Source organism: Scardinius erythrophthalmus (genome assembly GCF_964197995.2).
Source record: "Scardinius erythrophthalmus genome assembly, chromosome: 18".
Lineage (NCBI taxonomy): Eukaryota > Metazoa > Chordata > Actinopteri > Cypriniformes > Leuciscidae > Scardinius > Scardinius erythrophthalmus.
In genome coordinates this window covers 30,743,410-30,815,498 of record NC_138238.1, presented here as the reverse complement: position 1 = coordinate 30,815,498, position 72,089 = coordinate 30,743,410, and the positions used below count along the sequence as shown (strand labels likewise).

The 72,089-nt window shown below is 39.6% G+C and overlaps 2 protein-coding genes across 2 annotated transcripts; both read left to right on the top strand.

Moving 5' to 3' along the window:
• Positions 1–51,218: 51,218 nt before the first annotated feature.
• On the top strand, positions 51,219–52,019 carry lrrc3ca (leucine rich repeat containing 3Ca; the record flags this gene model as incomplete). The annotated part of the gene is made up of 1 exon (XM_081392927.1): positions 51,219–52,019. The coding sequence occupies one exon, from the start codon at positions 51,219–51,221 to the stop codon at positions 52,017–52,019; it is 801 nt and encodes a 266-aa protein (XP_081249053.1).
• A 15,436-nt stretch (positions 52,020–67,455) lies between these two features.
• Positions 67,456–70,879, top strand: csf3a (colony stimulating factor 3 (granulocyte) a). Its single transcript, XM_081392381.1, has 4 exons — positions 67,456–67,613; positions 68,363–68,470; positions 69,216–69,362; positions 69,826–70,879. Exons 1-4 carry the CDS (start codon positions 67,461–67,463, stop codon positions 70,036–70,038), a joined length of 621 nt encoding a protein of 206 aa, XP_081248507.1. The 5' UTR covers positions 67,456–67,460; the 3' UTR covers positions 70,039–70,879.
• Positions 70,880–72,089: the final 1,210 nt, after the last annotated feature.

Below are 72,089 nucleotides of genomic sequence, written 5' to 3'. Positions count from 1 at the left end.
GTCTCTGGATGTTGTGGGGCTGTCTTGGCTGACACGCCTCTGCAGCATCACGTGGCGGTCGGGGACAGTGCCTCTGGGGTGGCAGACCGGGGTGGTGGTCCCTCTTTTTAAGAAGGGGGACCGGAGGGTGTGTTCCAACTACAGGGGGATCACACTTCTCAGCCTCCCTGGGAAAGTTTATGCCAGGGTACTGGAGAGGAGAATACGCCCGATAGTAGAAGATACTATGTCTCCCAGCTGGCCTGGGAACGCCTCGGTTTCCCCCCGGAAGAGCTGGAGGAAGTGTCTAGGGAGAGGGAAGTCTGTGCATCTCTGCTTAGACTGCTGCCCCCACGACCCGGCCCCGAATAAACAGAAGAAGATGGATGGATGGATAACCTGTCTTCACCACTAAAACAGTTTGTGAATATTAGAACAACTGCTTACCGATCTACAAGGGGTGGGGAAAGAGGGGATTGTATTATCCCTCTCAAAAGAAGTAACTTTAGCCAGTCTGTATTTTCGGTCAAAGCTGCAAGGGAATGGAACTCTGTCCCATCAACAATTAGACGATTACATGTTTTTGGCTCTTTTCAGTCTCATCTTAAAAAATGGTTACTGACAATTCAGCACTGTCAACATTAGTATTGTATTCTTGACAATAGACTTCTTTGTACTAATTGTTCTTGGCTATGTTGCTCTCTTCTGTTGCCATCTTTCTCTTTCTCTCTCTCTTTCCTTTCTCTCATGTTTACTTTGTTTTAGATAATTCACGTTTATTTTGTATTTTAATAGTGATTTCTCTGGTTGTGTGTGACTTTTTTTTTTCTTTTTTTTTCATATGATGTGTATATGTGTGATGATCTGTCTCTGTTTTTTTTTTAGGGTGACCTTTTAACATTCTGTCAAGGATCTACAGATGAAAAATAGCCTTTTGGGCTAATTCTGGCACGTTTACATTTATGTTTATTAATGTGCATTGCCCATGTAAATAAATAAACTAAACTAAAAAAAAAAAAGATTAACTGATAACATCTGCTTGTCAGTCTTTCAGTCAACTGTCAGATCCATCATTCAACAAAGCAAAAACTGATTTTAAAATTTACCCCTCTACTCCATGCATTTTGATGGCACTTGATATAAATAATTCCACATAATGTCTTGGCTCATTTGGGAACATTTTATTGATTTATTGATAATTCCCCCTCCCCCGATCTCAGTCGGAGCTCAGTTAATTCAAGCGTGGTACTGTGATAGGTTGCCACCTGTGCAATAAGTCCACTTTGGGTGTTCCTGTACACCCAGGAACCCTGCATCTTCCCTTCTTGTAACACATTATATGCCATTGTGAGGTATTGCCCAAGACATCCTTGAAAAGTACCCCTTATCGCACAACGTTGCCCTGATGCAACAAAAAGAAAAATTGAATTTGTGAACATGCAAAATAAAATAAAAACTTCAGAAACCCTGCTAAAAGGCTTCTCTACACCTTCATACACACACACATATTTATGATGTACAGTTCATGTCTTAGATAAGATTACTAAAGCAAATAATCTTGCCTTCTCACACCATGTGCTCCTGTGACCATGTGTCAGAAAAGGATGTCCCATCTTCAAATGGTGCATGATAGTGACTCCCAAACCTTATTGGACTGTTCTTTGATACTTTTCAAACATTCTAATTGGTAGCAATCATTTAAATAAAAATGTACTGAACACAGGTCTTAAGAAAACTTTCTGTTGCCGGAGGGGAACGCTGTGCTGTAGAGGGTTAAATAAAAAAAAAAGGGACCAGGGCGGAGCCGGCAGTGCAAGAAGCCAAGGTGGCGCAGACAGTTCAGGGGGCCAGGGTAGCACGGCCTCTGAGGCCTTAATCAGGTACTTACTGCCCCTCCCCAAAATTTTCTTGGGACAGGACTCTGGTGTGGCGGCGGCCATCTCGAGACGAGACTCTGGTGTGGCGGCCATCTTGGGACGAGACTCTGGCGTGGCGGCCATCTTGGGACGAGACTCTGGCGTGGCGGCCATCTTGGGCGAAGGCTCGTGGGCTGGAGCCGATGTGTGTGCTGCCCACATACACAAAATAGCTGTGGCCACTATCATAAGAGCTGTATCATCCAGAGCTGACTCAGGCGCAGCGGCCATTATTCTTGTCCGAAGACACAGGCACGGCTGACCTGACGTGAACAGTCTCTGGCTCGGCAGGCATGATGTGAAGAAGCTCACACTCGGCAGGACTGACGTGAAGCTCATGCTGAGGGGATACTGCGGGCTTGCAGTGCTCCTCATTCACAGTAAATGACGAGCCGCTCGACAAAAGGGCAAAGTCCATATACTGCACCAGAGTGCAGTGAGGGGCTTTGGCAGGCATGAGGTAGTACAGACGCTCATTCAGTCCATGGCGAAACATGTCCTTCAAGACACCATCACCAAAATCCACCCTATGGCAAAGCTCACAGAACTCCCTCACGTAATCCTCAATCTGAAGGTCACCTTGGCTGAGGCGGAAAAGATGAATTGCTGGGTCCATGTTGGTCAAGTATTGTGTCTAAATGATTTAGTCCACTGGAGGCAAGTTCAAGTGAGAACCCAAATGCAATTTATTAACAAAACTTGATCAAACATAAAACAAAGGCATGACGAGGCATGAAACTTGAAACTCAGAACAAGAACAAGAACAAGAACATCAACAGGAAACATTCAATACTCAACAAAGATACAGGGCAAACACGAGGGCTTAAATACACAGACTAATTGCAAGTCAAGGAAAACCTGTGAACAATGATCAGACAATTAACCAATGACAAGACACATGGAAGGATCACATATCAAACAGGGAATCACATGACAAGAGAAACATGACAATGACAAGTACAAGAAACAAAACCCAAAATGTGACAACTGTTAAGTCCTCACCCCAGTCTAGGATTGGGGGAGGAATAACAAATTTAAATAAATAAATAAAATAAATAAAAAATGTCAAAGACTTGACTTCTTTATCTCCTGACCCAGTAGCCGCTCACTCAACAGTTCCAAACAAAAGTAAGATATTTATTTACAATTATTTATTTTCAGATGCCCCAACATCTGTGAATAGATGAATCCAACTCCTGCAAGGACTTCAGATGATGTGAACTCTGAATCAACATGCACCAATGCAAAATGTTCTATATATCCTAATCATTTGTTAACAACATGTATTCATTACTTCAATTCTCATTATATGAGAATTGAACTGAGCTGGACGATGACATCACTGTTTTCTCCAGAGCGGCGATATTATATATATATAAACAAACAGGTATATATATATAATCCAGATCAATCATATTGTTGAATATTAAGTGTCCCCAACTAAGCAAGCCAAAAGCCAAAGGCGACAAAGACGACAGTGACAAGGAACCAAAACTCCATTAGGTGACAGAATGGAAAAAAAAAAAACTTTTTCCAGTCTCAGTCAGCGGGCCAGTTCTCCTCTGGCCAATGAACGAACAGTGTATTATTATGATTCAGGCAGCATTACAGGCAGCATTTTATGTATGGCTGCTACCTTGGCCAGGTCTCTCTTGTAAAAGAGATTTTTGATCTCAATGAGACTTCCCGGTAAAATAAAGCTAAAAAAAATAAAATAATAAACAGGTCAGAAGTCAGATTGGATTGGAACATTTAGAATATTTATCCAGTTCCATCTGGTTGAAGATCGGAGTCAATCTCTGCTGACACTTCAGGGATGCGTTGTGGTTGTGTCTGGGTGCAAGTCCACCATCTGATCTGGATACGGCCCCAATACGGCTGACTGCAGTAAACCTCGGAATAAACAGAAAGACTAACATTAGCGTAGATGCCATTCTTCTTATGATGTAACAAGTACATCGGGTGTTATAGGAAGTGTTCCCGGTTCCGGCTGACCTAATTTATGAGGCCTAACAATCATTTAACTGATTTGAATAATAGAAATGTATAATTATAACCATCATTTTTATTTAAAACCAAAAATAAAAACTGGTACAGTAAATTTTTCATCAAAACAAATAAAAATATCCTTCAACAAGTCAAATAAAGGCTTAAAGGGATAGTTCACCCAAAAATGAAAATCAGCCCATGATTTACTCACCCTCAAGTCATCCACCCTTCTGAAGTGAAGTGAAGTCGTGTAAGAAAAGTATCCATATTTAAGCGTACAGTATGGAATTTTTCGCTGCTAGGGGTCGCTAACCTCTTACAATAACAAAGGCGTAGATTGATGACGCAACATTTGCTAAGAATTATGGATCTTGTCGTCAACGTCAAGCCGACCGATCTAATAATGTTTACGGATGAGTGAATACATTGATGTTTTTATCATGACTGTGATATGAAGCAGGTCGGGATTGCTAAGAGACAGCTATCAGCTCCACACGCGACGCGAGTCCTGCGGATATAAAAGGAATAAGGACATTTCATTCTACCGAACTACACGCAAGTGCAGAATTACAACTCACAGGTCAGTTTTTTAGACAAATTAAACTTGTGAGGTAACGCAGCGCTGTTTCACTTGGTCTAACATTACACTATCACACTAAACTGCATTTGAATGTGTTGAAATTTATGTGTTAGTTTGTCTGTATGAGACTAGCAATAAGCTAGATCAACATTAGAATAACATACAGATCATACTCTAACATTTTATCATTGTTGAACTATATAACATTGATTAGTTTTATGTAAATGTGCTCACCTGTTTAATAAAGTACATGTAGGAGCGGTTGAAGTCTCGGACGTGGAGCTCTCGTTTATATACTGTCTTTGGGAGCTCTCGGCATCTCGAAAACACTGCGCTGATATTGATTCTCCTTTTAGTTCTCCTTTTTTATCCAAAGTCTGCTTGCCATGGTCCATAATGTTTGAAGGAAACGACAACAGCGTGCAAATAGACATTGCGAACTACACAGTTGTCCACGTCAGTCGCCTTGGTTACTATCAGAGGGCTCTGGTTGCTATGGCAGTACGAGCGGAAACCAGGGACATATGACGCCATTGACGGCGACAAAACGGAAATAAAGAAACGGTCTGTGTCTTCGAATTAAATTACAAATTTCTCCTGGTTTGAAAGTTGTTGGTAACAGTCGGGATAATGTAAGTACACAACTAAAAAAAAATATATAAAAAATTTTAAAGCAAAAAAGTTACATATTGTGCCTTTAAAACTTTATTGACTAAAATTACTAGCTTCCGGCAGACGGCCGTACGCATCAATTTACGTCGAAAGAGTAAACCTTGACGCACAACTTAATGACGAACGACAATTTTTTACCACAATTTTTAAAGAGAAATGTTGGAGGAGCTTGAATTTGTTGCCCAGCCCTGTTCGTTTGAGCCGCGAGAGGCATCAAAGCTTACCCTACTCCTACATCTAATGTCATACATCATCAAGTGTTACTCTTTTGGTGCAAGTCGGCTTGCGTATTCACTGCCATTACAGGGTTTTTCCTGGCTCAAAATGAGGCGGAGGTGGTAAAATCCTAATAATGTATTTTACAGTTTTTCTCGATTGCTTAAACACATTTCTTGAAACTATGCCTCGTATTCTCAAAACTATAAACACAAATCCATAACGTCTCACCCAATTCCCCAAACATCCTATTTTCAGGTCAAAATGAAGCTCTACACTCAAAACCATTCACTCTTGCTGAAAAACCAAACTTTTCCCCTAGACAGGACACACAAGCCCTCAAAATGACACACACTACAACATAGTCTAACACACTGGTGCAATAAATTCAAAACAACATTTCCAAAACTGGTAAGTTATGTTGCTTGTGGTTCCCCCATCACAAACCTTTTCACACGATGAACACAAAAGACACAACCAGTGGATACATTGGCACATTTTTATTCACACACAGAAAACACACATACAAACACAAATATTTTATTTTCCCCTGTTTTACTCTTTTTTTTTTTTTTTTACTCTCTCCTCTAATTTTTTTTTTAGATTTACTTACAGTAAGATGTGTGTGACCAACATATGACAGTAAAAGAGCACACACAAACCATATTCTAATATGGAATTCGAATTGTATTGGAATGGTAAAGAGTGTTGGGACGTAACAGGAGGGCCTCCACTCAAGGATAAAATATGATGGACATGTCTAAGAATGTTCCACATATGGTTGAAATACCATCATTTGCCTAGAAAGATAACATTCTGGGAGTCAAGACTATAAAGGAGAAAGGATGCCCTCCCTTCACTGTCACACTCTGTGTGACTGTACGACTGCTGGCCTTTTCTTGCAAGAAAATAAACCTCATCAAAGACTATTGGAAATGTTTGTCTCTTATTCAGTAATTTTGTTTGCCACCACTCCTTCCTGAAGGTTCTCGAGGCGACGGTAAAGCGACTCAAATTTGGCCTTACTCGTAGCCCAGCCTCCCTCATAGTCATACCATTGAATAACACATGGGCAACTATGGGGCTTGAATTTCATCTGAGACTACTTGTCTTCTTATCCTTGCCCTTCCTCCTCCTCATTCTTATCCCTCTTCATTCATGTCTTTCTGGATCCATTGTTCCAAAACTCAATAATCTGATTTGGGCCCTTTTATATATCTATTGAAGGTTCTGATTGATGTGTGTTAAATTTTGACTCTTAGTGTTTCCACCTGGGTAATTGTGTGCTAATTGAGCTGAAGCTGTGCTGATTGAGTGAACAATTTTGAATGCTAGTGCTTTCTATATGACAACATGGTGTAGGCAATGAGAAATGAAGGGATTTGTGTGTAGAGTTTTGCAGTGACAGTTCAACAAATCTGACTCATGAGTCAGAACAGGGAATAGTGTTTATAGTTGAGTGAAATGGGTGTGCTTTTTGAAAAATGGCGTTATGGTTTTGAAATTTTAGTTCAAAAGCCTGGTTATAGTGTTTAAGCAATCGAGAAAAACTGTTATAATAAGGTAATTAAATGTTATTTTTCATAGATCATCATATACCCTAATGTGTTTTCGGCATTATTTTTGTGGGTGGAGGTTGGTACCTCTAGGGGGGCCTGGGGGCATGCCCCCCCGGAAAAAATTTTTGGCAAAAATTTCTTTTGGCAAAATTACATTTCCTTAATAGCCTTAACAGAGGCTTTACTCCATTCAAACTTAAATTGTCAATGTTTCATTACATCACTGTTTGAAAACAGAATAATTTTTTTGTACCTTTATAAGGTTTTATTTTATTAAATGTATGCTCCATCTTTCATTTCAAATTCTTAAATTTGATCAATATATTCAATTAAAATAATAAGACATTAGGCTGTTTCCAATCAAATGAAATAATTTACATTGAAAAATTATAGCTGTATTACAGTTTTTTTCAGTCGCTAACAAGCGTTTGTCCAATCAGTTGTCACATTTTCAAAACTCTAAACACAATTAGCACAGCATCAGCCTTTTGTGGCCATACCATTCACACATTTCTTGTCGTTTTCACACAATATGCAGTCAGTGAACACATTTCCACAATGCTTACATTTTCTTAACAGACAAGCTATACCTCCCAACAAAATGATGGATTGTTTTTGTAGTATTTACAAATGTTAACACACAACATCCCACAATAGCAAAAACAATATTCCAAACCTTAGATACAGTATGGACTGCATTTATTTATTTACCATTTACATGAAACTTTTACCATTTTTGTAAATTTCATGATTTTAGCAAAATGTGATTTTGATTGCTAGCAAAATGTGTTGCTTTTGAACAATGTCATGAAGAAACAAGCTTTTCTTCCTGGAGTATTGATGCTGAAAATTCAGCTTTTCATCACATGAATAAATTTTACACAATTTATTACATGACATACATATTTTTAAACAGAAATCAGTTATTTCAAATTGTACTACTGTAATATTTCACAATATGAAAGTTTATAAAAACCTCTGCTTCTGCAATGATATCAGTTCAAAAACAATATATCAGTGAGAGAGTCAAGGAGCTACAACAATATGTCCAGGTATAGTGTATATTCAATTCAATGTCCAGTTCTATAAGCTTTGCACTTTGCAAGTAGGTAACCTACACAGCAATAGGTTACAGTACAGTATGGTATACAGTAAATGACATGATTTACATAAACTTTGTTTTGAGAGTTATGGAATTGGAGGCCAACAGGCCCCTCATGAATTCATATACATAGATGAGGCAGGATTCAATCTGGCCAAAAGGCGTCGACCTGGACAAAATGTAATGTGGAGGTGGAAGGTTTATGGCCATCAGCCACATGACCAGATGTCCCTCCTTGAAGCCATGGATGCTGGCTCCAAGGGTGGATCCGACATACCAAGCAGTTTTATCCCAGGTGCATCACCTTGGATGATATCAGATGTGATCTTGATGAAAACATGTGGCCTAACCCTGAAGATCGCAGAGATTAGATACAGTAATTTTATGGGTTTTTTTGCTGTTGTTTTTTTGTTCAGAGTGCTCTTGTGTGTTTCATGGAAATTTTGTTCACTGTAAGCAATACTGTAAAACTTTTTCTGTTCTATCAAACCGTGTTTCTACTGTACCTCCTGTAGTAAACAGTAAAGGTATAAAAACTGATTTGCTTTTTACTGGAATGATTATGAATGTGAACAGTACTGTACATGTGGACAGTTCCCAACCAAGAATTTAGTGTAAAATGGTGGATTGCACGTTTTGCATGCAAATACCTGTAAAACTGAAACATAAAAGTCTATGCAGTTTTAGTAATGTCAACAATAGCCAGGATTTTGAAACCTGGTGTACTTTGATTGAGTGCATGTACCTTGTGAAGTGAAAACAAGTGTTATTCTTTGACAGAATAATCTTATTTTGAGTCAGATTTCCAGTGTTTTGGTAAAGTTAGTGTGTGCGCAGAGAAACATGTTTTCTGTTTTGAAATGAAGAGTTAGTATATATTTAACAAAATGTGTTTTTGAGAAGACAATTAACCATTTGGCCAATTGTGTTTTGTAGGTGTGAGTCTGTGTTAAGAGTTTAGAAAAAGTATCTTAAGTATGGGTAAGCGCTTGTTAGCGATTGAAAAAAACTGTAAATAATCTTTTGAATGTACAAATAAGGAATGTTGAAAATGTTTAAAACTAAACCGCCAGTAGGAGGCGGCAGGCGACCATCTTAATGAGCGAGTCATTGAGTCATTCATTCAAACGATTCGTTCAAAAGGCTGATTCATTCAGAATGAGGCAGTTTATGAACATAGACATCATATAGGTAGACGCCCTATCGACCGCTACTGCCTATTGGCACGGACGAGCCGTGGGGCCGCCATCTTAAACCGGTCAACCGCTCCGCTCAGTGTAATCTGTTTGGCAGGTGTCAGCACATTTAATTAATCATATCTCACTGAATACCGAACCGATTTTTACGCGGGTTTTTTTGCTGCAAAGGTCATACATGTAGCTATGATACAGGACACATTGCATATTTTATTCACAAAATACAACCAATAGTACGGTAATGTTAAATGTTAAATCTAACTTGTGAAAAGTAATCCCCGATCGATGGTCCGCCGATTTGAGCAGGAATATGCTGCACAGTGCTCTGGCGTCTACTGCTGCTATGCAACGCAAATAGGAGTATGACCGGTTTAAGATGGCGGCCGCATTTCTTGCGCCCAGCGGCCAATAGGGCGTCTAGCTATATATGATGTCTATGGTTTATGAATAGGTAATTGAATCTTTGACTCAATCGATTCGTTCAAAACGCTGAATCATTCAGTAATGAAACACGGCTGAGTGTTGCTGTGAGATGCGTTACGGTTCTGCTGTGATCTTTGTTTGGAACTATTTTCGCTGCTGAAACAGAACAAAAACAGATCATTGCGTCTCAAATGTAAGTGACTTAATTTTAACTATTTGTTTATTGAACTGTTATGAAATCAGTCTCGGTTTCAATCTTGATGGCATTCAGGAAAACATCACTCTGATCGTGTAGCCTAGGCTATATATTGTTTCTTAACTATAATGTGTTATAAATAACAGCACGAGCCTCAACAGCGCAACATTGTTACCGTCAGTACATTAGGTAGGCCTATATTATCAACTATAGGCTATCAATCGCCACTTACATTAAATTAAATAAAACAGAATCATCCTCACGGTTTCGGTGATTCGGAATATTTTTATAGTATTTTTTTTTTTTTAATCAGGGCATTTGTCCGGATGGGCTACAATTCTCTCTCACTTTTCCCTTCAAAAAAGAAAGAAAGAAAAAAACACGTGTCCCGGACAAAGTATATGGTCCCAGACAAGCGTTATTGTCGAGTCCTGATATGTTTTCCTTGATTGTTTTTCCATGAAGAGAATTACGTTGTTGAAAACGAAAGTAAAGTGACGCACGTTCATTGCGTTTTACCGTGATGAGAGTTCCGTGTCTTTATTACAGTTTTTCTCGATTGCTTAAACACATTTCTTGAAACTATGCCTCGTATTCTCAAAACTATAAACACAAATCCATAACGTCTCACCCAATTCCCCAAACATCCTATTTTCAGGTCAAAATGAAGCTCTACACTCAAAACCATTCACTCTTGCTGAAAAACCAAACTTTGCCCTCAGACAGGACACACAAGCCCTCAAAATCACACACACTACAACATAGTCTAAGACACTGGTGCAATAAATTCAAAACAACATTTCCAAAACTGGTAAGTTATGTTGCTTGTGGTTCCCCCATCACAAACCTTTTCACATGATGAACACAAAAGACACAACCAGTGGATACATTGGCACATTTTTATTCATACACAGAAAACACACACACACAAAAACATTTTTTTTTTACTCTTTTTTTTTTTTACTCTCTCGTCTAATTTTTTTGACAGTTTTTCTGAATTGCTAAGACACTAAATTCCATTGTAAAAACTAAACTGGCAACTGCCAAAACTCTTTTATCAAATCAATCACACTGTTGTCAAAATCTTAAACACTATTCATCTGTTTAGGACACAATTTGCGAATCTGAATCGCCCATTTACCAAAACTCTAAACACTTTCTCAAACACAGAACACAACTTTGCAGTGTCATACACTTGTACCCAGAATGGTGCACACAGGCTACAGAAGTTAAACACAACTAACACACTGTTCTCATTCTTTACACACTACCACTCAAAATTGAAAAAAACATGTGTCCAATCAGTGCACACAATTAGAGAACAGTATTTAAGCCTAGTCAAATGCAAATGGCATGAGTTGATCCAACAATGGAGCAGAACAGAGGAAGAGGTGGAAGAGGAAGAGGAAGAGGAAGAGGAGTCTGTGTCAGAGGTGGTGGGCGAGGACAAAGACCAAGCAGATCAATAATTTCAAATGACATTCGAGCAACTGTCATTGATCATGTTCTGGTGCATGGCATGACTATGAACATGACTAAGCAGGTTCTCAGTGGCTTCTATAATCCGGACCTTCAGAGAAGAAAACAGGTAAAGTATACTTGTCTCAGAAAGGGGACAATGAGACATAACTTTTCCATGGTACTGTGTTTTGAAAACATTTACTGAATAAAATGTGTGTGTATGTGTATACTTCTAACTAAATGGGGTTCTTTTTACAGAATTCTGACATGTGACGTGGATGAAGTCCTGTGGCCTCACCCAGCAGAGAGGCGTGATCCTGAGGCAGAATAAATGCTGTAAACATGTCTTATTTTTTTTTCTTTACATAACTTTTGTTTCTCTTTTTTGCTGCAGTTTTTTTAAAAGCTTTATTTTATTTCTTTTTGCTTAAATCTGAGTACAAGAATAAAATGATTCCCGCTATCCCACAGTGTTTTGCATTTATTTATGTAGTGTGTAATGGTTGCTAAGTTGTGTTTGCACATTAGCTGGTTTTGTGTGGTTTTTGACGGTAGTGAGTGATTTTGATTAAAGTTAAAATGGTTTTGGGTCAAATGTTTGGTTTTGCAAGAGGAGTCAGAGGTTTTGTGAATGTAGCTTGAAAATTGGGTTTTGTGTTCACAGTTTAGAGAAAAGGAGAGCAGGTTTCAAGAAATGTGTCTTAGTAATTTAGAAAAACTGTAATATTTACTTACAGTAAGATGTGTGTGACCAACATATGACAGTAAAAGAGCACACACAAACCATATTCTAATATGGAATTCGAATTGTATTGGAATGGTAAAGAGTGTTGGGACGTAACAGGAGGGTCTCCACTCAAGGATACAATATGATGGACACGTCTAAGAATGTTCCACATATGGTTGAAATACCATTATTTGCCTAGAAAGATAACATTCTAGGAGTCAAGACTATAAAAGGAGAAAGGATGCCCTCCCTTCACTGTCACTCTCTGCAGCCACTCTGTGTGACTGTACGACTGCTGGCCTTTTCTTGCAAGAAAATAAACCTCATCGAAGACTATTGGAAATGTTTGTCTCTTATTCAGTGATAGAATTTTGTTTGCCACCACACCTCCCTGAAGGTTCTCGAGGCGACGGTAAAGCGACTCAAATTTGGCCTTACTCGTAGCCGAGCCTCCCTCAGTCATACCATTGACAAAGACATGGGCAACTAGAGTGGCTTGAATTTCATCTGAGACTGCTAGTCTTCTTGTCCTTGCCCTTCCTCCTTCTCATTCTTATCCCTCTTCCTTCATGTCTTTCTGGATCCATTGTTCCAAAATGCAATAAACTGATTTGGGCCCTTTTATATATCTATTGAAGGTTCTGATTGATGTGTGTTAAATTTTGACTCTTAGTGTTTCCACTTGGGTAATTGAGTGCTAACTGAGCTGAAGCTGTGCTGACTTGAGTGAACAATTTTGAATGCTAGTGCTTTCTAAATGACAACATGGTCTAAGCAATGAGAAATGAAGGGATTTGTGTGTAGAGTTTTGCAGTGACAGTTCAACAAATCTGACTCATGTGTCAAAACAGGGAATAGTGTTTATAGTTTAGTGAAATGGATGTGCTTTTTGAAAAATGGCGTTATGGTTTTGAAATTTTTGTTCAAAAGCCTGGTTATAGTGTTTAAGCAATCAAGAAAAACTGTAAACTCAACACAAAATTATTTATCTGTCATCCACCCTCAATTAATTGGAATGGAATGTTTTTATTACTTATCCGCGCACTTCCCGCAGCAGCACTATACGGTTTGAGAATGGACACAAGCGGTAACCGCAACAGAACCGTCACGGTGGAAAAAGTGTATCTGACCATGACTGTCTGTCCGAGTTTTGTCGAGAGCCGGAGGCGGCACGGAATTTGACGGAGGCGGCCGCCTCATAATTCTCTATGCAGGAAAAACCCTGCATTATAATGCCATTATAAAGCTTGGAAGAGCCAGGACATTTTTTTTATATAACTCCGATTGTATTCGTCTGAAAGAAGAATGTCATATACACCTGACTTGAGGGTGAGTAAATCATGGGCTAATTATCATTTTTGGGTGAACTATCACTTTAAAGGTGCATTGCAAATGCAAGTCTCTGAGTTTTTGCAGAACTATGCCCCCTCTGGCGACAAGCGAAACTGCAACCAGAGGTGTGCACGCTCATGGACCACACGCACACGCACTCTTGCACGAGCACGAGCTGTTCATAACCAAAGGAGCATGAGCCGCACAAATCTTTTGTTTACAGTCATAATGTCTTCAGAGGTAATAAAGTTATAATTCTGCAAGTCATTTTAAATATGTGAAAGGAAAGGCATTTGAGTAAATTACACACTTGTGTGAGGGGAAAACGGGGGTAGTAGAAAACTTCGGTTTTTGTTTCCATCTATCTCCATGTTGAACTGTTTTATGTATTTACTGTATCCACTTATGATTGTATTATTATGGAAACATGTTCATGAACAATATAAGTTATTACTTTGTTATTACTTTGTAAAAGCTCAAAATAATAATCATACCATACACAGTTGGTCAACAAAGTACACTCAAATGTCTCAAGGTAATATTCATAGATTATTACATCATTTGTTGTCATAGATTTGCCATATCAGACATTAGACTGGGCTATATCTTACCGTTTTAGCAAGAAACAAGCCAACTGAGGATCCCGTTTGAGCCCTAGAGCAGACCGGAGATTCCAACGAACAGTATTTATATCGTTTTTACCTTTTGTAAGTTACACAGCCACGTCCAAGTGATCTGAGGGCGCGGGTGCTTCCTAGTGTGTGCAGACCGGAGATCTCTCCATTTGTTGAAAGCCTTCCCGATGTTGACTCTCGTCTTATTCCGACGCCTGTGGCACTAGACAAAAGTTTTCTTTTCTTTGTCTTACGTGGAGTTTGCGTTGGGGTTTGGAATGAACTACAAGCCGGTCTCTTTCTCTCTTTGAATCCATCTTCTACTTTTGTCGAAAGTTGACTAAAGTTTTGTCGCTCGAGTTGTCTTCGCTGATACGGTGAATGGCGGCGAATACACAAACCTGCCAGACATTACCAGGTGAGCGTGAACGCGCATGACGTCACGCCCAGTCTCAAATTCCGTCCCGAATCCCTCTTATTTATTTTACTGTACAGGATTATACTAGAGGCAATCGCAGTGATCAGAGAAGGGCTCGTATTTATCCGTATTTTTAACATGAAATGTTGCGCAATGCACCTTTAAGTCTTGAGCAGTACATAAACACATGGAAAAATAGTTTCCATGTGTTTTAATTTATTAAAACTATTTCTATTTAAATAGTTTAGTAAAAAAAAAAAAAACACTTTGGAAAAGCATCTTTATCATTAGGCACACGTTTCTCAGCAAAAGAATTTAAGCATGTTCATTTATTTAACTGTGAATACAGATTGCAAATTCTGAAGAAATTTTTCAACAATTCAAACTGGTTTAATGAAGCAGCCACATCCACATTTTTTAAACTGGGACCAGTCACATTAATTAAACGCCCCAGTGTTGCGATCTTGGGTTTAATAAAAGCATCATTTGATTGTCCACATGTATCTGAAATATCCTGACGAGCACCGTAAATCATGGGTGCTTCCAGTAACCAAAAAAAGAGAATCTGTACTCTCAGTTCTTTTCACTTTAAAAAGGTCCAATATTTTAACAGATTTCCACAAAAACTTCGATGTGTTGATTGTTTTGGGATCTATCAAAAATAAATGCTCATCTAAACAGAGTTCCTAAACAGATTTAAAAATAGCACAGGCCACGGATTTACAAGCCAAGTTCTGTGTGACAATAAAGAGTACTGAACTAAATTGAACTGAATCATCTGCATATATGCAGACAGACATAAAGAAGTCTTACAATTTTGTAAAGGCACCCCTTCTAAAACTCTCTTTAAAACACTTAAAAGTGGTTCTATAGTCAAGGCAAGGCAAGGTTATTTATATAGCACATTTCATACGCAATGGTAATTCAAAGTGCTTTACATAGAAGAAATTAAAATAATCAAAAGAAATAAGAATAAATAAAACAGTTTAGAATAAAAAAGAAAAGAAAATACAGTACAAATAGTTGGACGAACAGTGGCGCAGTGCTCATTCAGTAAATGCATAGCTAAACAGATGTGTTTTGAGTCTGGATTTGAATGTGACTACTGTATGAGCACATATGGGCCATATGTATAAAACTTCTAAGAATTACTCTTAAGAATAGTCTTAAGCTTTGACTTAAGTGTCAAAAAATTCTTAGTAAAAAGTAGGACTTCTCTAAGAGTAGGAGACTTTTATAAAGAAGCTAAAAGCAACTTTCAGTAAAGTATAAGACTGATTCTAAGTAGAGATGGGAAAAGGGAAGCAGCTTGGTAATAACAACTGAGAATTGGGAACACATGCAAACAACAATGGGCAACTTCCCGCTCCTTATACTGGAGAGAATTTTGCTGGAGAAATATTATCCGTTTTTTTTATTACTCCAATACAGAAAAACAAATTTTCAGGTAGTGCAAATTGTTGGAGACAGTGCGGTTCTCAGGATGCCAACCACTTTCACATATTCTGGGATTGCCCTAACATCAGAGGATTTTGGAAAGATATACACAGTATACTAGAAAAGATTCTAGGCACCTCAGTTGATTGCAGTTTTAAGACACTTTATTTGGGCATTGTGCCGATGGTCTCCTGGGAAAGGAGGAACAAATACATGTTTAGAATAATTCTTGCATCATTGGATTGATGTTTTAAAATGTATTTTCAATATGGAGAGAATTACATTTTATGTGAATTTTCAGAAGGATTTGTTTATCAATTTCTGGTCTAAATGGATTGAGTACATAACTCCTTTTCAACCAAATACTTTTTTGATTTTGAGTTTTGTCTTTGTTTTGTTGTGCTTTTTACTTTTTTTGAGTGATGAGATTACCTCCCCCCTCTTTTGTAAATAGTTTCTGTGTTAAATCTGAAGAAAACTGTAAAGGGATACGTTGAGGTGTTTTATTTTTTGTCACTGTCACTGCCTGGAGAGTTTTGCTAGTCCTGTTTAACAAATATTTATGAAAACCGGTAAAGCTGTAAAAGTGACAAATGTGATCAGACGTGAATTGTATCCCTTCCCAATAAAAACTTAAATAAAAAAAAAATAAATAAATAAAAAAGACTGATTCTTAAGTGCTGACTTAAGTGTTGTAAACTAAGGACTACAATGATGTCAACCCAAAATGGCCGCCCTCAACCACTGAATAAGCCAATAGTGAGCCTGCAAGGGTGAGGTCACTGCGGCATGACACCAATCATTTAAAGTAATTATAATAAAATAATTTAATTAAGACACTGAAACTTTAATATTTAAATTATTTTTTTTTTAATTGCTTTGCATTGTGCAAAATTATCACAAATTAGTATTGATGCTGTGGAATCCCCTGTGGAAAAGTGAAGCAAAGGAAAATTGTCCCTTTATTCAAATAGTATTAAAATGTGTTAAAGATTTTGTAAGCATATTGTGTAGTTGTGCCTGGGGTCAATTGTTTATTTGTGATAACACAATGAAACATTACAAATTGTACAGACATATTTTTTTAGCCAGGCTGTCATACAAAGAAATTATGAACACGTGAAAAAAACAAGAGAGGACAATGAAATATTAAGAAATGACTATGTTGCAGACAATGTATGATTTTTTTTCTCCTGTAAGCTTTTTAGTTTTTCTTAAAGGGGTCATATAATGCAATTTTTGTACAAGCTAATATGATTCTTTAGGGTCTAAATTAAAAGTTTGTAATATACTTTAATTAAAAATTCTCATTAGTATTGTAAGAAAACACTCATTTTACCAGGTCAAAAACAGCTCTGTTTTCAGCACGCCGTTTCAGTGCATGTGTCTTTAAATGGTAATGAGCTTTGCTCACCCCGCCCCTCTGTTCTGTGGGTACACCGTTTTTAATAATAACATCATAGACGTGCGGACTATGATGATTGACAGCTCGCTCACGAGCGAGGGCGGGACTGTGTTGAAACGCTGCTGTCAATCACAAATCGTGGGAGGGGCGTCCGACCGTGTGACGTCACTAGGTCGAACGGCTTGATTTTAGAGATTGGAAAACATATAAGGAGATTAAAAAAAAACTACTGGATTTATTTTTATCATTTTATGATGGTTGTGTACAGGCACTGCCAACACACATTTCAGTACAATCAACTTGTAAAAGTGCATGTACCATTATATGACCCCTTTAAACCTGTAGCTGTAGTTTGCCCTTTGTCACTTAATATTCAACAATATTACTGATCTGCCTGCATTGACAACATTATATGAGAACTCAACTGAGCTGAAAGATGATATCTATACAGCTGCTCTGGAGAAATCCGTGAACTAAATAGATAACTAATGATTTTTTACAATGGAAATGAAAGCTTTAGCGTAAGTTCTGCCAGGAAGACTAAATTGTTACGTCACTTATTACCTTCTCATCTATCCAATCGTGTTCTAATACTTGTAGTATAAAAGATCGGTACTTACACATTTCTGAGTTCGCAGATGCTGACGCCTACATTCACCTCCATCCTCCCCACCACCACCAGGATAGTTCCTGTCCATAACCTCCCCGGGGGTCCTTCATCTGTCCATACCTCATAGCCTGGGGGTCGGCTGCGCTCCGCCTTCGTCTTCAGGCAGGAAATGCAGATTCCGTACCCTCGGATTGCGAGCTACAGATGGGGCCTACGCCAAAGAACTTTATAACACAATACTTGCTTGCTGGGCTGTTGATAAATGCATACTTGTTTCGGTATTTTGCCTCCCGAGTCTTTCTGGTAGAAATTAATCAACACTGAACTTACTTAAGCCAGACAATGACACTTTTCTTCTGCTGCTGTACAGCCAAGACTAACTTTGTTGCATTATGTCCCTGTTATCTCTGTAAAGCTGCTTTGAAACAATCTGTATTGTAAAAAAGCACTGTAGAAATAAAGGTGACTTGAAATAATTTTGTCAGATAAATACCTTCACTAAGTTTAGTGTTTTGTAGCAAATTAGCTCTATGAAATATTAATAATCAATAATAACTGGTTATAATTGATTATGAATATTTGGATCAGTTAATATAATTAACTTACTGTCGTAAATTAATATTACAATCAATTAGCCTGTTTATCCCGTGAACACTCAGGATTAATTGTTTATTAACTCTAAGAAATGTACATTTCCGGGGCATGGGAAATGTCTTTCTTAATTTACAGTACTACTAAGAGCAGTAGCAAAAATCTAAATGATTAGTGACTCCAGTTATGAGCTTGAGACAAGGACAACTTTACGTGTGACATGAACAAGATTTTATTAACTAGTCTAAACACTTATACTACTCTAACATATACACACATACATGCATACAGTTTACCAAAGGAAAGAGAGCTGAAGCAGAATACAGGAAAGCAAGAAATTATAGCATTGTTTGAAATCATTGTTTGTCAGCAGATCAACAGCCTTGAGCAAACCATCAGTTTAGTTCTAAAACACCCTTCTTTAAAGGGGTAAGGATACTTAATGTATCAAATAATGAGACTAAGTTTGATACTTGCATGTCTCGCCCATTTGAATTAAAATGTCCTGATGCAATTTGTTGAGGCTCCAGTTGATCTTTGCTGATGTGGTCTTGATGAGAGAGAACCAGTGGTTTTCAGAGTATCTTTGGTGAATGGAAAGACAAGGCCGCAGCCTGGCACAAGCTTGGTGGGTCCTTAGTAACTTCTAGTTCAGCATCATCCTCACGTCAGCATTTCAGAAAGGGACTAAGAGAGAGCTAAGAGCTGATCAGTGACTTTAAAGCGTGAAGATGGCACAACCTCTGGATCTGTGTGAGCCAATGAGAAGATTTCCCTTTGGAGGGAAATTTTTACGACCCATTGTCCCTTTGAACATGCAATTTGATTGGATGTTTAACACAAGAATCTTTAAGATGCTTATAATACTAATGCGTCACAAAGTTAGCAGAATGTAATGTAAATAAACAAAACGGGGATGAAGATTGGAGTTTATAGAGACCAAAAATGCCACACATTTGATCTGGTTAACCATATTATCCAAAGTCTGAAATATTACAGTTTTTTTCAGTTGCTTAAGCACAATTTTGAAAACAGGGCCCGTTTTGTCAAAACACTACACACAATTAACACAACCCTACACCAAAGTAGCACAACACTTTAGATCATTTGCAAAATGGAACATTTTTGTCAAAACTATACACAAATTTATAAAAACAATATTTTGTTACCAGACGAAACACACACATTTCATATGACTTCAATCTTTTTGAACCAGTTACACACTGCTGTTGCTAACCTAAAACACGTTTAGCAAGTCTAATTCTCAGTGATTAGAGTACTGTAAATGAAGTACACAGAAAGTGCAACTATACAATAGTTCACCAAACACTACACAAGACCAATGCTGCAGACTGAGGAAAATATCATTTATTTCTCTCCATATACCCAAATCAGTCAACATGTCAACATGGAGAATCACAACAAAACATGTCCCAGTTTTCATGTTACAACAGTAGTGTGCATAACACTGTTAGCTCAGCAAACAACAGACAAATGTAAAATACTGTATCCAGTACAGGTTAAAATTACAGTAAACAACAACAACCAAAAAATAATCTGGAAAAAAAGACAATATTGTACAGAAAATACTACAGTAAACATAATATACATGATCTCTTCGCCTAGCTGGATCTGGCCAGAGAATTTCATCAACATCACAAGCAATATCCTCATTAGCAAGACAACGCGGGAAGAACCGTCTTGAATGTCGATTCTATCCTTGCACAGCTGCGGAGTCGACTTTATGTATTTTATATACTTACAGTAAAGTGAAGAATAAGACGACACAGACACGAGAGACACGAAAGTGTCGAGAGACACGTGTCTGTGTCGTCTTATTCTTCACTTTAAGTATATAAAATACATAACAAAGTTATTGATAACAGTGTATTGCATCTGGTGCATTTCATTACGGAGGTGAACCCCATGCTGTGAAATGGCAGCGCAAAGGATGATGTTACCCCCATGTTGCCCAGGGACATTGATTATATTTTATATATTTTATCACATTTTATAGTGCTTAAACCTGATTGGTGTGTCTACAATTTTGCAATCATGTGTTTGTGTACCTGATGGCTGTGTTTAACAGATTGGCTCAAAGGTGTGGTAATTTGACAGTCAGTGCTTTGGAATTGCAAGGAAGTGACATTATGATATACTTCTGTGTCTGATGTATACAAGTGTGTTTAGTGTTTTGCAAATCACTGTGTGTAATGTTTTGCAAATAGTGTGAAGCTGACAATGTGCTTCCAGTTGTGCAAATCTAGCCTTGTGTTTTGCTCCTTGAGTGTAAGGTTTTGCTAATTGTGGGAAAAGTTTAATTTTAGTGTGTAAGCAATTGAAAAAAACTGTAACCCAATAGAGTTTACACGAATACAAAAGACAACCACATTAAAGGAAAATCATGAGGTGGGAAAATTAGATACATGTTTACACATTTATCAAGTGGTTATATATATATATAGAATATATAGGATTAACAGGGTTTTTATTTCTCTTCCTCTGCAAGAGTTTAAGTTAGAGTCGCAGCTCTCAGGACATTCCTTTCGATCGTAAAATCAGTTTCAGTGTGTGTCCTGTAACAAGACACCGCGTCCTGCCAGTGTGTTAGCTTCATTTGGGGAACGTTTCACAGGCCTTATTTGGGAGAGTGAGTTTACACAGATTATTCATTAAATAAATGAATAATTTGTGTGTCTGATTGGTCCAGACGCTACAGTTTTGTTCTTCCCTCAGATTTTAAAATATATAAATGTAGCCCGGTGAGCCTAAAGAAACTAAATTTGAAAGTAATGTTTATTTTACATTATAATGTGTATATTTTATTTAGTCTGCGCCTTTACAGTGTTTTCATCTGTATGTATATAGTTATATAATTATATATAATATTATTTAATGTTTAATATCTGATTTACGTACTGACGTATGACGCAATTGATGAGAGGAAGGGCGTGGCTGAATGATAGGGAGAGAGGAAGAAAAAACGAGACGAGTCGGACGAGGAAAGCTAAATATTAGGATTTTCACACGATAATCCAGTATATACAGACCTAATCAGTCATTAATATTGTTGCTTTGCTGATAAGAACTTTATTTAGCAATTATTTGTGATATTCATCCTGGATTTCACTCCGTACGCTCGTGAGGTGATTTGCGCGAGCAACGAGCCCATCGCATTTGGGAGGCAAACCAGATAGCGCTCCGGGTGACTGGAAAAGCCCGGAGTTCCTCTGGCAACGAGGGAGAAGTCGTCACAACAGATAGCGCTCTGGGTGACCGGAAAAGCCCGGAGTTCCTCTGTTGCATCGCGGGAGAGTGGGACAGCCGCTCACGCGCGCTGTCATCGACATTGTCATATCGCGGGACACATCGCGTTCGGGAAACCATCAGGCCTGCAACGTAGAGTGTGTGTGGTAATGAGAGCGTGAATGTGGGCCCACTTAAGTGAGTTTTGATTTGAATTGCTGAGTAGTTCATTGAATACCTATTTGAAGACTGTGTTATTGAGTTTAACAGTTAGACATGTGAGGGTGTTTAACACTTGTGAGATAAGTGTTTGGTTTATTTTCTGAAATTGTAAATCCTTTAAACTTATTTAATTTGATATTTAATTTTATTCAAAAGATTGTTTTGAATTTTCCTATTTTAATTTATTACATTTCACATTCAAATACATAAAAAAGACTCGTAAGACAAGCTTTTGATTCAATAGTCTTTATTGCTGCTGAAGGGGATGGAATAACGTTACATGTGATTATTACACAAATACTTACCCAGGCCCCAGCTGTAATATAGTGGGTATCATTACTGGGGTTACATAAATTGGAGGCACCGCTGGGATCCATTACCCTTATTACTACAGCAGCATTAGCCTAGAGAGAAAAAAAAGAAAGAATTTTTTTTTGTAATTTTAGTGACAAGAAACAGTTTAGCTCTAGCAATGGCTCATTTGCAGACCCCTATCTCAGTCCCTGACTTGAAAAGTTGGTGTCGAGGTGAAGGCATTGATCCAGATTATGCCATCATTGTGAGTAGAATTCCAGAAGAGACAGATGTTTCTAAAATTGAAGACACTATGCATTCTATCAAAGCCCTTGGAAGAGTCAGGGTAAGAGGACGGATGTATAGCCAAGAATCACAGTCTCTGATAGTGCTCTGTGAATGTCGTGAGAAGGTGCATGCAGAGAGACTTCCTCTTGATGTATTGCCTGCTGATGGATCAGACCCATGGATCCTGAGTGCTAACAGAATGGAGGGTAATGCTTTAGATGGAGAAGGTGAAAGTTTCGTCGCACCTGATGAATCAGGACTAAGAGAAGAACATCAAGGATCAAGTTCACCTAACTTGTTAAATGCTTCTACGCCTGAGTCTATCATCAGGGCGGTTGGTGAATTGCTTGCCTAAACCTACCAAAATCTCAAGTGATAGCAGTTCTTTTAGACGGCTGAGGACCTTTTCGGGTATCCTTCCCATTCCGGGCGGAGAGGATAATTTAGAGAATTGGATGGAACAAGCAATGCTCATGGTTGAGGAAAGTGATCGTTCCGAAAAAGAAAAAAAGCTAAGAATTGTAGAGAGTTTGCGTGGACCAGCCTTGGAGATTATCCAAGCGGTAAGGTTTACCAATGCTGAAGCATCTCCAAAAGAGTACCTAGCAGCTATTGAAAGTGCTTTTGGAAGCTCAGAGTCTGGTGAAGATCTGTATTTCAAGTTCAGAGCACTACGGCAACGTCATGGAGAATGCTTGTCGGATTTTCTGAGGAGACTTGAGAAAATCTTGATCAGGGATGTACAAAGGGGAGGCCTACCTGCCCAGTCTGCTGGAAAAGCACGTCTGGAGCAGCTCATCAGAGGAGCAACACAGTCTGACATCATGCTGCTTCAGTTACGGCTAAGGGAACGAAAGAGTAACCCACCTGATTTCCTAGATCTGCTACATGAGATTCGGGAAGAGGAGGTACGAGAAGCTGAAAGGCGAAAGTCTAATCCAACAGTTCGTCAAGTGCAAGTTGGAAATGAGAATGTCAAAGACCCATTCTTTCAAGAGCTTGCAACTGAGATCAAAGACTTACGAATTATGGTGGCAGAGTTAACCGTTAAGTCAAAGGATGATGTGATTGCTGAAAAGAAACATAAAAGCCAGCAAGCCTCAGAGTTCGCTGATGAAAGTTATGAGGTACAAGCTCTGAAGAAAGAAGTGAAAAAACTCAGACAGCAAGTGAAAGTGATGGCTGTACAACCAACATCTAAAGTGGAGAAAGAAACTTCTTCAGATGGAAATCAAGCATCAGTGAAGTTCACCCGATCAAAAGTACCTGGATCTTCTAAAAGTTCAGAAGATTACTTCTGTTACAGGTGTGGAGGTGACGGACACATTGCTTCAAAATGCAAAGCTCCTGTAAATGAGAAGAAAGTGATACAGAAGCTCATTCAATCTCTGAGAAAAGCTAGAGGAAAACAGAAGAATGAAGAGGCTCCCGAAGAGGAACATAACTGTTCTGTGAAGAGAAGCGCGGTTCAAGTCAAACCAACCATCAGTATCCCTGAAGGACTAGTGGGACCATCTTCTGTTATTCCAGTGAAGGTAAATGGTACGCCTTGTCAAGCTTTGCTGGACAGTGGATCTGTGGTAACCATTATCTTTGAAGAATGGTATAACCAATACCTGGCTGATACTCCAATTCATCCCATTTCTGGACTAGCTGTCTGGGGCTTGAGTGATTCCAGTTTCCCATATCGTGGTTATGTGGAAGTGGAGCTGCAATTTCCGGAGAAGTTGACAGGAGTGCAACAATCCATCAGTGTATTGGCTTTAGTGTGTCCAGAGCCTCATGGACCCAAACAAGTTCCATTACTCATTGGTACCAATGCCAGTATGTTCCAACGGTTAGCCCAGCTTTGTGAAGAGTCTGCTGGAGTAGACATTGTTAGCACAATGCCAGTAAATCTTCAGAAAGTAAAGACGTTCAAAATGGAAGCCGGAGAACAGACAAACCCAGAAGATGCGGTGGCTGAAATTCACTGGTCGGGTCCAGGTCCACTCAGTATTCCGCCAAGGAGTGAGTGTAAAGCTACCTGCAAAGTCAAGTTGAAGCAATCCATTGACAAGAGCATCTTAGTTGTTGATCAACCATCAACCTCTAGTAGTCCTGCTGAGGTTCTAGTAAAGCCTACCATCATTCCCTCATCAGCGATCCAAGTGAACCGATTTCCTGTGCTACTGAGAAATGTATCGCAGAAAGAAGTTTGTATTCCAGTGGGTTCAGTGGTGGCTCACGGGTACACCACTGAAGTTGCCACTACTGTGGAGAAAGATCATTCAGCAAGAGGATCACCAGTAGATCCATGCTTGTTTAATTTTGGAGATTCACCGATTCCAAAATATTGGAAGGATAGGCTTTCCCAAAAACTGTCAGAGAGAACAAATGTCTTTTCACTCCATGAATGGGATGTTGGATGTGCTAAAGGAGTGGAACACCACATTCGCCTGAGTGACAGCACCCCATTTCGAGAGAGATCCCGTAGGCTAGCACCTGCTGATATTGATGACATACGCCGTCATCTTCATGATTTGTTGGCTGCTGGAGTCATCAAAGAGTCCAGGAGTGCATATGCTTCCCCCATTGTTGTGGCCAGGAAGAAGAACGGAACGGTGCGCATGTGTATCGATTATAGAACTCTTAACACAAGAACCATTCCAGATCAATACACCGTGCCAAGGATTGATGAAGCTTTAGATTGTCTTACGGGCAGCAGATGGTTTTCCGTTTTAGATCTACGAAGCGGGTACTATCAGATCCAGATGGCTGATGAAGACAAGGACAAGACCGCTTTCATATGCCCGCTTGGGTTCTATCAGTTTGAAAGGATGCCACAAGGAATCTCTGGAGCCCCTGCTACGTTCCAGAGATTAATGGAGAAGGCCGTAGGGGACATGAATCTGCTGGAAGTACTTGTGTACTTGGACGATCTCATAGTGTTCGGCAAGACACTAGAAGAACATGAAGAACGTCTGCTAAAAGTCTTAGATAGACTTGAAGAAAGTGGATTAAAAGTTTCACTTGACAAGTGCCAGTTCTGTCAACCTCAGGTCAAATATGTGGGGCATATCATTTCTGAGAAGGGTATTGCCACCGATCCCGCAAAGGTTGAAGCTGTGACCAATTGGAAGCAACCCACTGATTTGAAATCCCTCAGATCATTCCTGGGATTCTGTGGGTACTACAGGCGCTTCATAGCAAATTACTCTGCTATAGTCAGACCCCTGACTGAGCTTACCAAGGGATATCCGCCTACTCAGCATGGCAAGAGAGCAGTAAAGAACAAAGGGATGTACTACAAGGAGTCTGAAGCTTTTGGGGGTAGGTGGACGGCAGAATGTGCGGATGCATTCAAGAAGGTCATCCATTGTCTTACTAACGCACCAGTGTTGGCATTTGCTGATTCAACCAGGCCCTACATTCTGCATGTAGACGCCAGCCTGAATGGGTTGGGAGCAGTTCTAAACCAGGAGTACCCAGAAGGCTTAAGGCCAGTAGCATTTGCCAGCCGCAAGCTGAAGGCATCTGAACAGCGTTACCCTGTCCACCAACTTGAGTTTTTAGCACTTAAGTGGGCAGTGGTAGACAAGTTTCATGATTACTTGTATGGTGCACGATTTACAGTAAGAACAGACAACAACCCACTTACTTACATACTTACCACTGCAAAGCTCAATGCAGCTGGTCACCGGTGGTTAGCTGCGCTATCCACATACAACTTCAACATACAGTATAAACCTGGAAAAAGCAACATTGATGCTGATGCTCTGTCGCGCAACTTTTCTTCCACTGCAGAAGAACAAGACTGGCAAGAAATATCACCTTCTGGTATTCAGGCCCTGTGCAAAACGATGAACACTCAAAAGTGTGTAGAGCAGTTGGGAGTGTCTCCTGAAGTCATACCTGAATGCTATGCATTTCCCACCAGACTAGACGTTGGTTCCCTTGAGCATTTGAGTTCCCATGACTTAATAAAAGCTCAGGAAGAAGACCCTGCTATTTCTCCAGTGAGACATGCTGTGAAAAAAGGGCAGTTGTTTTCATTATCCAGGGATAAAGATCCTGAAGTACACCTACTACAGAAAGAAGGATCCAAACTTGTAGTAAGGAGAGGACTATTATTCCGGGTTGTAAAGAGACAACACCATGAAGAGTGTCTTCAACTTGTTTTACCGCAGAAGTATCGGTCCATGGTCTTACAGTCCCTGCATGATGAAACTGGACATCTAGGAGTAGATAAGACCACTGCCTTAATAAAAGATCGTTTCTATTGGCCGAGGATGTCAAATGAAATTGACCAGTATGTGAAGAACTGTGGAAAGTGTATTCTTCGTAAGACACAACCCCAAAGAGCTGCACCTTTGAAGCAGATCACCAGCAATGGTCCCATGGATCTTGTTTGTATTGATTTCTTGTCCTTGGAGCCGGATTCCAAAGGAGTGTTCAACATCCTTGTAGTTACTGATCACTACACTAGGTACGCTCAAGCTTTTCCGACGAAAGACCAAAAAGCTCTCACTGTTGCCAAAGTGTTATGCGAAAGGTATTTTGTTCACTACGGATTACCAGCACGTATACATTCGGATCAGGGACGAGACTTCGAAAGCAAGTTAATCCATGAGTTGCTGAAGATGTTGGGGATTCAAAAGTCAAGAACGACCCCATATCATCCTCAGGGGGACCCGCAGCCAGAACGGTTCAACCGAACTTTGCTGTCGATGCTTGGGACTCTTGACAAGTCTCAGAAGCAAAAGTGGAGTCAGCATGTCAGTCAACTAGTACATGCTTATAATTGTACAAGAAACGACGCAACCGGATATTCCCCCTATGTCCTCATGTTTGGACGAGAAGCAAGACTCCCAATTGATCTCTGTTTCTCTGTCTCATCTGAAGGCGAAGCAGAAAATTACCAGCAATATGTATCTAAGCTAAGATCAGACCTAAAAAGGGCCTACCGAGTAGCTTCAGATGCTGCAGACAAGAGCCACCAGAAGAACAAAAGACTTCATGATAAGAGAGTTCGAGATCAAATACTTGAAGAGGGAGATCGAGTTCTACTAAGAAATCTAGGAGTTACAGGAAAGAACAAACTGGGAAACAAATGGAGTTCCTTACCGTATGTGGTCGTCAGTAAGATGCCAAACTTACCTGTCTACCGTGTAAAACCTGAGAAAGGTAAGGGAATTGTCAAGACATTGCATAGAAATCATCTTCTGCCTATCGGATATCTGGTAAGAATGCCAAAAGAGACAGAGGAAAAGAAAGTACCTCAGAGACCAGCGACAAGGTCACAGACTCTTCAACAAACTCCTCTCCATGAAGCAGGACCAGCTGATGTACTTGTGGAAGGAAGTTATGAAGAGGATGAGTTATCTTCAGATTGCGAGGATGTTGATGCATACATACCTCTAGAAACCATGGAAGAACTTCGAAGATTACCAGAGTCCCAGAATTTGAGATCTGTTCTTCAGGAAAGAAGAGTGTCTGTTCCTGTAGAGAGTGAATCAAAAAGTGACAACAGTGAGGGGAACGTAATACACTTTGTTAAATATTCTGAGCCAAAGAGGATGGGTGACACTCTGGAAAGAGAAAGATATGATGATGACACAACGCAAGAAGTTGACAGACCTAACACTCCGATGGTAGAAGGGAATAACTTACCTTTTCCTGAAGAACCTGATGGTGAAAATAATCCAAATGGTCTGGAGCCTGCTAGAGAAATTAGGTCTAAAAGAGAAATAAAGCCTGTAGTAAAACTCAGTTATGATGAGTTAGGTAAATCTACAAACCGCCCAATTTATACCATTACCCGTGGTATGCCGGTGCACTGCAGTTTTGTTTCAGAGGGTAGGAGAAGTAATTGTAACACTGTGTGGTGCCACCCTCTTGCTACTTGCCATAAATGCAGCAGAGTACCTGAGAGAAAAAGAATAAAACACCTGTAAAGTCCCAAAAGTTTGATGAGGACCTCAAACATTTAGAAGGGGGAGGGTGTAGCCCGGTGAGCCTAAAGAAACTAAATTTGAAAGTAATGTTTATTTTACATTATAATGTGTATATTTTATTTAGTCTGCGCCTTTACAGTGTTTTCATCTGTATGTATATAGTTATATAATTATATATAATATTATTTAATGTTTAATATCTGATTTACGTACTGACGTATGACGCAATTGATGAGAGGAAGGGCGTGGCTGAATGATAGGGAGAGAGGAAGAAAAAACGAGACGAGTCGGACGAGGAAAGCTAAATATTAGGATTTTCACACGATAATCCAGTATATACAGACCTAATCAGTCATTAATATTGTTGCTTTGCTGATAAGAACTTTATTTAGCAATTATTTGTGATATTCATCCTGGATTTCACTCCGTACGCTCGTGAGGTGATTTGCGCGAGCAACGAGCCCATCGCATTTGGGAGGCAAACCAGATAGCGCTCCGGGTGACTGGAAAAGCCCGGAGTTCCTCTGGCAACGAGGGAGAAGTCGTCACAACAGATAGCGCTCTGGGTGACCGGAAAAGCCCGGAGTTCCTCTGTTGCATCGCGGGAGAGTGGGACAGCCGCTCACGCGCGCTGTCATCGACATTGTCATATCGCGGGACACATCGCGTTCGGGAAACCATCAGGCCTGCAACGTAGAGTGTGTGTGGTAATGAGAGCGTGAATGTGGGCCCACTTAAGTGAGTTTTGATTTGAATTGCTGAGTAGTTCATTGAATACCTATTTGAAGACTGTGTTATTGAGTTTAACAGTTAGACATGTGAGGGTGTTTAACACTTGTGAGATAAGTGTTTGGTTTATTTTCTGAAATTGTAAATCCTTTAAACTTATTTAATTTGATATTTAATTTTATTCAAAAGATTGTTTTGAATTTTCCTATTTTAATTTATTACATTTCACATTCAAATACATAAAAAAGACTCGTAAGACAAGCTTTTGATTCAATAGTCTTTATTGCTGCTGAAGGGGATGGAATAACGTTACATGTGATTATTACACAAATACTTACCCAGGCCCCAGCTGTAATATAGTGGGTATCATTACTGGGGTTACATAAATATAAAAATATTTTCCTCACAATTTGATGGTTTAAGCAAACTTGTAGGGTCATTCAAAAAAAAAAGCACATAACTTTTGGCCACTACTGTATATTTGGTGTGGTCAGATTTGGTGCATTTTTCCAGTCACCAAAAATATAATTATTACTTTCATTTCATTTCATTGCTGTAAAATTTCTTAAAGGTAAGTTACAAAAAGAATACCTTGATGATTAAACTTTTTTATCGTTTGATCAACTGCACCACGTCCTCTCTGCTGCCATCTTGTTACTCCTAACTAGGTTAGGAGACCTGTTAGGAAAACCTCACAACACCCTCCTCCTGTCGGTGATTGGTTGGAACACTATTTGTTTTGGTTTTGAGTGGCTGGTGAAACCATTTGTTTTTGTGTGCAGATCTCAGAGCCTAGGCTGCCTACAGAGACACGTTTTTTTGACGGCATGCTTATGGGGCGGGCAGCTAGCGGATCGTTAGGAAAGATTAGATGAATGTGATAAAAATATTTTTGGGCCTGAAATCACTGATACCACCTTTAAGTGAACATAACATTATACTTGTAGTTTACTATTTATATATTATTTTTGCACTTGCAGTATAATACTATGTTCAAATGTAGATATTATTTTTTATACTTAAAAAAAATTTCTTTAACTGTACTTTAATTTTAAAAACACTGTATTAGCTTCATGCATCCTTTTTATCAACACTTGAATGTCGGTAAGTTTCATAAAGAAAGGCAACATTTTAAACAAAAAAGTTGAGAAAATCACATTTTTGTCAAAGATTACTATGCCTTGATCAGATTCATAATGATGATCAAAACACAGATGGAGTAGATCGAGTCCAACATCCCTAAATCCCTAAAGCTTCTCTTCATGGGTTACGCTTCATTTCATTTGGGTAATATTAAGCAGTTTTTGATTTAATATTAAGCTGTTTAATGTATGATGATCACGTTATTTTACATTTGAGTGAGCAATCTTCTATCACTTGTTTCAGCTTCTTCTTCTCCTGTGTTTAACAGCTATCCATGCTTTCACCGTATAACAGTGAAAGCATGGATAGCTGGAAAATTCAGTCAATGGTGGGGAAAAGTAGAATTAGAGTATATTCCTATATACTACCAGTGGACTAGGCTAAACAAAAAATCAGATACGCAGAATTAGAAACATATCTGTTTTATATCAATATTCTAATCAATATTTTCAAACAATGTAAGTTTCATTAGACTAAAAAATGAAAAACTATGTAAAAAAAAGTATATTTAATAGGCTACTCGATCAAAAGGGTTAACACAACTACAAGCCAAGTATACTTTGAATACTTAATTATACTTTTAAGTATATCTCGATCAAAAGATTGAGTACAAGTACAGGCCAAATATACTTGGACTTTTTTCTCAGTATAAACTTCTTTTTCGTAAGGGCTGTTGTATTACAAATTTATTAAATGTTTAATTTAGGTTTCCAATACTGATTTTAGCATTTGAGGTATAAATGATGATTATTGAGTTTCCAGCAAGAGATTCCTGCCAGACCTGTTTTTCTATTGGAAGTTAAATAAGTCAGGCTCTCACCTTTTGTCTTTAATGGCTCTTGGAGCCAGAGCCCCAGCCCCAGACGTTGAATAGTTAGGCTGATTGGATTAGCATATATGCGTTTTAATAGTTATGCTGATTGGATTAGGACTGGTAACACTCTGGAGTCTAGGGCGGGTTCCTCAACCTGTATACTTCATTTACATGCTTTGTTCAACCTCAATGTAAATCCCTCCCCCTAAATGTATATAAAATTGCAAGGCAACGTTCCTTAGATTAGACTGTTGGACGACCTGCAGCTATGCACAGAGAGTTCTCAATAAAAGAATAACTTATGTTTGAACGCGATCCCAACGTCTCCTGGTCTCTGCTTTGACGAAGGAAAAGTTTCCTACAGGGCAAACACACACATGTGCCTACACACAAACAATAGGTTACTGTCGTAACCCTGGTTCTCTGAAACAATGAGTGGAGAGATCCACCTATAGGAAGGGCATCCATACCTGACCTCTGCAGAAGCATCCAATTGCACCAAGTCTGGCAAGACCTGCAGGGCGCAGCCAATGCCCGGTAAGGCCTACCCCCTTAGCTGAGGGCATATAAAGCAACACACACATATAAACAAATATATATATATATATATATATATATATATATATATATATATATATATATATATATATATATATATATATATATATATATATATATACACCCAGGAAGGAATATAAATGCATGTTGGGTGACATGAATGTGTATGGCCTGCCGGCCCTTTCACCCTTTGTTCTTTATTTCCAATGGGTAATATAAAAAAGGGGGGGGAGTAAGACCCAACCCCTAAACCAGAATGTGCTACCAAGATTCTGGTGACATCCAGCCGGTGGTAACGCACAAAGGTATGAGGAGAAGCCCAACTGGCAGCGGAGCACATGTCCTGCAGTGACACTCCTCTAAACAAAGCCCAAGAGGAATGAGCTCTGATGTCCCCTGGGGCTGCACTCCCTTTGATTCATATGCCAAAGCTATAGCATCCACAAGCCCAATGTGAGAGGCGTTGCTATATGGGACTCCCTCTATGAGGGGCACCCATGAAACAAAGAGCTGGTCACTCTTCTTAAAAGCACTGGTCCTGGTCATATATGTCCGTAAGGCATGGACAGGACACAGATCATTCAGCCTCTCATCCTCCATGGAGGAAAAAAGTGGAGGGTGAAAAGCAGACAGCTCTAACACCTCCAATGTGAACGCAGGGAAGCATTTTGGCATGAAGGCCGGATTAGGCTTAAGGGAAACCTTATCTCTACTAAAAGAGAATTTAGTGCACAAGGATGAACTGAGAGTGCATGTAGCTCACTGACACGTTTAGCTGTCGCCAAGGCCAGGAACAACGTTGTCTTGTAAGATAGTAGCTTTAGGGAGATACTTCCCAAAGGCTCAAAAGGAAATTGAGACAGAGCCTCCAGCACCATAGAGAGGTCCCACTTAGGAACAGTTCTCCTGATGACTGGCAAAGAGCGACGGGCACCCTTCATAAATCTGCGGATTAGAGGATGCTGCCCAACTGTTGAGCCCTAAACACCTACATGACAGGCAGAAATCGCAGCCAGGTAGACCTTAATTGTGGAAAAAGACCTCCCTTTTTCCATGAGGTTTTGAAGGAAACATAAAATATCAGGAACTGAGCACTGATATGATGTGAGACCACGCCCATTGCACCAAATGTAGTGACAAAACCCATTTCATGAACGCTCTCATTCTCAGGAGTCCCAGTGGCACAACCTGGATAGATGAAGCCATAAGACCCTGCAGTCTGAGGCATGTGCGATATTGTATTTTCGCCCCCTCTCTGAACTGCGACAGACAGTTCATTAGAGAGAATGTGCTCTTGAGAAAGACACGCTCGCATGGAGACTGAGTTCGAATTCAAGCCCAGGAAAATCACATTTTGACAGGGTGTAAAATTGCTCTTGTTCACATTCACCCTGAATCCGAGAGATGTGATGTGCGCGAGCACACGGCAGGTGCCCTGCAACACTTTCTCCTTTGATACGGCTGTAATGAGCCAATCGTCTATGTATGTCAGAATCCTCAGACCTGACATTCTCAGTGGTGCTAAGCCCGCCTCCGCACACAGACAAAAACACAGAGGGCTTAGCAAGAGCCCGAATGGCAGAACTGTGAATTCGTAACGTGCCTTGATAGGCGAAACGAAGAAACTTCCTGTGTGGTGGATAAATGCTAATATGGAAGAAAGCATATTTCAGATTGACCGATGTGAACCAGTCGTTCTGTTTTATGGCACAGGCGAGCGAGCCATGAGTTAACATTCTGAAATTGTATTTCCTCAAATGTTTGTTTAACACACGGAGGTCCAAGATAGGTGGAGAGAGCCGTCCTTCTCTGGGACCAGGAAATAACGAGAATAAAATCCCTGATTCATCAGATAAGGGGCCACCACCTGAATCGCTCCCTTGTTTAGGAGGGACGATATTTCCTCTTTCAGAATGTGTGCAGCGCTCTCCTCCGTGTGTGAAGAGAGAACGCTGTTGAAATGCGGGGATTTTATTGCAAACTGCAGTCTGTAGCCTTGCATTATAGTACGCGTCACCCACTCGGGAGCTGAAACAGTTTGCCAAGCCAATTCGTCACTCGCGAGTGTTCACACCCGAGCTGCAGCGCCGCTGTGTAAGCCCAGCTGGCTCATTTGTGATGCAATGGCGCCCCCTTGTGGACAAACTATGGGCGACATGCAGGAGTTCAGAGAGATTTTCTCTCTCTGCAGGGAGATGATTTCTCTCTGCGGAGATAGGTCTTCTCTCTATAACGGATGTGTTATATGCATTAAAATAAGTTTTAATGTGTTGTTGTGTTTTGACTGTGTTTTGTGTTGGGGGAACACTGAGGCCAAATCCTTTAATAATTGGGTGAGGGGAAGAGAGTATGTGCGGTGTGGTAACACTGCTTTTGCACTTTTCCTCACAAGACCCCCTGTACGTCGGGGGAGAACACACAACATCCACTGAACACATGGGCTGGGCAGCCTCGAGAGGGGGATGGCCGACCCCTCCATAAGAAACCCTCCATCTCTTGAACAGGGGCTCTAGGGCAGGAAGAGAGTCCGAAGAGCTTGCGGCTCGTGAGCGTGGACTCGATGGCAAACGCGCAGGGGGCGCCTGGCGTGGGGCCGCCTTCCTGGGAAGGCATAACTTGAAAGCCTCGTCTTCCTTTTTCTTGCCGTTGCATCGTTAGTGCATCGATGCGGCGGCGGGGCCAAAGAGAGCCCGGCCGGGCTCTACCGGGGCGCCCGCAATGTGCCACTTCTCACTGTCAGGAAGGCCCAATAGGTTCACCCAGAGCGCGCGGTCATTAACGGTAATGATCTCCGTCCACAGGGCGGGTGAGGGGCATCCCTTGTCCAACTGTTGGCATTGGTCGTCCAAAATCTCTGCCTGGTAAGCGGAGAGGAGGGAGGAGACATTCAGGGACATTGAACAGCCAAGACAGCCAAGGCCGAGGATCTATAAGCGACCTGGTGCACAGAGGCAGAAAAACGGTCCATCTGGTTAGGCAAGACCGGCTTCGGGGGAGCGAGCAGCCTGCCCTGGACTGGGTTAAGGTGCCTGGCGATCGATGGCTCGATAGCGGGGGGATCACCCATGCAGAGAGCAGCCATATCCTTCACCTCTAGACCCACAAGGCCGTGTTTAAGATCGAGCGGGTCGCTCCAGTTGTGCCTCATGTGCTTCGCGCAGGCTAGGAGGATGGGGAAGAATTGTTTCCTCAGACCGGGAGGGGGTCCCAGCACTTTCCCGTCATAAATGCCCCTTTCCTGGTTGGTGGCGCTCTGTGGAGCCGGCCACTCAATGTTGAAGCGAGTGGCCGCTGGCTCACACACTTCCAGGAGGATGGACTGAGGCAAGGCCGCGGGGGCGTTGGCCTGGGGAACGCCAGAAGGTGGGGTGGCCTCCTCGTCCCCTGAGACCCTGAGAAGGCCCGCGTCATCGTTGTCATAACCAGAGCCGGTTGGTTTGTCGACGAGCGGGAGGTTGCCCGTGAAGATGTCCTCTTCGGGGAATGCATGATTGGGCTGGTCAGCCCAGACAAGAGAAGTCGCGTCCCGGGAGGTCCCTGGTAGTGTGTCGTTGTCACAGTGTCCCTCATCTGAGTCAGAAAAGTCGAGCTCGACGCAGTGGGTCATGGCAACTTTAAGGCGGCGTCGCAGGAGTTTTTTCGGCAGCATCAGGCAATGACTGCTGTTCTCCGGGTTCTCCAAAGCCTCTTCCGCGTGCTTAAGGCCCAAACAGACCGCGCAGAACGGGTGAAGATCCTTCGCGGCAATCAGCGCACTCACATGTGGCCTGGCAGGCCCGTGATAGGCTGTTCCCGGGAGAAGCGGCAGATTTAGAGAGCGACAAACTGGCAAAAACCTCAGAAAAATCCATGGCGGGCAGCCGTGGAAAGGGAAACAGGTGAGAAGATGCGAGAGCTTGGGCGGCTCAGAAGCAAACACAGCTAAACTAGGTAGAAAAACAACTGTCACGCCTGGCGGAGGCTGATCTGGCGATTTGTCCTCCTGCAGACACAAAAGGTGAGCAGCGTAAATCCAACCGAACTGTGTAAGTGCAGAGATCATGAGAAGCGAATGTCAACTGGAGAACAGTAGCGCTAGCGCATGCAGGCTTTATATGCACTCAGCTAAGGGGATGGGCCTTACCGGGCATTGGCTGCACGCTTCTGCCTGTCTTGCCAGACTTGGTGCAATTGGATGCTTCTGCAAAGGTCAGGTACAGATGCCCTTCCTATAGGTGGATCTCGAACACGAGATGATGAAAGAGAAGATCTTGTTACATTAACCTCTTCCACTCCAAGGCATATTTTGGAATTCCACCTGATTTAACACACCCAAGTTTAAATATTCACCCTACACACATACAGTGTAGGAAATTAAAAAAACTGGTGTCATTGTACAGAAAACCCTCCAAATTAACTAAATCAGATTGCAAAACTTCATAAATAGCATTGTATGTGTTTAAAATATTATGATAAACATAAAAAATAGAATCCTGTCTTTGAAAGTCTGTGATTCAGGTACTGTTTGATCTGGGGACTTGCTGATTATATTGTTTGATTCCACTAGGTGCCAGTATCCACCAGAAAAAAAAATACTTTTTCTCTATCAAATTCTGAGCAAGAGTTATTCAAATGTAACCGAAGGGAGGCAAAGTGTAATTTTTAGCGCCTATATGTGTCCTTTGGAGTTTTCAAATACTCAAATGCAAAAAAAGTTTTTGCAAAAGACATTACCCCAAAAATCCTACTTTTAATATATGCTAAAATACTTTACTTGATAGATTTTCTTCATTTTCATTCAGGTTTAATCTTTGTATCTGATAAACACAATATGCAAATTGGCATAAAGGAATGAGACCAAGTAACGTTAAAAATTGTTTGTGCTTAAAATTAAGTGACATGCTTAAAATTAAAGGCAGCTCTTTTTTTGTGCGTTTCTATGGTAATGTTAAAAGTAAGATGTTTATTGATAGATATCGTTATCGTTGTATTGCCCAGCCCTAAATGGGAAACACTATCTTTAATTAATCTAGTTAAAGTTATTTTGCACATATATATCGATACACACATGTGTAATAACTGCCTGGCACATTCTTGGAGTTTGACTTTTGATTTGTCTTAGATATTCATAATAACATAATTCTCAACATTTGGTAATGACTGTAGTGTAATATTGTGTGTCAACAATTGCGAGTAACATATTAATGTTCTTTCTTTAATTTGTCAGATTTTACGTCGTCCTCCACTGCCTCCAGAATTGTTTCCTGGCATCTCTTGTTTTAAGGTTAGTCATTTAGGCCTGCGGCCTCTGGTCTAATCACAGCCGTGATGATATAGAGTTCTATATCACACTCCTACTCGAGCGATATTGCTTAAATAACATGATGTTTGTAAAAGGCTTTGGTAACGCTTTAGATTTTCATTGTATTTCCCTCTAAACACTGATAACCATATTAAATCAGCCTCATTTATAAAGCGTGCGTACACACAAAACGGGGCTGAAAACATGCGTACGCCACTTCCCACGCAAATGTTGTGATCTATAAAAAAAAAACTTGAGAGACAATTAAGGGGAATTGGCGACACAGATGGTGAGGTAGTGAACTGAAATCAGATTGAAAAAAAGTATTAACACACACACTCGCAAACTCACACACAAAGACACAGAGCATAGCACAGTTCTATGCAAAGTGGGGAATGACAGAAAAAGTTTGAGAACCACTGATGTGGAGTGACACTGGGTTAGCTCTGTTATTTTGACCTGGGTTAAGATGAGTTGCTGCTGAAAAAAATGTGTGGCAATTACTCAGCCTACTGACATTAGTTTATCTAATTGTGATAAACTTGACTTACTGTTCACTCCAATAATTTAGTTTTTCTGTATTTTCTAGTGACACCGGATAATAATAACGAAGGCCTGTGTGCTTTGCAGCAGCCATTGGCAGCAGGAAGCCGAATATGAAGGGCTGGGCTCTCCTGAACGTAAGCTATTTAATTTAAAGATGGAGAACACACTGAGACAGGCACGCACACACACACACACACACACACATACACACAAAATACACAGCACACACAGCACAGTCCTATACAAATGGGGAATGACAAAAATGACAGAAAAAGTTTGAGAACCACTGCTGTGGGGTCACTCGTTTAGCTCTGTTAGTTGGACATGGGTGATGCTGTTCTTCTTTGTGTAATGGGCCTTTTTCTGTATTTCCTAATGCCACAAGATGATTGGCAGCAAGACACACCCAGTGAGGAAGGGATGTGCTCTCCTGAATGTAAGTTAATTAACACGCAGACACAGAACAGAGTCTGTAAAACAACTTTGTAAGCAATTAAAGCTGTGTCACACACAGACACTCAGTGCGGTTACATGACCAGTCCAGTCTAGTCTAGTCATCTAGTCTGTTCTCCTGCAATCAGACTAGCTGTCAGTCTAAAACTACACACAGTCAAGTTAGATTGACCCGAGAGCATGGTCATTCTGACTGAATCCGATATGATCTGACACTGATTACCTGAAAGAATCTTTAATCTTTGTTTTAACCTTTTTAATCTTTGTGTTTCAAGTGTCTGTGAACACAAACATGCCGCAGTGTCGTGAAACCCCATCCCATCCAGGCCTTCCACACAGGACCCCTCAAAGTAAGACATATTTTAGTGTATGATGTGTTTTATGTGTCTGTACTTCTTACTCTGTGTTATGGTAGGCTAGAGGCTCTCTCTCTGGCAGAAGACAGGCCTTAAATCACGGCCTATTCATCAGGTACTCCTGAGTAAGTCCTACAATGTGTTGAAGCAACATTCTGTCACTATTCAACCCATATGTAGTGTCTGTATTTATATCAGTTGTTCTCGATATTTATATACTGTCCTCACACTATTCTCAACCAAATGTCTTTTAATTTTTTTTTTATAAAATGCTCTGACTTTTCTGAATCGTCTTTATAGAAACAATCAAACGAAGATATAGACCAGGGTTCACCAATCTCGGTCCTGGAGGGCCGCTGTCCTGCAGAGTTTAGCTCCAACCAGCTCCAACACACCTGTTTGAGAGTTTCTAGTATGCCTAGTGAGACCTTGATTAGCTGGTTCAGGTGTGTTTGATTGGGGTTGGAGCTAAACTCTGCAGGACAGCGGCCCTCCAGGACCGAGATTGGTGAACCCTGATATAGACTTTTGTGCTACTGTCTTCTTTTTCCCCCCTGTTGCTTTATTTTTGTTTTTTGTTTAGGTGCTGTGTTAAGAAATCCTGCCCAACAAAATTCCACTGAGGCTGACGTAGAGATGACCGTGAGAAACTGGCTGCAGCTGAGCAGGGGCCCCGGCAAAGGCAGGGCGAGCAAGCATCTTAAGTGAAATAATTGATTGGACTGATTTTTCTTTTAAACTGACTAACTTTTTTGGAGGGAATTTCTTATTTTTGTTGTAGTTTTCTATGTGTGATTTGTGGAGTGTTAAAATAAATTATACTGCTTTTGCAAAAACAAAGTGAAAAATAAATTTTCAAGGTCCATCTCCCGGTGCCCTTCTGTTTTGTTATTTCTCCCGGAAAACTCCTGTAACTTAATTTTAAAATCACTGATCCATTATTTTTTTCTGTTAGACAGACATTTCTCAGGTTGTCAGATTGTGTATGCAATACACCCTACACATAAACAATCACTTACTTTCAATTTAAACTTAAATTTAAACTGCCTACTTGTCAAATTGTTAGGGAAGAAATTTTATGATTAACACATCACATAAACTGTTATTGAGTGTTGTTGATACATAGGAAACTTGTGCCCTTGGAACACAATCTGACAGCAGTTAGCCTAAACAAATCAATAAGACCTAATATAATGGTGAATATAATACAATAATTAATTTGTCAGTCAATGGAAGTATTACCAATAATCATAAGGTAATTTCAAAACATGTTGCTAGCTTTTATCAGGACTTACACTCATCCGCTTCCACAGGTTCTGGCATAGATTCTTTCTTAAATAACATCTCCACAAATGCTAAGAAAATAAATGAAGAATTTAGAGAGATTTTTGATGGAAGAATTTCCTTACCTGAACTGGTGGAATGTGTTAAACTTTTAAAAGACAATAAAACAACTGGGAATGATGGCCTAACAGGAGAATTTTTTTTTAATGACAAACTTTCTCCTTTCCTGCTATCTGTGTTTGAAGAAGCCATTGAAAAAGGTGAACTTCCTCCGACTATGAAAAAGGGCGTGATTGCTTTAATTCCCAAACCAAATAAGAATAAATTACACATTGAAAACTGGAGACCCATTAGTTTACTTAACAATGATGCAAAGTTATTTGCTTTAATTTTTGCCAAAAGACTTAAAGGGGGGGTGAAACACTCAGTTTCAGTCAATCTCATGTTAATATTGAGTACCTATAGAGTAGTATTGCATCCTTTAAATCTCCAAAAAGTCTTTAGATTTATTATATTTATAAAAGAAAGATAGGCTGTACCGAGTCTTTCCGAAACAAACCGAGCGACTGGAGGCGTGCCGTGGGCGGAGCGCCGATAGCTAACAACACAGGCATTTGAAGCAGTTTTACTCACCGCCTGCGGTTCCAACGCACGACCGTGAACCTTTATCGTTGGGACTGCTCCATCCTTAAGCATTAGACGATCTGCAAATCCGGCGTCGAACTGTCTTGTTTATCAAACCTATGCAGCGCTGCCAATGATTTCCTGTTGAAGCGTGTTGATGTGCGCGGTCTCGCTCTCCTCTGGTCGACGTGTGCGCGGGCGCGCTTTTCCGAGAGAAATGTTCATATTTCACGAGTTCCACTCTCGTCTACGTCATTAGATCCACGATCGAAAAAAAAACAGCCGAAACTTGTACCAACCCGGAAGTAAGATTTTCGGCACAGAAATTCTCCGTTATTCGTCCAAAATATATATTTTTTTAAACTTTGGCCATGTTTAGCATGAGAATCCATCTCTTTAACACTGTAAACAACTCTGAATACATGAAACACCATTGTACCCCCCCTTTAAACATAGCCTGAACCAAATTATAGATGAAGAACAATCTGGCTTTATGCCCAAAAGACACATAAGCAATAAAATACGTTTAATTTTAGACATGATAGATTACAGTGACCTCCTTCCGAATGATAGCTTCATACTATTCATTGACTTTTATAAAGCTTTTGACACCATTGAGCATAACTTTATATTAAAATCTATTTCCTTTTTTGGTTTTTGTAACTATTTTCATGAGGCAATTCAAACCTTATATAATGGGTGTTCTAGTTCTGTTAAACTGAAAACAGGCACATCAGAAAGATTTAGTATATCACGTGGTATTAGACAAGGCTGCCCGGTGTCTCCATTTTTGTTTCTCTTAGTTGCTCAGACAATGGCTACACACATAAAAATGTCTCCCTTTTTAGGAATTAATGCTGTTGGTAAAAAGTTTAAAATTTGCCAACTTGCAGATGACACAGCCATCTTTTTAAGTGACCAAAACCAAATTGGGACTGTAGTAAATAGTATCAAAACATTTAGTGATGTATCAGGATTGGTAATGAACATTAATAAATCAGTTTTGTTCCCCTGAAAAATTGCAATCTGGCCAGTCTTGATGGAATACCAATTAATGAAAAAGTGACATATCTTGGAATTGTAATTTGTAAAAATAAATAGGAACGTCATAAGTTAAATTTTGATCCAATTGTTAAAAAAATACAATCTAAACTAAATTCATGGTTAATGAGAGACTTGTCTCTATTTCGCAGGGTCTTAATATCAAAGGCAGAAGGTATATCACACTCTGTATATGTTGCCTTATCGCTGGATATCCCAAAAAATACAATTAAAGAATTGGATAAATACTGTATGATTATATCTGGAGGAAAAAAAAACATTACCTCAAAAAAGAGGTTATCACAGGATGTATAGACCAAGGTGGTCTGGAAGTGCTGGATTTTCATATAATACTTTTAAAATTAAATGGATTATAGAATTCTTGAAAAGCCCTGACAGCATCTGGAACGCTTTTCCATCATATTTGTTCAATACTCTTGGTGGCATACATTTTCTTCTGAAATGTAATTTTTCTATTGATAAAATTCCCTTGACTTCCACAAACAAGCCCTTCTATCTTGGATATTGATCTTTAAACATAACTTTAGTCCACATAGATACTTTATTTGGAATAACAAAGAAATCCTTTATAAAAGAAGTCTCTGTTTTGTCGGCCATGGTTTGATAGGAATTCTGTTGGTAGGACAGTTACTGAACAAAGATGGTTTGCTCATGTCATATTCAGAATTTCTTCAGAATTTTAACTTCCCAGTGACACCAAAACAATACGCAGTTGTATTTGATGCAATCCCTACAGGTTCACTTCAAATTCTAAAACACATATCATTCACAGATATTAGTGCTGAATTTAATATAATTTTTATTGGAGATACAGACATTACAAAGAAAGAATACACCAATAAATATATTAGAAATCAAATTTCGTGCTCGGTTCCACCTGCTGCAAAGTTTTTTTGGTATTCAACCATGGGTGATTTAAATTGGGAAAAGGCAAATACTACTATTTATAAATACTGTATTAATAATAAAATAAAAGAAGTTTCATTTAAAATTTTGCATCAAATTTATCCTGTTAAGATACGTTAAGAAGATTTAAAATAAACATAGAAAAGTCTTGTGTTTTTTGCCAATCAAATAAGGAGACTATTTTTCATTTATTTTATCACTGTATGTACACAAAAATTTTTTGGTCTGATTTGGAAGAACATATAATCACAAAATTGAATGTAAACATCAGAATCAATATTTTTGATGTCATGTTATACTTCATGTTATAATTCACAAATGTAAATGGTCTAATTCACAACCTTGTTTTAAGGTATTTCATCTGGACTTTAAATCATATTACAAAACAATAGAAAACATGCAAAATATGAAGGCTACAAGAACATTTCATCTCCTGAAGGAACTGCATAATTTTTAATTTTCTCCTTCTATATATTAATTAATATGTTATTATCCTCTGGTCTGTACATACTGTACATTTCATTTTTTTTGTTGTGCAGGTTGCACAGTATTTGTAGTGTTCTCTGTACCTATTGTCCTGTGTATTGTTCATAATAAAGTTCGATAAAAAAATAAAAAAAGTAGCTCTAGGCCCCGCCCCGCCCCACGGGCACGTAGAGTGGAAGAGTGCTCATCTGCAGGTCAGAGATCAATCAGAATTAACAGCAGCCCACCCATATATATGAGCCCACCCACACTCAGGTCATCATTTTAAGTAGCTGTCTGATTTAGTTTGAGTGTGTGAGACAGAGAAAGAGAGAGAACCCGGCGAGTGAAATATATGAAAAAATAGTTTCATTAGTCTAAACAAAATTACAGGAACTGAATGCTTTTGGCATTTGGCAAAGCCTTTGCCTTTAGAGACAAAGCCCAATTGATTCGTTCATTTTAAACGATTTGTCAAGCCAGCATGTGCTCATAGCTAAAGTAAATATAAAAGTCGTGTTTCAGCATGGAGGGAGGGGCAGTGATCTTTTCACAGATTAACCTTTAAATGTGACTGGACAGGCACCACCGGCTTAAAAAAAATATAAAAAAAATAACATGCATTGGCACAGCATTTTTTATCAATCGTCTACTTACACTTTAGAATCTATACCGTGTTTTTCTTTAGATGACAAAAAAATGAGATTTACAATCAAACACCAGCAATATGCTTTTTATAATTATAATTTCTTATCAGAACTGGGAACAGTTATTTGGTTAAATTTAGTGTCTGATGCTGTGCGGCTGGTTGCGTGGAAACTGATCGCTCGCTCTCTCTCTCTCTCTCTCTCTCTCTCTCTCTCTCTCTCTCTCTCTCTCTCTCTCTCTCTCTCTCTCTCTCTCTTTCTCCGCGTCCAGACGCGTCCACGGCTCGCGCTGCGTGGATCTCCAGCACTAAACTAGACGGAAATATTTGCGCAAGTGACAAATGCCGAGAAGAGCAGAGGAGATTTTAAAAGACAGAGAGGAAAAATGTAAGTCAGTCTTATGTTTGAATAAGAAGCACAGTGAACGCTCGCTCTTGCCTGCCAACGGGATTAAACGTGAAAATATGCAGTAGCTTACACCTGACAGCTGTACAGTTAGGTTCATAATAATAGCGTAAACTATTGGTTTTATTTGTAATGCCATTTTTCCTTCACAGGTAAGTGAATGAAGAACAACTATGTAGTAATTTTAACTAATATTTTGACTTGGATAAAACGTATTATAAAGTAATTTAGATCTCACAACATTAAGCAAAAAAATAAAATAAATTATTACTTTGCAGTTGTCTTAATAATTAATAGGAAGAATTACTTATGTTTTTAATAATGTTTTTAACCTTAACCTTCAAGATAATTGGAAAGAGTTTGTGTGTCATGGCGATGCTGCGTGCTTTATGGTTATTGATAGGTCAAATTTATGTAGATTATTGATTAAAAAAACGATTTATTGGTTCAAAAATAGCTCAGGTTGGCATTCGGGGCTCTGTGTAAACTATCACACACTCCAGCATTCAGGAGCACTCAGACATTGTTTGAAATTAATTATTAAAGAAGAGACGAGGATGCACAATAGTTTGTAGACTAAGAACTGTTTCTTATGGTTAAAGCTTTTGTTGGTTTCATAAGACATAAACTAAACCAAATGATGAGCTGCCGCATGCATGCGTAATTTATATGATAACAACCAACATGCTGTTTGGTGCACATCAAACAGCTATTATAATGTAGTTGTTTTTGTTTGTTTGTTTTTACCAATCTCTGTTCTCTCACACACATTTTACATTTACACTATACTGTGTACTGTATAGAACTGAAAAAGTGCAGTTGTTACCCTAAAGATATTTCTACTTGATCTGGCCCTGAAAATTATTTTAGGTTTTAATATAACATTATATCATTAAGTCATGTTAAATATATACATAATTTGAATATTACCATGTAAAATGGATTTACAGTGTTCTGCTGAAGACTACATTTACGGTTTACCTAAATAGGCGACATGATTTTAAATTCTGAAACATGGTTCTTTTGAGGAATTATTCAAATTCATGAATTTATAAAACCTGTAGAGACATATATAGTAAAAATCATCTCAGTGATGGTTGCTAAATTGGCACCGGACCCCCCAAAATTGCTGCCATCTTTGCTTTTGGGCAGTTGGTTTTTGAAGATTTTGAGCCTATTATTGAGCCATAATTTGAATGTGACTAATCACTCTGAAGCTGCAGAAAAAATCATGGCAACTCTGATTGGCTAATGGCACCACAAGAATGTGCATAGTCCAAAGAACCTAGAGAAACTATCCTGAACTGTGATGTGAAAGGCAGCAAAATGGGGGAAATAGTCCATTTCATTTCATTTAGTCAGAATACATTGATGCATTTGAATGGCCATCAAAGGTGAACTGATTTACTTTAACTTCAACTCATGTTAGAGCTCTCTATAGTCAGTCAACTACCAGGCTGTCTTGTCTCATAATGCTTACATTCAGAAAGAGCAACAAGAAAACTGCTTAAGAAAATGACAGTGGCAATATCAGGCTGTCACCTAAGTCAAGTTCTATCTAATGACACGCCATTCAGTACACTTCAGATAAGTTCAGTTCAGCTCTGTCAAAGCTTATATCCACCTTTCCTGTCCCAACTCTAATGTATTTTTCATTCTCTTCACAATATACTATTTACTTGTTTGAGAGTCTGGATAAATCCTATGAAATTCATTGACAAGTCATAGAAGAAGTTAGGAATTGATGAAGACAAAAATATCTGTGTACATGACTAGTCATACAAATCACATGAATTTCCATACTTCTACGAGCTGATTTGTGCTGATAAGTGGCGGTTTGGTGCGGGTCTGACTGATGGACCAGCATAGCTATGTTTTTCAAAAGGACATAGGCCTAATGCTAGATAAGTTATTTAAGAAGTGTGGTGGGCTATACCAGCATCCCATGCAGCCGACAAGCATCCAAAACACATACATGAACTAATAGGGATGAGGCAGAAATAGTAATCATATGTCTGTAATTTGCGACTCTCATCCATTATGTTCATTTATATCATTATTTACATCACTGTTTTACTTTCCTACTCCAATCTAAACATATTTGTTGGCCTTTTATTGAAGGGGCAGGGTCACATCAGTTTTCTCCCCCAAAATGTTCTGTACTGAACCTTTTAACCTCATTTTTTCGTCCTTCTCTTCTTTCTTCTCTTCTGTAATGGAAGACTCGCTCCTCAGATTCTCTTGTTTCCTCTCTTGTTCTCTCTGTTGAATCATGTAAACATCCTGTGTGGTTTCTCCTCACCCCCTGCATGCTTCCCTCTCATGTCTTGTACAACCTTTACTCTGTCCATTCAGAGTTATTGACTTTTGCTATTGACTTTTCATTGTTTTGTTTTTTTTCCTGGCTTTCTCAGCTATACTTCTCTCCCAATCTCTGTTTTGCGTCTTTGTTGTCCTCATCTTTCACTGTCTGTATGTCTCTCCTTATGTGTCCGGCTCACACTATCACTTGCGAAAATGTCATGACAGAACCCTGTTGTGTATTCATGAGCGGTACAGCTTGGGGTTTGTGACTCTTATCTAACCTCTCCTCCACCACTTTGCTCATTTTTCCTAAGGTCAAACTTCCCCACTTTAAGAAAGAAAACGTTATGGGACAGTAAGGCTAAAATCAGTTTTCTTTTAAACCTGGGTAAATAACTGTCTTTGTTTTTGTTTTGTTTTTGGCAGGGGGAGACTTTGGTCAATGAAGCATGAAAGCTAAAGTATAATGTCCTCCTTTCTCTCTTTCTCTTTCTCTTTCTCAGCCTTCAGTATTTGCCTGGCATTTCAGCTGCTTTTGTAGAATGTCTTATTTCCCCCTCCCTTCAAAAAACAGTCCCTCCTTTAGGAGACTCCCACTCGTTATGTGATACTAAGAGGTACTTAGAGATCGATTTCATTTTTAATCTGCGTAAGTGGACAGTGGCGGGTCTGCTGCCATTTGTCAACTACAAACCCAGTGACTTTTATTCTTTCTGGATTTGTTATTTAAAATTGACAATTATAAGTACACTCCAAAAAAAAAAATTTAATTAATTTTTCTTCTTGTTCAATTTACTCAAAGAAAACAAATGAATACAACAAGTGAATTGTCCATTCAGATTACTTAATCCAATCGAGTTGAGAATATATGAATGATTTTATTTGTGTTAAAGTAGCATTATAGAAAAAAAACCTTTCATGGTTTGCACAGGAGCTGAATAGGGAGAGTAAATGTTGAAATAAAGCGATATTTTTTTTTTTTTAGCATGATGAGAAAATGTTTAATGTTCTATTATGTTGGTATTTAAATAGTTTCTGTTATGTTGGGGAGTTTTTGGTTTACCATTGGTGAAGTGTCGAGCATGCGCCGGGGTTGAGGACATGCAAACAAAATTCAAGTTTCTTTGATAATCACACAACAGTTATGGGTGTTTGAGTATGAGTGCTATATGTCATGTGTGCAAAGAAAATACAGTCATGTAAAAAAGAAAGGACACCCTTTAGGATTTTATGGTTTTACATATCAGAACATAATATAAATCATCTGGTCGTTAGCAGGTCTTAAAATGAGGTAAATAGAACCTCAGATGAACAACAACAAATGACATATTACACTGTGTCATTATTTATTTAACAAAAATAAAGCCAAAACAGAAAAGCCATGGGTGACAAACTAAGTACACCCTATGATTCAGTTGCTTGTAGAGTCACTTTTAGCAGCAATAAGTTGATTTTACGGGTATTTTTTTATGCACAGATCTTTTAAGGTCCCGCCCTAACATTTCAGTCAGGTTGAGGTCTGGACGTTGACTCGGCCAGTGCAACACCTTGATTCTTTTTTTTTTTTTCAGCCATTCTGTTGTAGAGTTTTTGGTGTTCTTGTGATCACTGTCCTGTTGCATGACCTAATTTCAGCCAAGCTTTAGCTGTTACTTTGGTATAGAGTGGAGTTCATGGTTGACTCAATGACTGCAAGGTGCTCAGGTCCTGTGTCTGTCCAAAGGACATTGTTCCAGATGTCTTGAGGTTTGTTCAGATGCAACTTTGCAAACCTAAGCCTAGAGAGAATAAGCTTTCTCCTGGCAACCCTTCCAAACATGTCATACTCGTCCCTTCTTTTTCTAATTGTACTGCCATGAACTTCAACAATTTACATGTTAACTGAGGCCTGTAGAGTCTGAGGTGTAGCATCTGTGTGTTTTGCGATTTCTCTGAACATTGCACGGTCTGATCTTGGGGTGAATTTGCTGGAATGTCCATCCCCTCCTGGGAAGATTGGCAACTGTATTGAATGTTTTCCACTTGTGAATAATCTTTCTCACTGTATTATGGACTTCAAATTTTGGGGAAATTGTCAAATAACCCTTCTCAGATTGATGGCAGCAACAATTACTTTTCTAAGATCATTGCTGATTTTTATCCTCCTTGTTAACACACACCTGAATGCTCCAGACCAGCAAACTGCCTAAACTTCTTTTATAGAGGTGATCACAATAATAGCTGTAATACATAAATAGAGAACCAGAGAATTATTATTATTATTATTATTATTATTATTATTATTTGTTTATATATATATATATATATATATATATATATATATATATATATATATATGAAGAGTTCAGATGCAAAAGCCTCTAAGTGCCATCTAAAATTTTCTCCTAGAATGATCATTTTTATAAACCTTGTATATTTAAGTTCAGTAATTTCACTTAATTGACAAATAATAGGTAATTTGCATTGCCATTTAAGTGAAATTATTGAACTTAAATATACGAGCTTGATAAAAATGATCATTCTAGAAGAAAATTTCAGGTGGCACTTAGAGGCTTTTGCATCTGAACTCTTCATATATATATATATATATATATATATATATATATATATATATATATATATATATATATATATTGGTGATACTGGTGGAAGCTGCAGGCTTAGGATTTATAAATATTTTTTCCTACAGTAGTTAAGGTTGGACGTTATTGAAGCCAACCAAGGCTTCTGCCTTCTAGAGCATGTTGCCTTGAAGATTTGTAAGAGGATAGCCGCTTCTTATATGGTGCTGATATATTAATGAGCTAAGGTGGAAAGCTATTTTTAGAAGGCTGGACAAAATAAATAAAAAAGTGTGAATTACAAGGCAAGTTGTTGTTCATCGTTACTTGCACTTTAGACAAAATGAGCTGCGTCTTAAGTGAAACTATTATTATGGATTACTGACCACAGCGCTGGTGGGATTAAATATCCAAAATGGCAACCACAGTTCAAATAGCAGGCAGTGTTTCTTGCCCGCTCTCTCTTGTACTGTACATCAATTGGGCTGTTGTCTTTTCCATCTGCAATATTTAGGACAACCAGTGTTTGTGGCAAGACTAAAGAAGTTAAATATAAGTATTCAAATTAAGATTTGTTTGGGGAGTTTATGAAACACAGATATAACTTTGGCTCAGGATAAAGAAGCGTATTGCACCTTGCAAGTCCGATATGTTCAAATGTCAAACTTAAACTGAAAACAAAAAACACTGAATATTTAAGTGTATCATCCAAGTTCAGATATCCATAAAAACTGCCTTTTCAATTGGATTTTACGTAGTGAAGATACTTGCTTTTGCATTTCAAAGAAGTTAATAAATGTAAAATGTGCTTAAAGCTACAGTAAAAATACATTGGAAAATACATTTTCTCTATCTGTCAGTCACTTTGCACATTTTGGTTTTCCGATAGTGTGCTTGCTAACATGTCTTTGGATGGCAGGGTTATGGATAAAGGTTGAGGGTAAAACAGCTAACAGCATCAAGCAGGGCAAAGCTGGTTTCTGTAGCCGGTTGCATAAACTCCTAAGACTAGTCTTACAAGTTATTCATCACATTTTTTGCTCTAAGACTGTTCATAACATTTTCAAGTCAGTTACCTAAAAACGTAGATTGGTTTAAGTTGATACCAAAAACGTATATCTGATTGGCTCTTGACTAACTGCTAGTTGGTCATATTAGTACTTAAGACACAAAATGGCTATTTTTATGCAACTGGCTGGTCTAGCTGTTCTCCCAGTCTGGCCAAGTTGACAAGTTCTCAAAACCCATATTAAACCAGCAAACAAGTCCAATCTGACCAGACTAGACAATTTTTGTAGAGGTACTAGATGCATTGTTTTAGTACTGTTTATTATATTCATAAATAAATTTCATAAATATTTCTCAAGTGAACCCCATGAGAACTTCAGATGAATTAATTTTTTTTTACCAATTCTGAAACCATGGCAGTCCACTCTCACGGCTAAATTATGGTTTTTACCACAACGTGCACTGTATGATTTCCATCAGACTCTGAGACAAGCTAAATAAGTTGTCTTGTCACAATTGCCAGGGAATGGCAATTATCTGCCTCTCTATTTTTTTTTTATTTAGCTAGGCCTCTCTATCTAATTAATTAAATATAATATATAACAGTTCTTGGTCCTTAAAAAAAGAAAACTCATATGTGAGCAAAGGGAAGCCTAGCAATCCATGTGTGAGGGAGCAATCATAAACTAGAGATGTGAGAACTGAAACACCAATTGCACGTTCAACAGAAAATTTCTCACAGGACATTAGAATAAAAATGTAAGTGAACACCATTTCACAGATGTGGCTAAGAGCAGATGGAACCCAAGGAGACAGCAAAGTGTAAATAGGCTCAATTGTTTGTTTGAGCCTTGCTTAGCGTGTGTAGCAAAAAGATTATAAAGCCGGTGGGTAAAAAATAATAGCTAAAAACCCCATTGTTTTGAGCTATAAGCAAACCATTTACCATGAGTAAACTAAAGGTGCTCAAAGTAAAGTACGTTCAAAGTATTGTCAAACAAAATGGAGGCTAGCTTGACCCTCCCTCCTCCTGATCCCGTCCCCTCCCCCTCCATCCCGTGCTTCCTGAAACAGTCATGAACCATTTAGAAAAAACAAACTGGATTTACCCACCTGTCCAGCAAAAACAGAGCCACCTGAATGTCAGATTGGAAGCCCTTCTGCTGGTGGAGTTCTCGACAACTTTTTGAACGCTTTTCCGATGTAAATTCGGGACTTTGCTCGTTCCTTCTCCTTTTCCCTATTCTTTATTATTTGTTCATCGGAACGCCAACTCTTTGGTCGTGTGTCGGCCATATCAAAATTGTTTGAAATATATATCAATATTTATGCATTTGCTCTGAAAGTGTTTAGGAATCATTTGTTTCAGTTAGATGAATTATTTCCGACCAGATGTTTTAATCAGTTAACAGAGTCTTGACATTCTCATACTTCAAAATCATCGGACACATGAAGCACACTGGCATTCCAAGAAAACCCATTCTGATCTTTACATATTCCGAAGTCTGAAATATTAAAGAAATATATATTCTCTATTAACTGGTTATGGTATTCTTCAATTTTCTAGGCTTGCAAGCTGTTGGGGATTTTGATGTTGGGTACAGCCTCCTGGATGTTCTCAGCACAGGTGATACTCCAAAGGGATTATGCTCGCCGTCCCACAATGCTGCTACCCTCAGGCTGGCTGCTTCGGCACTCTGTGGTCATGTGGTTGCTGTTTCACAGCTTGGTGCTGATGACACTGTGTTTCCACCACGCTGCAACTTCCTGCTCCAAACGTTGCTACTGTTCTGACAGCGAGGGCTCATTTGGCGGCAAGACCATGCGCTGCAGCAACCTGCATCTTACTGAGATCCCTCAGGACATTCCCAATGACACACGACGCCTCTACCTGGACTACAACCTCTTGACCAGCATCCCTGCCAATGCTTTTCATGATCTTCCACTGCTAGCTGAACTAGATCTTTCCCATAATGAACTGGCTTTGCTTGAACCTGGAGCCTTTAGAGGCTTGGCAGCCTCTCTGCAGTTTCTGGATCTCTCATCCAACCAGCTCACAATGTTGGACCCAGATGTCTTTGAAGGCGTTACAGCAAGATCTAACCTCACTGGAAACCCCTGGCACTGTGACTGCAGGCTGCAGACAGCCCTTCCACGCCTAGACCTAGAGCCTGTGTCTTTGACTGGCATTATCTGTCAGACATCTGAACCCTTAGACTCTGGAGCCCAAGGTGTGCCTTTCCTGCTGGCCAAAGACCTGGACCTGTGTGTGGTGCTCAAAAAGACCACGGATGTGGCCATGTTGGTGACCATGTTTGGATGGTTCACCATGGTCATCTCCTATCTGGTCTACTATGTGAGACACAATCAGGAAGATGCCAGGCGCCACCTGGAGTATCTCAAGTCTCTTCCCAGCAGGCAGGGCAAGTCTGAGGAGTCTTCCACCATCAGCACTGTGGTATAGTACAAGGCCAAGTGCTCATGACATGTGGAGGAAGCTTCTCAGGCTACCAAAAGGCAATGGGCACACTGGGCAATGGGCTACCTGTCTCTAAAGTTTAAAATTGATTAAACCCTTGGAAAAACAAAGACCCCTTGAATCATATACCACACCACAAGTAACCATTCAGGATTGATCTGTACCCTCCCAAAGAACCAGAAAGAACTTATGCCATAGGATGCTTCTTGGCCAGTGGAGTGCAATGTCCACAATAGGGAAATGTGAAACATATCATGCTGAGACTGAAACCATCCACAGACATGCAGATGGACATAGATGGCTAGAGACAGAAGAAGGGAAATCACAGAGGCCATCTAATCTAATTCAGATGAATAATTGATTCAGAAATGGCCGAACTTGAGGCTCATCTTGACTAAGAGGTTTTTCTACTCTGCACGCTTTTAAAGGAGGCGTTGTCTGTTTTTGTTTTTTTGTTTTTTTTTCATTCAGTGGCTTTTTTTAAATCAGATCTCCATTTGACAGGCAACGCACGGAGCGTAAAGCACTCATCATACTGGGTATTTACAAAAAGTACTGTTGTTGTCCCTGCAGGCAACATCAAAATTTTACAAAGCAACACATTCTTGCATGCATCAATGAATTTTCAGGTGTCTCAGTAAACATAGTATACAAACTGTGCAAAAGTAAAAAGCACTGTCGATTGCTTTGATACTCAGTGGTTAGGTTTTTAGGGAAGCACAGAGGAGCTATTTTCTTCACAGATCCTGCAGCGTTAATGACGTTGTGACTTAAAAGAAATAAACAGGTTGGCTTGTTATTTTCATGATCAGTCACTGTAAGATAAATCACTGTTAAAGTCATTTCAAGGGAAAACACCCTGAGGCATTTTTTTATTAAAAAAATGATTTAAAATGTTTCAAAACTTCTATGCTTAAAGATAATGAGACAATGTTGACGACCACATAGTGTGTTTGCACTGTTAGAGTGGATCCTTGGTATGTCACATCCAATACTGTGATTGTTCAGTTTCTTATGTGGAGTGCCAGCGAGAATAATTCAGAAAGTCTGCCAAGATAAACCATAAAATCAGCCTGAATGTTCTGCCTGCATGATTTAATGTCTTCAAAGCTTTACAAGTCATACCCATAAATTAAGAAAATAGCATTTTCTTAATCCTTTACAAAAGGCAGTGAGGGGTATGTCATGAAATTACTCAGAAAAGTCCAAAACCTAATGAGCTGCCTACTAAGAAATTTTAAGGTAAAGAAAGCTGTAATTGTGCTGGCATTTGGCTATGTAGACAGTAGATAACAAGGCAGCTCACTAATGGTAACACTTTACAATAAGGTTTCATTTGTTAACATTAGTTAACTGCTTACTATATACAACCTTATTGTAAAGTGTTAATGAAATTAATTATTTGCTGGTCATGCATATGTTGGATCTTTTGTTTCAGTGCAAGCAACGGAAAAGGATGACTTATGTGGCAAAATGAATAAGAAAAGGTATTTGATTTTTCCTGTTTGCTTGAAAGTGTTATCTGTAGTGCCAACATGGCATTGTTTTTTGGTCTCAGTGATATCAGGGTGTATTCAATCCATTGATCCTATAACAAGAAATGTCATGCTGAAAATGAAGGTAAACTCTGAGAGGTAAACCTTATTTTCATTTGTAAAACTACTTTATTTTTTACTTTAAATATGGACTGTGCACTTTCAGCTTTACCAAATAAACAAAAAGAAATACAAAGAAATAACAACAATCATAATAATAAATTATACATGCAAAAAAAAAAAATGTAGGATACATTTTTCACTATGTAAATTGTTTAAATTCTGCATCGTTTGAATCAAATCCTAGAAGCTCAGTCGATTGACGAGTTGTGTCAAAACACATTCCAGGCTATCTTTAAAAGCTTACATTCACATACAAACATAATGGCCTGCATCAATGCAGGAAGCTACAAAAGTTGCCCCAGTAAAAAATGACATGACAAATAAAAAATTAAATCAACAGATTATGTATGATGGTTGTCTCGTAATGTCTACACTACAGCATAATTAACAATATTGCAATACATTTGGCAAATTTTCAAGTAAAATTCAAAGTTCTATACAAAATGTATTTTGACTTTTTCCTTTAAAAAAAAAAAAAGCAAAAATTTGGATTACAGTGATACACTTATAAAAGAATTAATAGGGCCATTCCGTAAATGCTAAAATACTTACTGTTTTAATAGTAGTACTAAAAACAGAATTTTAAAGTAAAAAAAGGTTGACTAACCATTTCTGTGTAATTTACATCCAATTTTATAACTTTGTTGCATGCCTTAACAACTACTAAAACCCTAAAACATCAGTTAATTTACACTGGTAACAGAATTATTGTAAGTGCTTTAATGCAACTTTAGTCTTGACATTCTGTGGCATTGAAGGTGCATCTCCTTAAACTTCATTTTTCAAATTTAAATTTTGACTTACCGGTATTTATTTATTCATTATTATTATTATTGTGGTAATCAACATTGTGCTATTAACTTTTTATTTACCTTTAATCACTTGCAAAATATATCTTAAAGATTGGACAAAGTGTTTGATATAGCATAATATTCAAGCTATTGCTGCATTATAAAGTATCTATACTGTGCATCCTATGTGAACACAGTCAGTGTATTTTAAACGAGAAGTGCAAATTATCTCAGGAGTGCCAATTAAACTTTCACAAACTTTTCACAGGATTTTATATATGTGAGTGAATGCAAGTGAGTGAAGCTGGCCATTGGCATGTTTTAGTTAGAGGCTGTTCTTATAGCTTAACGCATTAGCAACAACAAGGTTATGGGTTAAATTCCGAGGGAATATGTATGATGATGAATGCTTTTTGACTGCAGTGAGAGATGCTTTGGATAGAAATGTCTGCCAAATGTAAAAAAAAAAAAAAACATGTACATGAAAATATGAAATATATAAAATGCTGTCAAATTATGCTATGCCCCATCTGCATGACCCTTTAAAGTTAAACGGCATCTGAGAGATGGTTCTAAAATTGGTCACATTCTTTAAGCTCCACTTCAGAACATGCCAACTCTTTTACATTTGGTTACTGGAGAGAAGATGGGTATGATACACTTGGCATCTGCTTAAATTTGCAGGTCCCAGAAGAGCCTTGACAGACACTAATTTACTCCCCAAACACCATTTTAAGGGTGCAATTTAAGCCATTTATAATGCATGCAATATTCTAACGTGCCAATCAAGTGTGAAGGCCAGAGGCCTCAGAGGTGACGACCCTCCTTCTAGACGTGGTTTCCTTCCTGGGTTGCTGTTAAGTAGATTTCCCTGCCCTGGACTGTTGCCCAGGGTTACCTTGAGGAATCCTATGGCAGCTTTGGATGTTATGAAAAGGCATTCCCATGGGGACCGGAAATTCGAATACGGGAGAAGAAAACATGACCTAGCCTAGTTACAGAGCCTGAAATAGCTTAAGGCCCATATAACATACTGGCAGAAGAATGAGAGACCTAAACATTTGTTCTTCAATCAGAGCTGTTAGCTGTTAGCGGTTAAATACAGAAAATAATAGGAGGAAATCTTAAGGTCAACATGAACTGCTGTCTGCAACCCACTGAATTTCTGTAACATGGGGTATTGTGAAGTGAAACGCGGTTTTCAATAAGAAATAATTTAGAACATCTGAATGTCTGCCGATAAACCTCTCTATCAACCTCTCCTTGATTTTAAAATTAGTTTTATTTTTATATTATTCTCGATTTTAAATTTAATTTGTTAGTTTTTGTATTGTAAAAAAAATTATATTTAGTTACTCATTACTTTAGTTTTAGTCATTTTAGTTACTGTAAAGATATTAACCTCTAACATGTAAAGGTAATGAATATTAGATTTAAGGCACTCTTAATTTCTGATGGTACTGTAAACCTTACAAACAGAGAATATGACACATGCTTACAATTTTTTTTACACGGCAGAACAGTGGTTCTAATTTACAATTTTTAGCTCTAACACATTTGCTATCATCTCCATGATACGCACCACATGAACAAGTTTTGGAGACCCTCTGGTTGGAATTGTCATAGTGTGGGGTTGTAAATGTAGATATTTTGAAAAAGTGCACACCTGTAAGTGTTTATTCTGATATTCTAACGTTTTAATATGATGCATCATTCATGTCCACAGATGACAAACGGAATGAGTTACATATACCATTCTTTTAATTCCTTGTGCCTTATGAAAAATATTGAACCCCATTTATATAATTGATATCCTTGAGCATTTAAAAAAAAAAATCGCTAAGAAATTGTGTGGTGGCCCTCAACCGGTCTTCTGTGTATTTTTCTAGCAGATCTAACAGAGATGCTGGGTTCAAATCCAAGTGCAGAGATTTTAATGAGCAACGCTGATAGCTAACAATTCTAAGTACTGAATTCCAAGACAATTTCCAAAGAGTCAAAATAAGCAGTCAGACATGATGAAGGGTAAACAAATGCAGATCACACAATTTAAAAGCACATGTACTGTAGAAGATAACTGGATACAAGAAAACAGGAGTCAGATGAACCATGACAGACAGGACTATGATTATAGAAAATTGCAGTGGCAATTACATTCAAGACTTGACAAAAACTGCACAGAGAGTGAATGAGACTATAAATAAACAACTATGAAAAATGATGAGCAGGTGTGAGCAATCAAGATTTCAATTCCGTAAATCTTGGTTACAGCGACTTCGGTGAGTAAACAATAAGCAGACATTCAAATACGTTGATGAATTGTGAATGTATGAAAACAGAATTTCATAACCTTATCAATTTGAAGGTTGCTCTGGCAAATATAAAGTCTTATTCTTTGAATTATGGGATAATGGTAAATGTTTTTCTCATGTGAATTGATCAGATCAGTGTTGTCAGATCAGCAAGAAGCAATGGTTGTTGGTGTTATGAATCAAATGAGGCAGCAATTGTGCAAGTGGATGAAATTAAAGTGCTGCAGTGCAACGCTATTGTCTGGCTTCCGAAGACTTGGTACATAAATCGTAATAATTAGGATTTATTTTTATTTATTTTTTATATAATATATTCATTTTGGGGAGAAATATTCTTTAAGGAAGGCATCAATTTCTCCATAAAGGATCATTACTTTTGAGGTGGTAAGTGTTTCTCACTCTCACTCAGACATGTGACAAAAATGCAAGGAGAATCAGACAACATATGGAGACAGTATATATTTACACACAATTCATCATTGCAATTCAAAACTTGTACAGTATGTAGTTGTAGCCAAAAGACATTTGTCCCAGACCGCTCATTAGAACAGTAAATTAAGAGGTCCTGCAGGTGTGTGTGTGTGTGTGTGTGTGTGTGTGTGTGTGGGGGGGGGGGGGGGGGGGTTAACAGGTAATGTTACAGTCTTCTACCAAACACACACCTGTTGCCTCAGGTTCATTTACATTTCAAACTAGCTCACCTTGCACTTTGGGAGGAGGAGAGTCGAAGAGTGTGTCTGTGTGTACCATAGACTGTAAAAACTGTGTGTATGCTCAGGAGTATTTTCTGCCTAATAATTGACACAGTTTTGTGTAAAAAAAAATCGCATTATTTTTTTGAATCACTGAATTGAATCTGCATGTGTTTCATGAGGCTTGATATGTGGACCCTCACAAAAATCTAGTGCAGTATCATGCATGGTATCAAATGATATAACCATTCTTGATATTTCTTCATATAACCATATTCATATACCATAGCATTTACATTATACTTTAGCGTATTTCATATTTACTATCTGTCTCTCACTTTGTTTTGCTCCATTCTGTCTCTGTGGTTCTATGAACAACATTGCCCTCTACAGGTAAGTACAAAGTTTACTGTTACTGCATGGTCACAAAACACTTTCATGACAAATATGTAATTCCAAACTAACCACACTTTGTGCAGCAAAGAACTCAGAACCCTGCGGATCTGACTTACAGGTTGTTGTTTTTTTGGCGACACCGATGGTGAGCTAGAGTTAAATGTCTTTTTGGTCACTTTTAGACAGAAAATTGAAAGAAAATTATATATATATAGAAAGATAATGCAAATATAATTTCACTCACCAAGCCTATCACTTGAAGCAAATATCCATCCTTTTTTAAATGTCCGCACCAGCGAGCGCGTTGGGCCGTTTAGTGAAACTGACAGCATATCTAATGGCAGATGTAGTACCGTAAATCTTCATTATGAGTCCTAATCATAAATACAGTGTATCTTCACAATAACAGTTTAAATAAATAAAAGAATGATTTAAACCATATTTTACTTCTGATATAAACATTTAGATTAAATATGACATTCTCATTAATGAACACTTAAATTACATGAAATCATTAGAGAAGTTACAACATTTTATATATTCAATAAATATAAATATTTGTAGTGGATGTAATGCATTTGAACACTTTTCCTGTGGCGTGTTGTGTTTTAATGTTTTCACTACAGAGAGAATTGCTTAACATGATAATAGAAGATTGTCTAAGAAAATATTTTCGTGCAAATAATGCATAAGTTCCTATCTGTTTCCATTAAAATATAAATCAATTAAAAATACTATTTGGTCAGTGGAAAAGATTGAGAAAATCTTTTTCTGAAATGTAGCCTATTTTATAGCCTACTATTTGATTTATTTATTCAAAAAAGGCAAGGATAGGCTACTAAATGATTTTATCAATGTAATTTGGCACTTCCGTATCTGATGTTTTCCAAATGTCTTGTACCTTTAAACATGCGTCACGTGGATGAATATGCATATGCAAATGATATGCATAGAAAACAAGGCATTGTATATGGTTATTTCGGGGAGGTGATGCATGAGCGCACAATCTTCCGCTGACTGGGATTTATAAAGGGAATTTTGCGCAGGTTCTGGCGTACACACGGTTTTATAAGTCTGAATATTTTTTTGCGTACGCCATTTTTGGCTTTCGGGCGCACATACACTTTTAGTAAGGATCCTATGCACAGTTTTAGCTTACGCTACGGGAAAACTCCTTTTCTCAAGAATACTGAAGCAAAAAATGATCCTTAATTTTTAGAATGTAAAACGCATTTGCTGCAGCAGGCAGACATAGGCGAGACAGCTCGCGCGCCCATTGGCTGCTCTGCGGCAACTGCTGCAACCTATCAGTGCGTCTTGGCATGACTCCAGCGCCAATGGGAAGCCTTCCTGCGCTGTCGTCATAGCCCGCCAAAATGGGGTGTGGCTAACCTATAAAACCCCCTCGCACAGGTTGCACAAGTGATTTCGTCCTCTTTCGCGCCGTCAACCGCAGAGAGCGTCGAAGAGACAGAGGACCTTAGCCTGGCCGAGTACGGGGCTCCCCATGACTTGGAGAGCTCATCGTGCAGCTCGGGGAGGAAGGGAGCGGGCCTCGAAACAGGTGCAGAGCGGCGTCCAGGCAGAAAACAGCCATCCAACCTGTTAGGCGCGGGCTCCTTGGGCATAGACCAATCGAGGCCGAGGTCCTCTACAGCCTTGGTGAGGAGGCGGAGAAGCTCAGAATCGACGGAAGCCCTCACGCTGGATTCCTGCGTCGACAGGGCGGGGTCCGGGATAGAACCTGACCAGGCCTCACTCTCAGACGCGAGAATTGAACAGCTGTCCTCCTCCGCGACATCCCGCTCCATCTCGTCGGGCGAGTCCAAGCTGAGTCTGCCTACTAAAGCCTGCCGGACGACTTCGACGCTGATCGGTCGCGCCTATGCTGCCGCCGGTCAAGCTGCCTCCGCTCTGCATACCATGGCCGTTTTGCTGATTTATCAGGCCAACCTTCTCCGGTCGCTGGACAAGGCTGGCCCATCTGCAGAGAGCGTGACGGATCTGAGAAGCGCGACGGATTTAGCTCTCAGAGCTACCAAGACCGCTGCTCAGGCTATCGGCCGCAACATGGCCGCTCTCACCGTCACTGAGCGTCACCTATGGCTAACGCTGTCCGACATGTCTGGAGTCTGACCGTGCCACCTTCCTCGACGCTCCCGTATCACCAACTGGTCTGTTCAGGCACAAGCGCCGAGCTTTGTGCCTCCCAAGTCTTCCTAGCCACCCTAGGAAAGTGCCGATGGTCAAGTCCCGCTGCGGCCGGACCGCCATCGAAGTATGCACGAACCGCTCTCTCAGTTCCCTCAGCAGAGGCGACTCGAAGGGTGTATTTAGCAGCCAACGAGCCAGTTTCTCAACTCGCTCGCCTGCACACAAACGCCGTTTTCACGGCGACCCACATATTTCTCAAAAAGAGCATTATACCGGGTCATATTCCGGCTCAGGCCGAAGGTGTTTTAAATGTAGGACAGGTGCCCACTGCCCAGTGCCCACCCCTGCACAAAAACACTACCCTCACTGTGAGTCACACTCATCCAAGGTCGAAAACAATAAAGCTGGCTCATGCCGCTCGACCGCTAAGTGTAGGAATAGTGCCCACTTCCCAGTGTTCACTCTTACACACAAGCACTACCCATGCAGTGTCCCACACCACCACAGGGTTCATATCAGTCAAACCGGCTCATGCCGTTCATATTCTAAGTGTAGGATATGTGCCCGCTGTACAGCGCCCACCCCCGCTTGTGATTATGACTGTATCTGCACTACGCACACACATAGCGCCTCAGTATATGAGCCCAGAGCGCACGGGCAGTGTGGTGAGTGCAGGTCATGTGTCTGCCGCTCAGCGCACACACTTTGTGAACAGCTCGCGGCGCACAGAGCTGTGTCTGTATTAAAGCATCTTCATGCTGTACATTAAAGTACATCATCGTGGCTGGGTCTCCGGGTCCCCAAATCTGAGCGACCAGAACCCAGATCTCATTCTACCCCAGGCCATTCACGCAAGAGCGTGGGAAAGCATCCCAGGAGCTTCGAAATGGGTGCTAAAAATAGTGAAGCAGGGCTACTCGCTACAGTTTGCTCGCAGACCATCGCGCTTCACAGCCCGGGTCGAAACCTCCGTGAATCAGGAAGTAGCACACCTACTTCGCACCGAGATAGCGAATTTACTGAGAAAAGGGGCTGTGGAAACCGTCCCCTCAGCAGAAAGCGAGTCGGGGTTTTACAGCCGTTACTTCTTAGTACCAAAGAGGGATGGCGGGCTCCGTCCTATACTAGATCTCAGACACTTGAACAAAGCGCTGATGAAGCGTTCGTTCAAAATGATTACAACCAGACAAATTCTCACTCGAATTCGACCCGGGGACTGGTTTATATCAGTGGATCTGAAGGACGCTTATTTTCAGATCCAAATAGCAGCCCGTCACAGGCCGTTCTTGAGATTCGCCTTCGAGGGCCAGGCTTATCAGTACACTGTCCTTCCCTTCGGCCTGTCTTTAGCACCTCGTACATTTACGAAGTGCATGGACACGGCGCTCGCGCCCCTCAGACGAAGGGGCGTGAGAGTCCTGAACTATCTGGACGACTGGCTAATTATAGCACAGTCAAAAGAGGAATTGGTGTTACACAAAACACTACTGCTGACCCATCTCGAACAGTCAACCCATCTCAGAGTCAACTGGACCAAAAGCATTCTACTCCCCAGCCAGAAAATTTCCTTTCTGGGGATAGAACTGGACTCCGCCTGACACAAGAACGCGCGGCAGTGATACAGCGCCTGGCAGCGACATTCGCTGTGGGGAAAAATCTCCCCCTCAGAGTGTTCCAGAGGATGATGGGTCTCATGGCCTCAGCCTCGACGGTACTGCAGCTGGGTTTGCTGAATATGCGCCCTTTTCAAACTATGGTTGAGACGGCGAGTACCAGCGCGAGCATGGACCTCAGGTCTGCTCCGTCTCACGGTGAATCAGACATGCGTTTCCGCTCTGAAACCGTGGATGAGAGCCGGCTGGTACCAGTCAGGCGTGAACCTGGGCATCGCCTCACGAATAAAAGTGGTCTCGACAGATGCTTCCAACGCGGGTTGGGGCGCCCTATACGAAGGGAGACCTTCTATGGGCCTGTGGTCAGACGCGGAGAAGCGTCTCCACATAAACTGTCTAGAGATGAAAGCGGTCGAGAATGCCCTTCAGTTCTTCCTCCCTGCGCTAAGGAACCACCACGTTCTAGTCAGGACAGACAACACATCGGTGGTGTCCTACATAAATCGCCAGGGCGGTCTCAGGTCCCGGAGCCTGCTTGCAATAGCAAAATGCCTCCTCATATGGAGCCAGCACAATCTGCGCTCGCTGAGAGCGGCGCATGTGCCGGGCGTCCTGAACGTGGGCCCAAATGTGTTATCCAGGGCAAAACTCTCCCCAGGAGAGTGGTCCCTGCACCCCGTTTCGGTGCGAAATATCTGGGACATTTTCGGCAGAGCAGAGGTAGACCTGTTCGCGTCACAAACCAACGCTCACTGCCCAATGTTCTTCTCAAAAAAAAGGGACGCGCTGGCCCTAAACTGGCCCAGACGCCCTCTCTATGCGTTTCCCCCGGTCGCCTTGTTACCACAGGTAATCGAGTCAGGGAGAGCAATTGCTCGATACTCCTCATATCTCCGCTATGGGAGAATCAAGTCTGGTTCCCAGAACTGATGGAACTATAGAGTGCGGCTCCATGGCCGATTCCACTGAGAAAAGACCTGCTGTCGCAGGCTCAGGGCGCGATCTGGCACCTATACCCTGAGCTGTGGGCTCTACATGTATGGGCAATCAACTATCACCATTGCACCTCCCGGAGGGAGTGCTGAACACGATCACACAGGCTAGAGCTCCGTCTACTAGACGGCTTTACACGTCTAAATGGTCAGTGTTCGCTGATTGGTGCTCAGCTCATGATTTAAACCCGCTAAAAGGTGAGGTAACGGTGGTTCTTTCTTTCCTACAAGAGCTGTTGGACAGCGGGAGAACCCCTTCCACACTCAAAGTGTATGTGGCAGCCATAGCAGCGTTCACAAATCCTGCAAATGGCCAGTCGCTAGGAAAGAACGACCTCATAATTCGTTTCCTCAGGGGTGCTAGGAGGCTGAATCCTCCTCGGCCACCCTCGGTTCCGGTTTGGGACCTTTCCACGGTCCTCGAGGCCATGAAAGGCGAACCGTTTGAACCACTGCACGCGGTGGAGCTAAAATACCTGTCATTTAAAACCGCTTTTCTGCGGGCACTAGCTTCAGTAAAATGGGTGGGTGACCTGCACGCGCTACGTGCTTGGAATTTGGGCCTAATGACTCTAAAGTCATCCTCAAACCAAGACACGGTTACGTCCCAAAAGTGCTTGCGACTCCCTTCAGAGCGCAAGTTATCTCCCTCTCGGCCCTCCCTATTTCTGATAGTGAGGCAGGGGTAAACCTTCTCTGCCTGGTGAGGGCATTAAGGATTTATGTAGAGCGCTCTGCCACTTTTAGGCAAACGGAGCAGCTTTTCGTTTCTTTCGGTGGCCGCATCAAAGGGCTAGCCATCTCGAAACAGACCTTGTCCAGATGGATAGTGGACGCTATCGCGTCAGCTTATGCATCCAAGGGTCTGAACTGCCCCTTGGGGGTGAGGGCCCACTCGACTAGAGGTATGGCCTCATCGTGGGCATGGTCAAGTGGGGTTTCAATCCATGACATTTGTATGGCAGCAGGCTGGGCCTCGCTGTCTACATTTGTAAGGTTTTATAACCTGGAAGTACCCGCCTTACAGGCCAGACTGCTCTCAGTCTGATGATGCTATATTAACAGTGTCTACCCAACTCATTTTGATTAGACTGTTGATATGCTGCAGGTCCTGTGGCCTATGCAGTTTAAAGTGGTCATACTGCCTTAACTGTATAGATATGCACCTATCTCATAACACCGAGTCGTCCCGCCCTATTATGCCGTTGTGATCACTTCACTTTTTGCATGAGCCCCGGGCTACTGCCCTTGGGACATAAGTGTTTGAAATTTAGCACGCACGGCGCTTTACATAGGGTTCCCGTAGCGTAAGCTAAACTTACGCAACACGAGAGTACTCTCGTAAGAGAACGTGTTGTTGCGTAGCCTGCCGTCATTGTGCTGCACTTGGTTTTGCTTCTAGTCGACTGAAATCACTTGTGCAACCTGTGCGAGGGGGTTTTATAGGTTAGCCAAACCCCATTTTGGTGGGCTGTCCCATTGGCGCTGGAGTCATGCCAAGACGCACTGATAGGTTGCAGCAGTTGCCGCAGAGCAGCCAATGGGCGCGCGAGCTGTCTCGCATATGTCTGCCTGCTGCAGCAAATGCGTTTTACATTCTAAAAATTAAGGATAATTTTTTGCTTCAGTATTCTCGAGAAAAGGAGTTTTCCCGTAGCGTAAGCTAAACTTACGCAATACTCGTTCCCTCTCTAGAGAGAACCGAGGTTAAGTTAGTAACCGAGTGTCGTTTTCTCTTGTGGCTCGCGCACACCGCACTGTCTTCACTCGGACGCACGCTTCAATACTTTGCGGAGATCGATCTATTTATGAGGCGCCGTCTATATGATTATGTGCGCGGAGAGTTTGTGTGTGCGTGCTCGCGTCTCAGATGAGTATGTGCGCGGAAAGTTTGTGTGTGTGTGTGCTCGTCTCAGATGAGTATGTGCCCGGAGAGTTCCGCGCGTCTCGTGTGTGTGGAGTTTGCGTGTGCGTGAGCGTTGTGCATTTCGTATTAGTTTGAGCATTCAGCAGTATACATGTATGTGTGACTAGTTAGTATATATGCAAGGGTTTCATATGTGCGTGAATGAATTCAAGCCCTAGACGGCGCCTCATATATTCGTTCTGGTGAAATCACAAAATATAATGGACACAAAGTGTCCCTGCTTGATATACAACCACTGATGAGCATAATCGGTAAAAAAAAAAAAAAAAAAAAAAAACTACGAATGCGGATTAGAACCCTAAACCTCTGACACACTTGACTAAAGTTCAAGTTCAGCTGCCAGTGTTCCTCTTCGGGTAAGTCTAGTATTTTAATGCCAACTGCAAATCTTGCATATCAAGTATTAAGTATATCAATATCAAGTATACTTATATGAGGCTATACTGTGCGTTAAATATTTCTGCTCAGTGTCAGATATTTCTCTGTTTTGTAAAAGTCATAATATGAGAAGACAAAATTTTGATCTTAACTCAAGTGTTTTCGGCTACATCAGTAGCCTTTTAAATTGCACAATTTCTCATTTAATCAGAAATCAGAAAATCTTTTTCAGAAAATCACACACACACACACACACACACACATACACACACACACACACACACACACACACACACACACACACACAGAGAGGTATTATTTTTTTGATAAAGTGTGTGCGGTTTAGTTTTCTTAAGTATCGTTTCAAGAACCGTTTAAGCACCGGAGCCGTTTGAAAAATACAGAGTAGGTACTGGTATCGGATAAAACCCAACCAATACTCAACCCTAGCTAGAGGAGAGATGTCCTAGACAACGACAACGACTTACGTTATAATTATATTCTCTTGAATTTTGATATGGCCGACACACGTGACACAACCAAAGAGACAACGTTCTGATGAACAAATAGCAAAGAAGAGGGAAAATGAGAATGAACGCACGGAAGGGAGGGGACAGGATGAGGAGGAGGGAGGGTCGAGCTAGCCTCGCCTTTTTCCTTGACAATACTTCAAACGTCAACAATAAATTATGTCACCCAACATCGCTTAGAGCAACTTTAAAGGAAGTTCCATGACCACAGAGAGGTTTAACCTCTGTATAACATCTCATTCAAAGGACGGTGCTTGTTACAGAATAGTGTCCCTGTCACTATACAGTCTGTGGTGGCATTAGGAGCCACAGAGACCACATATTGAGCACCTCCTGCTGGCCTCACTAACACCTCTTCCAGCAGCAACCTTGTTTAAAAATCAATATATTGCAAGATTTCATTATCTGAATGCCATGCCATAATAATTTGTGATTGTAGCACTTTTAATCAAGAGTGAGTATGTGTTCTGTCTGTCTACTCTGAACGAGTTCATGCTAATGGAGGGTTTCGTGCGAACACACAGAATTTAGCAACTTCCCCTTTCTCTGTCTGTAAAGCTGTCTGTCTGTTTCTGTTTTCTCTCCAACTCTAACAATGAAAACAGACAAATCTGTTTTTCTGGTAAAATTGGACATTTCATACTGTTGATGTACATGATGCGATGGTGAAGTCACATCTATTTTGCTTATGTCTTACACATTATACTGCTTTCCTGAGAAACCTCTCTTCCCCTTTCCCCTCTTTATGTTGACACTATATCTTCCCCCCTGCTTCCTTTGATGGAAACTCTGCCTGTGAGATTACACAACACCATACATTTCTACCATGTGCTCAGTGTCATCATGACAGAGTGAGAAATTAGTGATTTTTGACTCATCTCTTCAAATCTATCTATCTATCTATCTATCTATCTATCTATCTATCTATCTATCTATCTATCTATCTATCTATCTATCTATCTATCTATCTATCTATCTATCTATCTATCTATCTATCTATCTATCTATCTATCTATCTATCTATCTATCTATCTATCTATCTATCCATCCATCCATCCATCCATCCATCCATCCATCCATCCATCCATCCATCCATCCATCCATCCATCCATCCATCCATCCATCCATCCAAAGAAAAAATATTAAATAATATTTTACATACAGACTTGTGGTAAAAAAAAAACAACAACTCTGAGCAAACTATCTTAATAATCTTACAAATAAGTTTCATTTACTATATCCAAATTATGCTTTAATAATCTCAGATTTGGTATTATTCTCTGGTCATGATGTTTTATTTTTGTGAATGTAATAAAAAGTGGCTGTAGTAAAATAAAACTGTCTAGCATTTAGCTACATAATACACTCTATCATAACTATCATTAATAACATTTAAAAATTACATTGTTCATTTAGTTAGTAAGAAATAACTTGGAACCTTTGTTTGGTATGATTTTTATGCATAGTCATCAATAACCTTAAGTATGCTTTGACCCATAATTGGTCTGTCTACGTCAGTGTGAAAAAAAAGAGGAATTTCCCCTGCAGGATATATAAATTCTGAACATGATGGGGCTTTGTTACTGCTGGAGTCTGGTGACTTTGTACATTTTCTTTTTCATTGCTGTTGTTATAATGAACTTCCAGGGTAAGCCTTTTTATTTTTTAATTATATGAAATAATGATTCTAAAGAATTTGGTTTAATATACTGTTTTCTATAATATTTGCATAATGCTATACTATTTATACCACTTTAATATAGGTTTATACGATTGATGTATTAAAAAATATAAATGAATAAGTGTTTGGAAATGAGTTTGGTAACTACAGTACCAGTCAATTAGAATCAGGTGCATTTATGTGAAATCATGATGTCGAGCCATGACTGAAGCACATGTGAGTGTTTGAGTCTGCGTCACAGTTACGCACTTCTAATTGCGTCTCTCTCTCTCTCTCTCTCTCCTCCTGTAGCTCTGTTATTCATGTTAGTGGGAATCGTGGGAATCGTGAGATCTGCCCCTGTCCCTCAGAAATTGGACATTATGGACAAGGAAACTATTGAACAGGCACACAGTTTAATCAGCGAAATTCTTAAAGATATTCCTACAGTGCACACAGCCTGGATAAACAGCAAGGTAAGCACATCTGTTTCAGGGCTGCACAACGTCCTCCATACTAAGAAGAGTAGTCAATCAATATGGGGTTTTCACTGATTGATTCTTAAACGTTTTCATTTGGACCCTCTGAACTTGAATATTTGGTAACATGCTTGCTGTTTAACCTGTGTGGATTGGCTTGTGGTTAGGATAGTCTAGTGGCCAAAGATCTGGGCTGGCAATTGAAGAGTTGATCTTTGAACATATCACCACTGTGCCCTGGATTAAGAACTGAACTGAACTGCAAATGTTAATACAAAAATGTTTGCCATAACTTCATATCCATAGCTATCAGTATACTGATAGCTATGGATATGAAGTTATGGCAAACATTTTCGCCAAATATTGTATGCTTGTAGAGTATATATATATAACTCTACAAGCATACAATATTTGGACGCGTTTGGACACTTTGGTCACATTTAAATCCGACTGGCATCTCACCAGCTTCTAAACCCTTTCTCGGAATAACCTCACTTTGTAATGAATTTTAGAGGAGTTTCACAGCAGAGTTTCCTAGAGTAACCATCCGTGTAGTTCGCATTAACCGTGGACTGTGTTCGACATTGTCTGACAACCATAACATGTCCAAATACATTTGGGGGCCTCCGTATGCAAATTTACTTTGCTCTGGCATGTCTGTGAGGTTTTAGAGCTTGAATCCATGGTGTACAAGAAATTTTGTCCTGTCGTGTTTAAACACGTCAAATGCTTATCTTTTCTCTCAGAGTCTGACTTTGGGGAACAACTCAACTAGGCTGCAGCTGCAGTTCTTAAAGTCAGAAATGATACCCTCTGCCCCAGTTCTCCAGAACATCTCTAGTAACTTCAGTCTGGTGAGTTTCATTCCATTTTTTTTTTTACATGAATGAATGCCATTTGCCAAGTCAAGCATGTCTGTTGCTCTTCATCATACTTAGCTAAGGCTAAGAATATATACAAATCCCTAAAACTGTGTAGTACTGTAAAGTACTGCACCATTTGTGCCTCAGACATGAATGATATTAGGCCTACTCTTGATTTCTGAGAGACGCACCGAGATGGCAACGAGGCTATTTAATTTGCGATCTGACTGTGATCATTTCATTTATAGAGTTACACACACACACACACACACACATTAGTGCATAGTGATTTTAGTGATTTATGTGTAGTATCGTTCTATCCCTTGGCTCAGCTGTTAAACGGCAAACACAAGGAGTGACTGTGTCTGCCGAATTCTTTTCCAATTATTTGGTAGAATTCGTTATTTTGTTTTGAAGCATTTACATGTGCCTTTCTGAATAAGGTATTCAGTTTCTGGAGCATCCGATTGTGCTATTCCTTTTCTAAGCAAATAAAAAAAATTGTAAATTAAACAAAGATTATTGAAGTACATTTTACAAGAAAATACGATTTCAGTCTTTCTGCTTCAAAATTTCCTGTTTTAATTTTTTTTAAGCCAATTCAGCTAATAATTATTAGGCTTCTTTTGTGAACTTCATGATGGCAGATTTTCAGAGGAACACAATTTAAAAGACAAATATAACAGGATTGAAAGTTCAGCAAATAAACTGTCAGATCTCTCCGTTATTGTCACAGGAAACCTGCTTTGCTCACATAGTGAAGGGGCTGCAACTACATCTGAATCTCTTGAAAGATATCAGCACATCAACCATGCTGAACCAGACAGACGAGGTGAAAGAACTTCTGGCTGAAATTCAAGACCTTCTGCATCTAATCGACAAGGTATGGAGTTAGACTTGGTGACTGTTCTTCTGTTAAACCAAGAGGAAATTTATATGATTGTTTTGTACTACTATTTTGCAGTCTCAGTTCCTGAATTGCATGAGTGTTAGTCATGGCTTGATTTAGAAACTTACTTTCAAGCACTGCTAAATTTAAATCATGTCTGGAATCATATTGCAGTGTCCCTCTTAGGATAGCATTCAAATAATGTGTTTAATCTAAAGTAATTTAAATAGGGAAAGTCAACCTGATCTTATGAAAAGTCGTAATAAGATAATATTATGTTTAAAAAAAATTACTAATCAAACATATACCTACCAATGAAGCCTATTGTAATAAGAAAAAAAAACTATAAAAGCCTTACATATGATCAAAGTGGTTTTATTTCCAAATGCAGTTTAATGGAACTGTCTAATAATATATTGCATGTTTGAATGCTTCATGTATTTATGTATTTTCACAGTTGCAGACACAGGCGGGATTTGACAAGTCAAAGCCGGCATCAGACAACCATCATGATCTGACCAAACATCTGACAGGTGAATACAAGACTAAGGTGGCAGCCCACCTCATTCTGCAACAGCTTCAGGACTTCAGTAGTGACGTCCTCCGCAGTATCCTCAGTATGACCTCCGATAAGTCCATCTCAGAGAATACTATCACTGTGCAGCTCTAATGCACAAAATGTACTTCAGTTTTAACGTGAACTCTTAGTGATGACAACGGTGAATACTGCCCAGGCCAGTAGTTGGCAATGCTACTTTGTAAATAAACATTACACGCCTATTGATTGAACATGTAATTCAAAAATGTATGACATCAACGTTATCACAAATTAAGTTTACACAAAGAACAGCCAAAACGCAAAAAAAGTTTTCCGTTTTTAGTTGAAAAAGGTGTCGTGTAAATGGCCCCTAATTGGCTGTGTGTTTTTGTTGCATCATTCAGCATCTTTGCTTTCAAGGCAACTTATTTGTCTCTGGAAAATTTCATGTTGCACCATGAGTTTTCTCAGTATTTTGTGCATTTATTATTATTTATTATTTATTATTTATTTTGTATTTCACGTAACATCTTATTTATTATTTATTCATTTATTTATTTACCAATTTACCCTTAAACTACTGTATTTTTCACAATCTGCCTCAGAAAGCAACATATAATTTAACTCAGTATGTGAAATATTTTTCAGTATTATATAATCCTATACAAAGGTTATTTATTGAGCACATGATCATGTCTCATAAGTTGTTAAATGAGATCATGGTCATTGGATTGATCTCCTGATCTCTGTGAGAACCTACTGCTTTTATTACTCATTTCATGTGATATTATGTTCTTGTTTTTGTTTTTCTTACTTATCCAAAAGCACCCATAAATGAGATTTCATTTTATTTTATGTATGGTACAACTAAATATCGTTATTTATTTATTTAAGTTAAGAATACATGTATTTATTTTTGCCATTATTTGTATATGAAATGTTTGGAATATTTGAAGATGTCTCACATTTTATCAAAATAAAAGAAAAAATATATATATTGAAAAGTTTGTGTTTTAAGTCATGCTAAATAACAAAGAAAGAGAAAAAAAAAAACATTTTTGAGGCTAATGAGTGTTAAACATTTATTGTTATTTGTCAGTTGTTCATATTTTCTCTGTGTATTTTTCTGTAATTGAGATGTAATTTTGTCATATTTAGAGAGAAGACAATTAATTAATACATAATGATGACAAGTACAACCCATTCAGTTATAGACAGATAATGCACACCAAGTTGATTATGTGGCCACCAGGGTTGCCAACCGTTCCGTATAATATTGAACTGATACGGAACGCACTTTGTTCCGTATTTTTGAGAATCAATTCGGTGCAAATCCATGACAGACACATCAGACTATAAACGAAGACAAGTGTAGGCTATGATAAGAAAAGAAAAGAAAAAAACCGACGGTGCGGTAGATATTAATTTGTCCCCCTGTTTGTCTATGATCAGCGTATAGCGTTTTTAACATCTTGGAACATCATCAGAGAATGCCCTTTTAATTGGTCGTTTCAGTCATTGTGAGTCACGTATCGTAGCAACGATGACGACAAGTGACAACAGCGGGAAATGTAAAAATGACTACAGCAGCCGGCGAAAAAGAAAAGAGCACAAAAATAAAACATGCACAACACGTGTTGCTTTGAATGCAGTATTTGAGTGCAATATTTGATATATTCTTTATTAGCTGTTTTTTTTATGTATTATTGTTTTGCACTGGAAAGAAAGTTAACTATAATGGAAGTATAATTATATAAAGATATTTGCACTAGGCTACACTTCCTTAAAATGTTGTCTAATTAAATTAAAAATATTTTTTTTTGCACTGGAAAGAACATTCTAGAAGTCTAATTCTATTGCATAAGTTAATTTTTCTTCAAATGCAGTCTAAGCTGATGAGTTTTGAATGATATATTTTGTATTTGTTGAAGTTAAAAATAAAACGTATTATAAACGTACTCGGTTACTAACGTAACCTCGGTTCTCTCTAGAAGAGGGAACGAGTACTGCGTTTTATCAAAACGCTACGGGAAAAGTCTCTTTTCACGAAACACTGAAGCAAAAAATTATCCTTTAATTTTCATATATGTAAAACGCGTTGCGGCAGCAGCAGTCAGCTATAGAGACAGAGCGCAACGCGTCATAATCTGAAGACCACGCCCACCCAGGGGGAAAACAAACCA

What these genes read in the sequence shown, in the direction of transcription:
- csf3a (XM_081392381.1), top strand. Translation starts at nt 67,461, where the DNA reads ATGTTAGTGGGAATCGTGGGAATCGTGAGATCTGCCCCTGTCCCTCAG. An exon ending in CAGCCTGGATAAACAGCAAG is followed by an intron (nt 67,614 to 68,362) that starts GTAAGCACATCT and finishes CTTTTCTCTCAG; the next exon opens with AGTCTGACTTTGGGGAACAA. An exon ending in TTCTGCATCTAATCGACAAG is followed by an intron (nt 69,363 to 69,825) that starts GTATGGAGTTAG and finishes GTATTTTCACAG; the next exon opens with TTGCAGACACAGGCGGGATT.